At 36.9% G+C, this 72089-nt stretch overlaps 1 protein-coding gene across 1 annotated transcript; it reads left to right on the plus strand.

Annotated features, from left to right (window-relative positions):
* The first annotated feature begins 18459 nt into the window (after window positions 1-18459).
* LOC128984638 (uncharacterized) lies at window positions 18460-19698 on the plus strand. Its single transcript, XM_054403973.1, has one exon. It carries the CDS (start codon window positions 18460-18462, stop codon window positions 19696-19698), a length of 1239 nt encoding a protein of 412 aa, XP_054259948.1.
* Window positions 19699-72089: the final 52391 nt, after the last annotated feature.

Here is a 72089-nt window from a genome sequence, read left to right on the forward strand (position 1 = left end):
TAGGAAAAACTCGCCTTTGGCCCCAGGCCCCCCCCCTAGTTGTTAGTTGTCATTAGTAGATTAGAGTTTAGTTTTTACAATGCAGTCAGTGAAACAGTCAATATTACGTTATATAAAAACAATTTTACAAATATATTACAAGAGGTTGGCAAGTTAATTTAAAGCTCCAACTTAAAGAACCCCTTTAAAAAAAATCTATTTTAAAGTTGCTGTAAGAGAGTATGTTAGTAAAGTATTTTTCACCACACTATCATGTTTTTGGCTGTATTACATACGTTAATTGGTGGCTGAAAGTTACGTTTTGCTGGCCATGCCAGCTGTCATCGTAATTTGGGGACCGAGCAGGTTTTTACAGGCCGGGGCCGCAAAATCAGCTGTCCGCTTACTTACTTAAACATGAATGCATTTTAAATACACAATCAAAATCCACAGCATTGCAATAGAATTGTGTTATTGTCACCGTTGCCTAGCAACTATTTATTTTTATTTTTGCTTATTCCTCAAATTATTTCTTCACATAACCTTAAAGTTGTAGTTGTGTTGACTATCAGTGTGCATTATTATAGTGGTGAATAGTGGTAATAGGGTATAGTGTGGTGAAAAATAGTGTTCGTACCACGGGCCGAAATGGTTTTGCAGCTCTCGACCGATTTAAGTTCTCGACTTCGTCTCGAACTTAAAAACTATCTCGAGCCGGCAAAACCTCATTTTCGGCCCTTGGTACGAAATATACTATTTTCACCACACTATAATGTTTTTGGCTGTATTACATACGTTAATTGGTGGCTGAAAGTTACGTTTTGCTGGCCATGCCAGCTGGCATCGTAATTTGGGGACCGAGCAGGTTTTTACAGGCCGGGGCCGCAAAATCAGCTGTCCGCTTACTTACTTAAAACATGAATGCATTTTAAATACACAATCAAAATCCATAGCATTGCAATAGAATTGTCACCGTTGCCTAGCAACTATTTATTTTTATTTTTGCTGATTCCTCAAATTATTTCTTCACATAACCTTAAAGTTGTAGTTGTGTTGACTATCAGTGTGCATTAGTGAAGTGGAGAATAGTGGTAATAGGGTAAATTAAATAGGGGGTGTGGTAAATTAAATAGATTATAGCAGATATTCATGTATATATTTATGAAAATAGATCAAGTAATGTTTGTTTCCCTGTCGATTAGCCATAAAATTTATGGCATATCCAGTTCCGCCACGAGGAGGCCAGAAAACGTCGGAACCATATTTACAATTATTTACAAATGTACAAGTTAGTAAACTTTACTAACTACTTTATACAACAACGGGGACTTTTGATAAGGCAGGCCCCCTATCGTACTGCCAATGTTGTCAAGTCAAAATATTTAAAAAATTCTTTAATTGAGCACTGTTACAAGACGAGTTTGTATATTTGAATGAATGAAACTCTCTTTATTGTTCTCTTTACATAATATTACAGAATATTGACGCTATACTAAGTAAATTACATGTTTCAAATTAAATTGTTGATTCTGTTTATACATTTATAAAAACACACTTTCACACTTTGGAACAATAAAGTCTGCATCCCGAGGTCAAAACCTGTGAGGGATGATTACCACTGAATTGCACAAAATACACTGAAGCTAGGAGGACTGTGACTGACACACTGGTATACAATATTCGTTTGAACAGTACTTGATAATAAAGTACAGCATATGGCTTCTCTAAAAATAGCTAATGTATGTGAAAATCATCTTAGTAGGCTAGGATATATTTCTAAAACAAAATGTATTAAACTGTATATAAAATAAATACTCTCAACAAATTTTCTCAATTATAAGGTATGAAAAATCTTACGTAACTGTGGAAATTTAATATGAGTATTATTGCAGTATAAGAAAAAAGGATTCTACATTGTCAATTTCAAATAATAAAGATTTAATCAGTTTGTTATACTTACTACGATTTTTGGCTAATCTTATCTCTTCTGGTAGCATATTAAAAAATTTTGGAGCTAAAAATGTATAAAATTTCTTGTACGTTGTGACTCCCTAAATTAAGAGTTTCTTTCACCAAAGCTACAAAGGTGCTCTTAGGCAATGATATTTTCTTTTTTCCATCTGGAGTTGATCTCCACTCCGATAAGACAGATCTCCATTGAGATTTTAATGATCTAAAAAAAGTTAGGTTCAAGGGCTGCAACAAATGTGTTGCGTTTGCCGGGAACGTCAGAAATGAGATTTCATTGTTGCTACACATTTGTAAAGCCTTGATGCTAATTTGGGCTGATAAATTATCGCATATTAAAATAACTTTTCCTGTAATGTTATTTTTGTGTAACCAAGGTATGAACATGTTTTCCAGCCAATCTTCCATTATTTCTTGTTCCATCCAGAACACCCCTGTGTAGCACGTTTTGGTTTTGTTAAGCACTTTTTCTGGATGCCGTAAAGTTCTAGGAAAAAGTAGTTTCTTAGAAGCTGGATTATCGTGAAATCCTGTCTCATCCATATTAAAGATGTTCGAAGATAGAACATTCTCTACTTCTTTTTCAAAATTATCAAAAATGTTATTGATAATTTCTTCATTAACAGTGGCACGTTTTTGAGAAATACTCTTAGCAAAACATTCTTTTAATGCTGCCTTGTGTTGATTTAAAAAACGTTTACCCCACTCATATCCCGGGATATTATTCTTGAAACAAGGTACTTTTTTATTGATTGAATCAAGGTAACCCTTAATTATAAGACGTAAGTCATACATACCAATAGGTATTCCCATTTTACTAACAAAAACAGTATGAGCTACAAAGCAGGGATCTTCTTCTTCACTAAACACCACTAGTTTTCCCACTTTCTTGGAATGTTGTCCAGGAACAAGTTAAACATGTTTCTTGTCTTGGAAGTTTGTTGACCAGAGTCTGGCGGGGTATCTTATACTTCCTAGAGGCTTCTATTTGGCCTATTTTTCCCAGTTTAATTTCTTCAATAACAGTATCCAAGAGCTGAGAGGAATAGGCTGTCTTCGTGCCATAATGCCTTGTGCCTGGCGAAGGTTGGTACTTTCGAGGCATTTTCTGAAAATAAACAAAATAATTAGGACCTGATCTTGAGTAGTAAGTTTAGATGATTAATAAAACAAAATAAGTCAATTACAAAATGGGGTAACTTTGTACTGGTACAAAGTTACCCCCAAAAGCATAAAAAAGTGAGGTTACCTCTTACACATTGTAATTACTTGAAATTAAAACAAGATAGCTTAACTTTACAAATGTAGCCGTGGGATAATTTAAAATTGTATATATATACAGTATCACTTGAGAAAACAAACATTTTAAAAAAATAAGTAAGCATTAATTCTGAATTAATAAGCCACAGACCAGTAAGAAACATAGGATACATTCAAGTGGTGTCTAACACAAAACGGAAATTATAGAATTTCCTCTTGAACTTTCTAGAATAGTCTTCGACGTAAGCGTCCATGTTGCAAAAAGTTTGGTGCAAATTTTTTGCCGCGAATACGCAATATTGGGTTCAGCACAGTTCGGCCGAAGTTAGCCGATAGTGTAACTTGGTTGGTTCGGGCACATTCGTTATCTGACCCGAATGTTCAGCGATAGTGTACTGGTAGTAGACTACGCCTTCTACGCTAGACAACGCATTCCGAACTGTAAAGGCTGGCTATGGCTGTCGCTGTAGCTAGCGCGCCGGTCTAGGTCTGGTCCGACCAGTCAGTTCTCAGTAGTCACTTGCAGCGTTGCAGTTATCAGTTGGTGTGGTCAACAGATGGTCAACAGTTATCAATAGATCGGCATAACTAGATTATCAATCGGGGAAAACACGGTGACCAGGTGATAAGGTTTGCACGGACTCAAAGTGGACAATTGCTAGACATTACGTTCTTGTGCCGTGTAGACACGCCTACGGCAACAACAACCTATTCATCCCCTCCTCAACAACAACTGCGGCTAAAGTTGTGGCGCACGACCACAATTACTGCAAGCCTGCTGATGGCGAAGGTAAATGTTCAAGTCCTGCCGTGAGCAATAAAAAACATCAGTGTTAGGGTTGCCACCAGCCATGAAAACCTTGAAAAGCTTGAATTATGCATGATTTCTTGTTACCATGAAGAAAAAGGCATTGATTATGCATGAATATGTCCATTAGACCATGAATTTTTGAAAATCATGAATAAGGACTTGACCAATACCATTAAATTTTTCATATAAAAAAATAAATCACATTCTAAAACAGTACGATTGTACGAACATAACAAATGTGAACTGAACGATCAGAAACAACTAATAACTTAGATCATTTTGAGGTCAGATGCTGATGTCAGCTGAGTCTTCTCAAGGACTGTATGTGGTTTGCAAAATCAATTTTAAAAAATCTATCTAATTTTTGTATTATTTAATATCAACCGGAATAAAACAGGATTTTTCATGCAGGGGATAAAACAGCATTTCCTTAGCCAGGTGAGTGCTATTTTGTTTTATTCATGTGGAAAGATTGCCAATGTTTCATTTGGAATAGCTCGGCCTGTTGTGTTTTAATTTTTTGAAAGTATCTTTTAAAAAGTAAAGTTTAAAAAATTATTTTAAAAGTTATTTTTTAAATGTAATCTTTTGATCCACTGTTACCACGTTACATTTATGTACACACACACACACTAATTTTTTCATCGAAAATGACGAAAAAGTACAATTATTATACAGTACTGTACTACCCGCACTGAAAATAATAGACTAACTGTTTACAAGTTCGATATACTAGCTCAACTGAGTAGCGAATTAGTAGCTATTAAAGGACAAGAGTAGGGAGGGTGGAGGCGGATAATTAGTGTAATTACTACAATTTATGCTAGTTAAAAGTGATTAAATGTTGCAATTTAATTAAATGAATAATTTAAAAATCTTTTTATGAAAATGATAATAGAAATTATAGCACAAGCAGCTGGGCACATCAATCATCCCTCTGTCGATTATCAATTGACAAATGGACACCTAGCCATTACCACACATTCCAAGATTGATAACAATATCTTGGGCCTTTAGCACAATCAGCTGGGCGCATCAATCATCCCTCTGTCGATTATCAATTGACAAATGGACACCTAGCCATTACCACACATTCCAAGATTGATAACAATATCTTGGGCCTTTAGCACAAGCAGCTGGGCAAATCAATCATCCCTCTGTCGATTATCAATTGACAAATGGACTCCTAGCCATTACCACACATTCCAAGATTGATAACAATATCTTGGGCCTTTAGCACAAGCAGCAGGGCACATCAATCATCCCTCTGTCGATTATCAATTGACAAATGGACACCTAACCATTACCACACATTCCAAGATTGATAACAATATCTTGGGCCTTTAGCACAAGCAGCAGGGCACATCAATCATCCCTCTGTCGATTATCAATTGACAAATGGACACCTAGCCATTACCACACATTCCAAGATTGATAACAATATCTTGGGACTTTAGCACAAGCAGCAGGGCACATCAATCATCCCTCTGTCGATTATCAATTGACAAATGGACACCTAGCCATTACCACACATTCCAAGATTGATAACAATATCTTGGGCCTTTAGCACAAGCAGCAGGGCACATCAATCATCCCTCTGTCGATTATCAATTGACAAATGGACACCTAGCCATTACCACACATTCCAAGATTGATAACAATATCTTGGGCCTTTAGCACAAGCAGCAGGGCACATCAATCATCCCTCTGTCGATTATCAATTGACAAATGGACACCTAGCCATTACCACACATTCCAAGATTGATAACAATATCTTGGGCCTTTAGCACAAGCAGCTGGGCACATCAATCATCCCTCTGTCGATTATCAATTCGCTACGCTCACTCACCTTTATGTTGGAGCTCGTTCGCTGCGCTCACTTGCCTTCAGGTTAGCTCGTTCGCTACGCTAACTCGCCTCCAGGTTGAAGTTCGTTCGCTACGCTCACTCACCTTTTGGTTGCAAATTAGCTGTTGTCATAAATTTAAAAAAATAATAGTGCTGCACCCTGTTGGTAATCCTTGTAACTTTAATGCTATATTGAACATCATAGAACAGAACCAACTTGTTTAATTGAAACAGCTGTTAAGATTAATCAATTCCATTTAAATATGAGTACTCATAAGGTTAACATGGGAAACTCCAGAGCCACTGGGGCGGAGCCCGAGAGTCCGATCAAAATAAAAACAACTTAGTTTTCCTATTTAATGCCTAAAGAATCAGTGTACCAAATTTCAGCCTCCTAGGTAAATGGGAAGTGGGAGAATTAGTGATGAGTGAGTGAGTGAGTGAGTCAGTGAGGGCTTTGCCTTTTATATATATAGATTTAAATCTTTTTATTTTATTAAAGTTATTTTTTTAATTAATTTTCATCATGTTTTTATATTTTTAAAATGCATTTTGGTGTAATAATTAAGGAAAATGTGGATTGGTTCTTTTTTGTTTTATTATGAAAAAACGGTAAGAAAGAAACATGCTACATGGTTCTCTTTTGTTAAATTTTATTTATCGTTCCAGAAGGACTCATGGTACTTGGATCCTTTTTGTAAAAATACTGGTTTAACAGGTTCACTACCAAGTGTCACAATCCTTTGTCTTTGCATGTATTTAATACGTAGTAGTGAATGAGTTAAAAAACTGGTAAAGGATAATGATGACTCTGGTGGTATTTTAACCTTTTTTATCAGCAATTAACATTTTATACAAAATGTGTATCACACAAATAAAATGAAAAAAAAAACACATTTTGAAGTAGGTACAGCAAAAAAAAAAGCATTACATAAAAGGAACTTGTACCATATCACATATTGTTATTAGCCTACAAACACATTATCTATTGCAGTTCATTGCAATGAGCTACAATAGGCCTAGGTACATATTATTCTTTGGTTACGATCCGACAGCTAAAGGTTTCAGTCGTCTATTTCAATTTCAAAATCAAGTTCCCCTCCAAAACCATCCACATCATCTTCTATTTCTGCGCTTGAGTAAAGGGATTTATAAAACCCATGGTAGTTTTTTGGTAGCAAGTGGAGCATGGATTTTAAATCTTTAAGCTTTGCTTCAGCTACAGGCTTTCCATTGGGCCATAATAGTTGAAGGTCCGCCAATCAAAGACTGCGAGGTTCATCTTTGCTGGGGCGCCCTTTAGTCTTTTTCTGTGCCTTAGTAATGTCTAATTCTTCATGAGGCCCATCAAATTTTCTGCTCATGAAAATGGACATTGGTTTTTCCTTTTTCAGTAGAATTTCTCTTGTATTGAGCCAACTAACATCCTCTTTCTCGACAGTCTTTTTACGGTTTGTGACAGCTTCTTCCAGTGAATAACTTGACTTAAAATCTTCACTTCTCATCCGCACAACAGTTAGTGGATTTTGCTTCTTGCACTTTTCCATGATGGTAAAATAGTCATCTGGGCAATATACATGTTGCTGGTATTTTAGTGCGTTTTCAATTTTCCCAAAGTCATTATCATTGGGTAGAAAACTGTGACCTGGCACGGGGAATCTATGTGTGATTGTTTTTAGTGTAGGGTGATCATGAAGGAGAGCTTTGAGCATCAAAACTACCTTTATATTCCTGTTCTGGCCACCACACGAGTCACTCCACAAAATCAAACTTTCTGTCCCAGCTGGAAGTTTATTTTGGACATGTTTTATGATGGCAGAGCTCACTTCTTGGGCTCCTCTACCAGCTTCCCCCTCAACCCAGGTATAACAGAACCCCTTATCCTCCTTGCCAGTGTGGATGCCACAGTTGTAGACCCACAACTGTCGTTTGTAGAATACTATGTTTGTAGGGATACGCGGTAAAGGTAGTGTTTTCTGCAAATCAAAAGTTAAACATTCTAGTGACGGATTATCAGCAGCAGACTTCAGATCACTTTTGATTCTATTCATAGCAGTTTTGGCAGCAAGTTTATGTTCATCATACTCTTTCTGTATTTTTGACTCCTCTTCCTCATTTTGTGTGCTCTTAAGTTTTGCCACAAACATATCACACTTGTTGCAAGTATCTTTTTTCAAAGACTTGAATTTTAGGTTGTAGTTAGTGTAAAATACTTTTTTGAAGGAGGATAAGCTTACAACTTCATTTTGTGACCTTCCGTCGACGTACAATTCATACATTTTATTAATATTTTTATTCAGGAGGCAGGAACAAAGCGCTTGTCTCCCCTCTTCGGTAATGTGAAGTGTATTTTGGTATTGCATCAATGCATTTCCTTATTTCATTTAATTTTTCTTCAGACATTGTGTTCCATCCTGCTTGTTTACCTCGTTGGTCGAGTAATGATTCAGACTTAAATTTTGATAAGGCCGTATTTATCCTTTTTGTTGACAATAGTAGGGTTTTTGCAAACATTTCTCTGCATACCACAACTTTGTTTAGGCTATAAATACGAGAACACGATTTAGGTCTAGCCTTCCCTGTAGTTTTAATCAGTGAATTATATGATCTCTTTTTTGGAACTTCTCTTACACTATTACAAATGTATAGATTTTGTGCATTGTAATCTCCAAGACTTTTAAACTTTTCGAACTCTTTTTGGCGATCTGCAACACAGATTTTGTCCTTGCACTTATTCCTGCACTGGCAATCAACATCTATAAATACTTTTTGTGGCACCACCATATGTTTTTTTGAAAAATTAACATACTCTTCATATTTGTACTTTCTTTTAGATCTTTCAACTCTGGTTAAATTTCCGTACTTCCTCTTTCTACCTCTTTTAGGCCTGCCTGTGCGTTGTCGTTCATGATTTCCTGCATCATCTTGTTCTTCCTCGCTACCTTGATCCTCTGAAACAATGATTTCTCCCTCATTGGGCTGAATCCTTCCAAGCTGCATCTGTGAATCCTAAAAAAAAAAAAAAATACAATACTTAGTAGAGACTAGTATTTACTAAAGTGTGCACAGTATGTTTAAGAGTCTGTCTTAACACTGAGACAGTAGTCTGTTTGATCTGTAAATAAACGATGTTGTGCACGTTGTTTCAGTTTGAGTAGCCAACAGTTGCACGGCCAAATTTGAACTTGCACGGCCTCTAACTTGAGCGCTTGCGAGGGTTCGTTGGGTTACGTTTTATGAAATGTAAAACCTTAACCCTAACTTGTATAGTGAATGAGGTTTGTGATCTCCTGCAAACCCTTACATCAGGGCTTTGCGGCAGTGGTGAGGCGCACCGCACCCTTAATGAAGAACATTACATTTTGATCTAATGGCGTCGTCTTTCATTGGGGATTGTAGGAAAAAAAAAACAATTACTTGTTATACACACCCTTGTAAGCGTTTACCCTTCTATCGAGCTCTGAGGTTATTCTTTCAACGACTAAAAGAAATTCATTTATTCTAAACGTTTCTTTGGGGTCAAGGTCGTCAGTTTCATTGCTGCTGGGCATTTCATCAAAAAATCGTTTCCGTTTCCTCATTCTACCTTCTCCCCAACCATTTGATTTATTCAATACTTCTGCTGCTGATGCATGCTCATCAGACTTGTTTCTTAGTTCTTGAACATAAGATCCAAGCGAGTCAAATAGCGATCCAACTGTTCCAATGTCTATAGTTTCACTTTGCAGAGTAGCATTTACTTTATTTTCCATAACCACCTTCCAAAAGATGAGTAAGAAGGTGTTTTTGAGTCTCCTTATTTTCTTTTCCAGTCCCTTGTCTTCTTGCCGCATATTGGGCTTTTTTGTTTTCATCACTTATTATGTTTTCTAGTGCCTTCAATGTACCAGGAAAAGACTTATAAATTGCTTTGAGAGAATCGGCTGAAGCCATGTGGTAGCTGAAAGTGATTTTACTACTGGGAACCTATCTTTATGGACACTTTTTAGAATCACCTAGCGATAAGTTGAAGCACAAAAATTTTATAACCCTTGCACGAAGTAAAAGAATACTACAGCTTTTTCCGATGCCTCTGCTTAAGCTACTCCAACCAAATTTAAGGGGTGCGAGGAGCATGGAAGATACTCTTCTAGTGGACATTGTTTCTTTATTCTGGCTTGAAGACCAGAGTACACTCCTGCCATGGTGGAAGCATTGTCGAAGACCAATAGGGTGAGACCTTTAACAGACGTTCTTCACCAGCTATTCAGTTATTCATATCTGCTGTTAGCAGTACATCACTTTTTCACCTGGCGCACCATGTGTGGCAGCGTCATTTCTCGTGTCTAATACCGGTCTCTGAATATTACTGTTTGTTTCATATGACCTATTTAAGAAAAAATTTATTACAGATTTCTTACTGTTATTTTTGAAGCCTGTTTTTTTTGGCCGAGGAAGAAGTTATGGACCTGATTCCTGAGGAAATTGATGGCACATCTGACCGTTGTAGTGTGCCGAAATCTGGTAAAATACCAGTAATATTTAGAGGTGGTATTGCTTTTTTTGTCTTAGACCAAAATGCCCTCTTAAATTTCTTGGGCGTTTCCTCTTTTTCTGTAAGACAAATATCGGAGAGGGTGAATCTTTTTCATCGTCAATACCTATCTTAACCCTACACCGCATGATTTTTTATTTAACCATGAAATAATTATAACACACTGGAGATACTTCAAATAAATAGGGAAAAATAGTGAAAAAAATCTGACTCACCATTTAATCTCCACAAACATGTAAATGCAGTTTGGGTCTCACAAGGTACAATGTGCATATTGGGCCCAGTGGGTCCCAGGAGGTACACTGTGCAGTCACTTGTTTACATTTGTTTCACTGAACACTTGTCATTGTTTACTGAACACTATTTACATTGTTGGTTCCCTTTAATTGTTGTGGTATTGTAGAAAGCAGTTTTTCTGTTTGTGTAAGCATAAGTACACATTACACTTGACACATTTCGAGAATGTTTTGAGGAGCAGTTTGGTAGTTTGCAGCGCTGGCGCGCTTCAGTGAACTCTGGCCAGTGTGAAATTTGGTCCAATTTTATGTCCTTTGGTGAAGCTGGTGCAGTAGGCCCTTTTTTCTTTTTGAGCTGTATTTGGTTTTCTACTGTGCTTGCCGGGCGGCCTCTTTCAGGTGTAACGGGCTGTCCATATTTGCACAGAACAACACTTAGTTCTAGACAAAAGTCACTCAGCTTCATTTTTGGTTTGTCTCCTTTTTGTTTTATGCTTCTTTTGTAAAGCAACCAGGCATTCACTATCATAAGGTCAAGTATGTGGAAAAACAATCGGAAATACCATTTTTTACCTCTTAGAGTGTTTTTGTACCGCCCAATTAGGCTGTCAAGTAGGTCGACCCAACCGATGTGTTTGTTGTAAAACTTGACGACATTTGGACATTCCACTTCAACATGACTTCGAGTTTTTCTTTCATACCTCTTGACTACAGTCGTTGGCTCCAACAAATGTCGAAGCCAAATGAACAACTTTGTTGTCGTTCCAGTTAACAGCTAATATTGTTACACCACTAATCGTTGTAGTCACCTCCTCTGAGATGTGTAATAGTTATTGTACGCACCGCGATGTACGCAGACGCACTGAATGTAATGAAATATGTAATGTAATGAACTTGGTTTGATGGAGCTGAAATATAAGACTGCACTGTTTGGAATTCACTAAGGAGGTTGTTTAGTTTATCATATCTCACTTCAATTTCTGCTAAGTTTTGTTTATTTGCTGGTTTTTGAAAGAATGTGATGAACCGTGTTAATTTCCCCTTAATCTGACCTCTCTTGTTGGTTAATACCTTTAATTCTGCTTCCATATTCTGAATATATTGAATACTGTATGGTTGAATGCGTGAGAGGCTTAAAGGTTAGGTTAAGACAAGGATTGTTTTGGAAGTACATAAACGGTAGGAGTTTGACAGGTAATACAAGGAGGTAGACTTTGAGAGGGAGGTTATGTTTTGACACCTCGGTCACTCACCCTCGTCAGCTGTCGTGGCTCGGGTCCCGTAGGCTGCGCTCGAGACGGCAGGGGTTGGTGAATGACGAGTTCGCTCGGGTAGTGTCGGCTGCAATCGGTATCACTCGGCTCCGTCCAGGGTTGATGCAGGGCGAAGGAGTTGTCCTTGAGGGGGTTGATTGACAGGCAGTAAACTGGCAGCTTTCTCCTCGTCGATGTGTCCAATTTCAGCTCGAAAACTTGTCACTGATGAATCTTCTCTATAGATGAATTGTACACTGTAATCCACTTTTCGCGTAATCCAATGCCGAAGGGCCAAAATATGTACGCACCGCGATGTACGCAGACGCACTGAATGTAATGAAATATGTAATGTAATGAACTTGGTTTGATGGAGCTGAAATATAAGACTGCACATGGAGTAAAACACTGTTTATTGAAATATGATGATAATGCTAAAACTGTATAAATGATAATGAGTAAATGAAATTATGTAACATGAAACTTGAAATGTAAACTTGATTGTGATATGTTAAATGACTGAAAATTGTAATGCTTGAAAATGACTACCGACGCGACCGAACGTTGGTGCCTTTACTGACCTGTGCCACTCACACCCCCGAAGCCCAGGGGTGGGGACGACACTTGCCGTTTTGGCGCGAACAGTTATCAAAATAGAGTTTGTGGTGTACTCCAGGAGGGATACCTCTTGCTAATCTTACAACAAAATTCGCACTTCCTCCTAAATCTGGCTCCCCCATTTGAGCACGTATGATTGGCTCATCTTCAAGGCCAGAGTATATTTCTGCCTTATATGAAAATCCACTTACCCCTGCCAAAATAAACAACTTGTATCCCCATTTATGAGGTTTTTTTAAGATACTGTTTTAAATAATTACGTGTTTTTGAGGCACATATTTGCTCATCAACCAATGACTCTTCAAGGAGTACTAAGCTACACCTTTCATTGAATGTATCCAACACTGGTCTTAGTTTATGTAGCCTATTATGCCCATCTTCACCTGGGGGAACAATAAAGTCATTATTATTGAAATGTAGGTAACGCTTGATGGTTTCAATTGTTTGTTGAATGAGCTGGTTTCCGACAACCTCGTTCCAATATTTTCTCGAATCAGTAATGTGTACCAAGGACATCATTATACAAATGCCTATAAACTTCCTAAGCTCGGCTTTAGTAATTAAAAAAGGCTTACTTGGGTCTAACTGCACACTAAATGACACTTAAATGAAAGTCAGATTTACAACGGCAAGAGTAACACCATTTGAGACCTAACTTAACCTTGTTTGCTTGCTTCCAACATGCACTACATACTTTACAATTCCAAAAATCTTCAAAACTTGATTTTGTTTTTTTATTTTTCTTGTTCCTTTGCCACATATGTCAGGAGTTTTACTTGTTCCTTTTTATAAGGCATGGAATACCCCATAGACAACAGGGGGTCAGAGGTTTCTTCCTGGGGAAATTTTTCGATTTTTGATTGTGAAATACCACTTTTTCTGTCCTTTTAAGGAAGAAAAAAGTCAACTTTACATAACATTTAAAATGACAGGAAGTGATGTCAGAATTCTCGTCGTGTGAAACGACAAGTTTTTACTGCTCGTGAGAAACTGAACATAACATCACTTGGTATTTTTTATGAACGGATATACTATTTCGTTATTCTCAGACTCAGACCAGCCCTTATTTGTTACGGAGTTCTATTTTTCAATGAAGGTGCATTTTACTTTGCCTCGCTGATTTGATAATTGATAATTTTGCATTCATATTTCAATGATTTGGCGAATTGCCCCTGACTCTTAACTTGTTGATGTCGAGGTTGAATAAGAAGGGTTTTCTTTTCACGATTGTGGGGAACAGGAAATAGTGTCCTCTTGCTCAGGCAAAGGGGAAAATGTGATATCCAGCTTATCTGCCACAAAGGATGGGGTGTTTTCCTGTTATTCAGGTGAAAGTAAGGGGTTTTGCGACAGTGTAGTTGAAGTGGCTGATTCGGTCTTATTTAGAATATCCATTGATTTCTGTCCTGGAGCAGAGGCAGTGAAACCCCTCATTTCATCAACTTACTGCTCAACATTACTTACTGCTACTTTTGAAGCCTGTTTTTTCCTTTAATCTTTTAAACCTATAAATGTGTAAACAACCTCATTTGAAAATGTTTATAAATATGATAAAACCCATCTCAATCAATGTCTTCTTGTATTTAAGAAATATTATTCAAATAAACATTCAAATAAGTCCATCAGGTGTCACCTACAAGTATAAGGAGGTTAAAATGATAACAATAACTTACAATATCAGTACTATTTTTTTCTTTTCAGGCATGAAGGAGATGATACTGTCTGAGAAACTACACATTGTATAATTTAGAAATAAAAAGGCTTCATATAAATTTATGTTTTGAGTTTTACTTTACAGACTTAAACATTTTGTTGTATTAACATTCTAGCTTTAAAAACTGAGCATCAAGTTGTTTTACTGGTGTTAAATTAAAACATATAGCCTGAAATAAAAAAATCTTTATAATTTCTCCTACTTGCCCATACACCTATGGAATGCTGGATTGTCGTTCCCGCAGGGGATGTAGTCGTGTCTACACGACACTTGAACGTAATGTCTATTAATTCTCCACTTTCAGTGTGTGTAAACCTTAACACCTGGTCACCGTGTTTTCCCAATTGATAATCGACATAACTTACTGTTGACCGCACCAACTTATAACTGCAACGCTGCAAGTGACTACTGAGAACTGAGTAGAAATCCCCCGCAATGAGCCCCGCGTTCTGATTGGTCGAGAGCTCGATGACGTCACAAAGATGGCGGAAGGAGTAGGGCAAAAAGTGTTTGGCGGGAGCTGGGATGGAACCTGGTCCGGTGGCATGAGAAGCCGAAACGCTAACCACTGAGCCACGGCGCTCGATGTTAGACTTTGTGTCGAGGTCGTATACGAGGGCCGGCTTCGAGGGCCGGCATCGGGGGTCGGTATCGTGGATGTTTTTTTTTCTTTGGCACGAGATGATCGTGGTTCTGCTTTTCTCCACCAGAGTGTGCTGATATCGTCTGTTTTGGGAAAAAAAGGTGGTTCCGTCCTTCTCCACCAGAGTGTGTTGATACCTAGGTCGACTGGTCTCTAAACCTATTGTTTTTGTTTATGGTTGTATTGAATCGATTGTGGTTCTGCTTTTCTCCACCAGAGTGTGTTGGCACTGTTTGATGTATTTTGTGACCATCTCAGATTATACAATATGTTATTGTTATAGTTGTACCAACTTGGATGTTTCATAGTCCTACCCTCAGGCAAACTAATAATATTTCTGGTATATTATTTGCCTTGACTTATATGTTATTATCATAGTGATACCAACTTAATTATTTCATAAGCGTAGGTTAAACAATCAATGTTGATTACAAATTTGCAATAATATGTTTAACAAAATGTTCTATACCATCTTTTATATTTTACTGTAATCTAGACTGTTTACCATTATATGTTACTAACTGCACTAGTTTTGCTAATATAATTAGTTGTTGTTGTTATTATATATATATATATATATATATATATATATATATATATATATATATATGTAATTGATCAAACTTGAGAGATATCTGGGTTTTAAGGAATGAAACTACAGCATACATATACAAATAATGTTTCTTTTTATTTAAAAAATAGTAAATTTATGCTTCTACCAGACATCCCCGTACATTTCAATCGAAACCCCCCTTTATTAAAATTTTCAATCTGCTCGTCTGAGAGACGGGTCACAAAACGCTGAGGGAGAAATGTTATTGCTGGTCCTCCACCATCAGGTAAGGTTATCTCAGCAACGACTGATGGTCCAAATTTGCTGTCCGTTCTCTTCATAGATGTTATAGGGTATCCTTCTTGAGCAGTGAGCTCCTTACAGCTGTATTTTGGAGGTCCCTCATACTTTTCCAATTCAGCCAATTCACTGAGCATCTTATCCATATTCTGTAACAATTTGCAAACTAATGTATTTCTGTATTTAGCCATTTGTTTTAGAGATAAAAAGTTAGTACCGTCTGAGCAAGAGTTAATTCTTTCATGACAGTCTTGGTGTAAGCATGATAATTATCGGTAGTAGCAGTTGTAATGTATAGGTTATAAAACTAAGAATTGTTTGGTACCTAATCAATATGTTAGAAAATATATATAAAAAACGTGTACGTTTTGCTGATCCACTTGTTACCAATGTCTACTTATTGCCTGATGAAGAAAGGAAATCAGTTTGGGAGATGGTGGCTAGAGATAGAGTTCGATTTCAGAGAAGAATAAAAGAAACAGGTGAAATAATTTCAAAGGTACTTATAATACCTCGTAGTTAATAATAATATATCAATAATATAAAGGACAGGACAAAATTGAAGTTAAAGTTAAAGATCGAAATATTAATAAAATTTGTTCAAATTACTTACGTAAAATTTGCGTGGAAGTGCTTGAAGAGATTGTAGCAGTAGAACGATGTAGCTTCGAAGTAAGACGTGTACTGTGAACTGTGGTGGTACGATCGTTTATATAGTGGGGAGTTGGCGCGCTTTCCGGTTGACCAATCCCGTGGTAGAACTGGGTGTGACGTACACTATATAGCGCGCGAGTTTCAAATGTTGCGTCAATAGCTGTTCACTAGTTTCTCTTTGAGTGTACGAGTGGCTGTTTGATGGTGAGTACATATTTGTAGTTTTTACTATGGAACCTATTCATATCGTTAGAAGCCATGATACGTATGTTAGAAAATTTAGAATGTCTGGAAGAAAAACCATTTTTAAATTTAATACACCACCGGCTGGTTATAATGAACTTGATTGGATCAAAAGTGGTTTTGCTCAGTTGGTAGAGGAAATGAAACGTGAATGTACAGGGGCGAATGATTATTTAGGATTTACTTTGAAAAGTTTGAATTTAAAGAATAAGGAACCTGGATACGTTGCTTTTAGACCATCAGAGGAGGTGAATGATGATGTTTTGTGGACTATATTTGGGGGTATTATACAAAGTAATGAAGAGTCTGTTACATCTAGTGATACATTTATAGTGGAGTGTACTAAAGTTAGTCTACCTGTAGGATCTGGGGGTCATAAAAGATCAGGTTTCTATAACAATTTTTCAGAAGAGTGTCGTAGTAGAATTGGAATTGTTACAATTAAAAACATAGATAACCTGTGTTTAGCTCGAGCTTTGGTAGTTGGAAAGGCTCATGCTAAAAATGATCCTCTTTACAAAGCAATCAAACAGGATAAGGGTAAAAGACAGACGTTGCGAGCTGAAAAATTGTTGGCAAAAGCTAGGGTTTCAATACCTTTAGAAGGAGCTGGTATTAGAGAGTTAGAAAAGTTACAGTCTCATCTAAAAAAATACAAAATAACTGTTTATAACTACAACACAAGAGGTAGAGAGACCTATTTTAGTGGTGACAATGCTGATGCAAAACTAAAAATCAACCTTCTTTTTAATGAAGGTCATTTTAATGTTATAACTAGTTTAACATCAGCATTTGCCTGTAAATACTATTGTGAGGCTTGTCATATTGGGTATGAAAAGCAAAATGAACATAGATGTTCATCATTGTGTTCAGCCTGTATGGTAACTTCACCGCCCTGCAAACTGGAACATGATGGTATTACTTGTCCTGACTGTAACCGTCATTTTAAAAATCAAACCTGTTTTATTGCTCACCAAAAAAACATTTGTTCATCCGTAAAGAAGTGTGGGGAATGTAACCGGATTGTAAGACCCAAGGGTAGAAAACAGATCCATGTGTGTGGAGAACAGTTTTGTAAAGTCTGTTTAAAATATACTGATCCAAACCACAAATGTTATATGAGAGTAGATTCAAGTAGACCTAATGCAAAGAGCTTTTTATTTATATTTTTTGACTTTGAAACTCGTCAAGATGAAAACATTCAAGATGATCCAGAGAAAAAACTTCATGTTGTAAATCTTTGTGTTAGCCAACAGTATTGCTGGCAATGTATATCAAATGATGATGACATTCACTGTGAAAACTGTATGATCCGTCAAAGAGTGTTCAATGTGAATCCTGTAGAAATGTTCATGAACTATGTAATGGAGGCAAAAAAAGAAATTCAAATCTGTTTGTGTAATTGCGCACAATGGGCAGGGCTTTGATTTTCAATTTCTGTTAAAGTATGTGTACAATGAGACAAAACACAGTCCAAAATTGATTTCAAGAGGGACAAAAATCATCCTAATGGAAGTCGATAATGTAAGATTTATTGACTCTATTAACTATTTCCCTATGGCATTAGCAAACCTCCCAAAATCATTCGATCTTGGCCCTGAAAAAAAGAAGGGATACTTCCCACATCTTTTCAATACTTTGAGCCACCAAAACTATGTCGGACCTATCCCTGACAAAAAGTATTACTGTCCAGACTCTATGTTTACAAAAGGGTATGAAAAGTTTATAGAATGGCATAATGAGCAGGTTGTAAATAACTACACCTTTGATTTTCAAAAAGAAATCCTAGAATATTGCATTTCAGACGTGGACATCCTGGCTCAAGCCTGTATTAAATTTAGGACGATGTTTTTAAAAGAATGTAACGTAGATCCATTTTTGGAAGCAGTCACTATAGCAAGTGCTTGCAACTTAGCATTTAGAAGAAACTTCCTCAAGCCAGACACCATAGGTATTATTCCTATAGGTGGTTATCGTCTTGCCGATAACCAATCTGCAAAGGCTCTACAGTGGTTGGCTTTGGAAGAGGACAAAAGAAATGTGAGGATTCAACATGCTGGCAACAGTCGAGAATTTAAAATTCCAGGCATTGGAAAGGTTGACGGGTTTGATGGAGAAATAGTTTATGAATTTTATGGTTGCTATTTCCATGGATGTCCGAAATGTTTTCCATATAAAAGAAAAGAACCTCTTCAAGATGATCTATCAGACAGTTTACACTTGCGGTACGAAAGAACCATAGAAAGAACAGGAAGGATACGACAGCAGTTTGATGTAATAGATATGTGGGAGTGTGAATTTGATGATTTGAAGAAGAGAAATAAATTGCAATATCTTAACAATATCCCGATTCTAAACACAATCCCACTAAACCCGAGGGATGCTTTTTATGGGGGCCGAACCGGAAACTCAAAGACATACTATAAGTGTAAGAAGGAAGAAGGAGAACAGATATTCTACGTAGACATTTGTTCTCTCTATCCTTGGGTCTGCAAATACGGTATGTTTCCTGTAGGACATCCTACGATATTTGTTGGTAATGAAGAATGTCTAAAGAGAGGAATGGAAGCTGAAGGACTTCTTAAATGTAAAATTCTACCCCCTACAAATCTTTATCATCCTGTATTACCGGTGAAAATGAATGATAAATTAATGTTTGTCTTGTGTCGTGTGTGTGGAGAGAACTTGTCATCTTCTGGAGAGTGTCACCATGGAGTGGAAGAGAGAGCTTTGGTAGGAACATGGACTATGATGGAAATAAGAAAAGCTGTGGAGAAAGGCTACGTAATTCTAGAGCGATATGAGTTGTGGCAATATGAAATGGCTACTTTTGAAAATGGAGGTTTATTTACAGAATTCATCGACAAGTTTTTAAAAACCAAGCAAGAAGCTTCAGGTTATCCCGACTGGTGTAAAACAGAAGAGGAAAAACAACGATACATAAAAGACTACTTTGACCATGAAGGAATTTCATTAGATTCTGACAAAATCGAGAAAAATGAAGGGATGCGCTCACTTTCTAAACTTATGCTCAACTCATTTGGGGCAAGTTTGGACAGAGGCAAAACCAGACCAAAACGTTAGTGACTAGGGATCCTAAGGAATTGTTCAACCTCCTAGTTAGTCCAGTAGACCAGGTAAACAGAATTAAAGAGATCAATGAAGAAGTTGTCGTTGTAAATTGGCAGCATTTAGAAGAAGTTGGCGAATGCTTAAGAACTGTCAATGTGGTCTTAGCAGCTTTCACTACAAGTCAAGCCAAACTAAAACTATATGAACACCTTGAGAAACTAGGAAACCAAGTGTGCTATTATGATACAGACTCAGTTATCTACGTTTATAGACCAGGATTATATAAAATACCTGTTGGAGACTACCTAGGGGACATGACTGATGAGTTAGCTAAAGATTATGGACCAGGCTCATTTATTGTGGAGTTTTGTTCTGGTGGTCCCAAAACCTATGGATATGTTGTTTATTCCCCAGTAACAAATGAGTATAGAGAAGTTTGCAAAATCAAAGGTATCACCCTAAATTTGTCTGCTAGTAGAAAATTGAACTTTTCATCCCTAAAAGCTATGATTTTAAGTGAAACCAGTGAATCAGTACCAATTATAGAAAGTAGAATTAGAAGAACAGAGAGTAGAGATGTGGTAACAATTGTGGAGAAAAAGGATTTCAAAATAACAGGTCCTAAGAGAAAACACGATGGTGATCATGACACTTTACCATATGGATACAAAAAACAATGTAAGACTCCATAAGCGGGGCATGAGAACACACAAATTTATCATTCATTTTCAACGGTCATGTTTTAAGATGCAAGTGGACAATGTAATGTAAAAATAGTTATTGTAGTCAAATATAGGTAAACAAAATTATTATTTAGTATCTTTAGAGATTTTGGTGAGTGTAATTACATGTTAGGACAGTGTTAAGTGTTTTAAAATGATATTCTGTAATATTAATGATTCAATAGAAAAGATTTTTATACTAATATTATTTCTTGCAAGTATGAGTTTTATCTACATTATGAGAATCACTGAATTAGATATGATACATAAATTATGTAATACAGAATAATATGGTCATTTTCACAATGGAAGCTAGACTGGCAATTGCTGATGAACTACATAGGCCTGCTAGAAAAAATTACCTCAGACGTAAAGTTACTCTTAAGGGCCTCAACGATTTATATCAAGCAGATTTAGTGGAAATGCAACCATATTCTAAAATTAACAAAGGCTATAAGTATATAATGACTATGATCAATTGTTTTTCCAAGTTTGCTTTTGCAGTACCACTAAAAAGTAAATCTGGTATAGAGGTGGCTAAAGCTTTAGAACCAATTTTAGCTAAAAATAAAATGAAAAACTTTCAAACAGACCAAGGTACAGAGTGGTTTAATAAACATGTAAATAAACTTATGAATATGTATAAAATTAATCATTATCATACATACTCTGAATTAAAAGCTAGTATTGTTGAAAGATTAAATCGAACTTTAAAGTCAAAAATGTACAAGTTATTTACAGCAAGAGGAAGTTATGAATGGGTAAGCATATTAGATCATATTACTAGTTCCTATAATAATACAAAACATCGGACCATTGGTATGAAGCCAAAAGAAGTGAAGAAAAAACATGAAAAACAAATATTAAACAGAATAAATGAAGCAGCAAATCCAAAAAAGGTATACAAATTTAAAGTAGGGGACAGTGTTAGAATTAGTAAGGCGAAAAGAATGTTTAAAAAAGGATATTTACCAAATTGGACAAACGAGATATTTAGAATACATGCTGTCAAACCAACTAGACCAATCACTTATATTCTGCAAGATCATAAAGGAGAAATATTAAAAGGTGGGTTTTATACAGAGGAAATTAGTAAGTCCAAGACTGGAGATGTATATTTAGTGGAAAAGATTTTGAAACGAAAGGGTAATAAGCTCTTAGTTCGTTGGGCAGGGCACGATAAAAATAGTGATAGCTGGGGTCATTCTGATGACCTGCGACTGTGATCTGTTGTTATTTTAAGAAATAGCAAATCCTTATCAAGTATTTATCATACTGTCAGCACATTTGAGTAATCAGTCAGTATGCGGCTTAAGAAACAGAATGTTCATTTAACCGTGCAGAACTTTGACCAGTTTATCGGTACAGGATGTGTAAAGAGGAACAAACATGGGGATTTATTACCAAACTCTATTCGTTGCATAATTTGTGGACCTAGCTCTTCAGGGAAAACAAATATTCTATTTAATTTAATTTTTGATAAAAACGGTGTTAGGTTTAAAAACATTTATGTTTTTTCAAAATCTCTATATCAACCAAAATATGAGTTTTTAAAGAAAGCTATGCCTAAGGAAATTGGTTATTTTGCTTACGACGATAACAGTTTAGTCATTCCCCCGAATGAGGCTGAGCCGGATTCTATCATGATATTTGATGATATATCTTGTGAAAAACAATAACATTCGTAGCTACTTTACCATGGGTAGGCATAATGACATTGATACATTTTATTTAGGACAAACATACAGTGCTATACCAAAACAGCTCATTAGAGACAATTGTAATTTTCTCATACTGTTTAAACAAGATGAAATGAATTTGAGACATGTGTATGGTGATCATGTGACTACTGACATGTCTTTTGAAAAATTCAAAGAGCTGTGTGCAAAGGCATGGGAAGACAAATATGGGTTTTTAGTCATTGACAAAAGTCAGGATCAATATAATGGACGATACAGGATTGGTCTTAGTAGTTTTATAACGGCTTTCTAATGGTGCGCATTTATACTTACAATGATATAAAGGGTTTCGATGTAAAGCTTCATAATGTTAAATCAAATTTATGTACATTTTATTACAAAGATAAAGGTAAATTTTGTGGCAACTATTGTAGTAGAAGCCCTCCACATGGTTTTCAGTTTAACAAGAGATGTTGGAGACATAAAAGACCTAAAAGCTCAACAATTATACCACCTGTAATACTTCTTATGATCTCAGCAAGTGAGAGGACTTATAATAGGGATGCTTGGTTAAACTTTGTATACCGTTGTCAAAAGAAGAATGTTCCATTGGAACTAGTGATGTATCATGAAGATATGAACAACTGTACGGTAAGAAACCCGCAAAACCTCATTTCTAGGTTCAGACCTTTTCCTGATATATTTGGACCGACCCTACCCCTGCGAGATCTACACGGAAGCGTTAATTTTTCACAAGTCGTGTTTAGAATGTTAGAATATGGATGTTTGATACCGAATGCTAGTAGATGTATAGTTTTGACAGAAAGAACAATACCGATAAGGTCACCTTTAAAGATTTATCAAACCGCTATGTCTTTAAAGTGTTATATAAATATAAGTTATAATGTTGCCTATGATGTTGTCCCAGACGGCATTCCTCCTCAACCTAGGGGTAAACCATTCAGTGGTGTTAATAATCTCTGTCAAGGGTTGTATACTGTAGATTTCTTAAGAGAAGCTTTACCTACAGTTGCCTTAAATTGTGAAAAATTCGGAATCAGTTTGAATAATTGTGTGTATTCTGTAACAAATTCAAAATTACTCGAACAGTGGAAAAGGTTTACAGGGGCAAATCCATGCGAGTTTTGGCTTTATTACAGAACATTAACAAACACAGACCAATTGATACGCTCAAGAGGTTTATGACGACAGCAGTAGAAAAAGATGTGTACATAGTATCAGAAATCCCTCAGTGGAGAGATGATTGGAAAAGGACATTTATATTTAAAAGTCTTATACGACCGTATGTGATACCACGTTTTGATTTTAGAGTACAGAATTATTATAACGGACTGGACTTTAGTTATGGAATCTCCTTAATAGATGTAATACATTTCATACGAAAACACAAAAAGCGTGCAATGTTCTTTAGACAGGTGGAATTACCTTAAATTCTCAAAGTAAAACTCAAACTTTTAGTTTTCACTATGGAACCTAAGAGTAAACAACTTACTGCCAAACTTATTGAGTTGCGTAAAGCTATTAAACACAAGTATAAGATGTTCAAAGAAGGAGCTGAAGAAAGTGATATATTACTTGAAAAGCAATACAAACCGATCATACAAGAGCTAAGAAAAACACCACAAAACGTCACCGATATAAAAACGGAGCAACCAACTATTAAGGAGGAACATGTGTACGACGACGACAAAGGACAATCGTTAAATTATTATTCTACTGATGACGACGAGGAGGAGGAGGGGGAGACTGAAAGGTTCTCCCCCGACACCATGTCAACACCTAAAGGTAAAGATTTGTCAGTGCTAGTGTCCACACCTCAACAACAAGCGTCAACAACTCAGTTTATTGAGACATACTTTAAGAATCCCATTACACAGCATTATATGGATATGTATCTAAGAGATGCTGGTGGAAATAAAAAGACCATAGACTAAGTTTATGGACCTCAGTTTTTAGATGGTGAAAAGTTGATGGTAGGTGGAAAAGAATTAGATTTTGATAGTGAGGGAAATATAAAAATAGGTGGTATAAACTATGGAGCATCTGAAGGTCTTTATGAATTACTTTTCAAAAGACTACCAGATAGTAATACATACACGAATGAAGATTTAAATAAATACAAAAGTATACTATTTGATACAAATGCTCATAGAGACGGTTTCAGGCATAACGGTAAAATTAAATCAAGTAGAGGGCAAAAATATATCAGAATTATCCAAAAACTATTTCCCAGTCGTGGTAAGGGTATGGCGTGGAAGAATACAAAACACCACGATGTGTTATATTGGGACGATCCAAACGAGTTGGTGGAGCGATTTGAACACATAGCTATGTCCACAGAAACTGGAAACAAAGTGCATGCGAATGAAATTATTAGTATTGTGGAAGAGTTGAAAGAGGCCGGCTTTATAAAGGGTTTTGGTAATAGTAGATTCAAGGCATTGTTAAAATGACGATTGACAAGTTTGGACGCAGCTCAAAGTCCTCGGAAAAAAATGTCAAAGGACCTAAAGGCGATGGATTTGATATGACAGCTGATAGGCACTACGATATAAAGAGCAAGCGCCTAACTAACATTGGGGAGGCTGTAGAATCACTTGATGCGGTGTCCAAATTATATGTGGATTCAAGACTGATCCCACTGGAGAGTGGAGGTTTTAATTTGGGGTCTAAAAGGATGAGAAATGTAGATGACGCTCTTGAAGGAAAAGATGCTATTAATCTACAGACTTTAAAACGAACGTGTTTGACACAGGGTGAGGACTCTGACTTTGACGCTGGTAAAAAACAAATAAATAACTTAGCCGTTCCTAGACATCCAAGAGATGCTGCAACAAAACGTTTTGTAGAAAACATCTGTTTAAAGGAACATTCAGCATTAACTGCTAGCTTAGAAATACTTCGTGAGGATCTGAGATTATTTAAAGAAAGACTTGCAAAATGTGAGGGCTTAATAGCTAGTAATAAAGACTACCATGATAAAAACTTGAGAAAATTCGGAGTGTTACTGTATAATTATATAAATAAAAAGGAAACCGGTAGGTCTGCTACAATACCGATAGGAGGTGAAAAAGATTTCATAAATTGGGAAGTTTTGTTTGCCGATCATTCAGTAGCAAAAAAGAGTGGAGCAGAAGAAGAAGTCCATCCTCTCCCACCCAATAGCTACGATCTTTTCATCGACGAGGAACTGAATAGACCTTCTACTTAAAGAAAGTGAACAACTTAAAATGTCAGAATCCAAAACTAAGAGATTCAGATGTAAACAAACAACCGTTCAAGGAGGAGGTATAGTTTCTTCGGTTCTTAATAAAGCTATCGACTTATTACCCATCGAACTTCATATACCGGGAGGATATCAATATTGTGGACCTAGAACTAAACTAGCCAAAAGGTTGGCCAGAGGGGACCCAGGAATAAATAAATTAGATCAGGCTTGTAAGGTGCACGACATAGCCTACTCTAGATACAAGGATTCAGAGAACAGGAGACGTGCGGATCAAGAATTGGCTGAACGGGCTTGGCAGAGATTCAAGGCCCCAGATTCGTCTTTAGTGGAAAAAGCAGCTGCCTGGACAGTTACAACAGCTATGAAAGCCAAAACAAAGTTCGGCGGAGGACGCAAGAAGAAACGAGCCCCAAAACGCAAGAGTAGTAAAGGTAAAGGGCTATACTTGGGACCGTACAGAAAGGTTCAAGGATCGGGCAAGAAAAAGAAACGCACTACAAGGAAAAAAAAAACATCAAAATCCCGGTGAAACCACTAACAAACTACGAGTTGGAGAAATATGCAAAATTACTTAAAATACCAAACTTTAGAGGAGTGTACATGAGAGATATGCTACCTTCAAACCCCAAAAAATATGAATCAGTAATAGTAAACCTGGATTCTGGAAGCGGTGGTGGCACTCATTGGGTATGTTTTAGAAAATTAGACAACAGAGTGTATTATTATGACAGTTTTGGTAGTTTGAAACCACCACCAGAGCTCTTGAGGTATTTTGGGAATTGCACAATTTACTATAATTACAAAAGAGAACAAAATTACGATTCAGTTATTTGCGGACACTTGTGCTTAAGGTTTCTTTCTAGTAATGTTTTGTCTCACGGGAACATCTAGCGTTTTGTCACATGAACTAGCATATCCAATAGATGTAAGTACCGGGGATTGGGAGCTTGGTCTGGTCGATTTAACAACTTACAACTCAATTCCCAACATTGAAACAAATATCAATGACAAGTTTTACTATGGTGAAAACAAAAAGGTCGTTATTCCCGAAGGAAGCTATGAGATCGAGGACATAGAAAAATATATAAAATCTAAATTAGGTGAAAATATTACCTTCTCATTAAAAGCAAACAATAACACTCTACAAGCAGAATTGTGTTGTAGTGAAAAAGTTAACTTTTCGGAAAAAGACAGTTTGGCACAGGTGTTAGGTTTCAAGCCAGGTGTATACGAAGCCGCAACACTTCACACATCAGACCTGCCAATTAATATAATTAAAGTGAATTCCATACGTGTTGAGTGTAATATCAGTCGAGGCTCGTTTTTAAACGGTATAGAAGGCCATGTCATACACCAGTTTTATCCTGCAGAACCTCCGGGGTATAAAATAATTGAGATTCCAAAGAATGTGATTTACTTGCCTGTCATCGCTCAAACGATAAACAACTTGTCTGTATCTTTAAGAGACCAGGACGGTAATTTGGTTAATTTTCGTGGAGAGCCTATATGTGTTAGACTCCATCTCAGACGTAGAGATGGGAATACTATTTAGAGAAATAACTACTACACAAAAAGTCAGTTCATCAAGAAAGACTGACCAGTTAAGTTGTAAAAATATACGTTTTCTACGTTCTCTCGGTTTTAAAGTAGTAAAAAATGGCAATGCTAGCGATAGAAAACGCTGCTATGTACGATGACTCTGTCACTAGTATGGAGTATCATAATCATCAACCATACGTCTCGTGTAGCTATAGAAACAATGACGAAGTCAGAATACCGATCTTACAACAGGATATTCTTACCTTGCCGTTTGATAGTTACGTTGTCATTCACGGTAAAGTAGAGGCAACTAAAACAACAGGAGCGACAGCATTAGATGTTAATTTAGTAAACAACGGTATCGCATTTTTGTTTGACGAGGTTCGTTATGAGATCTGTGGTAAAGAAATCGATAGGACTAGAAATGTGGGAATCACGACGACTTTGAAAAATTTGGTTTCCATCCGGGAAGAAGAAAAAAACGTGTTACAGAACGCCTGTTGGTTCGGGCCTGGTGAGACAGTGAATGTTAAAGACTTTATATAAAGTCTTTATATAAAGACTTATAAAGAGAGGAGAGAGGGGGAAGTCCCTGTTGCTGTTGGAACTGCTAAACTTGTGCTCCTCAGTTTTTGCCATAATTCCATGTTAATCCTGTGTTTTTAACCTAGTGTTTTACATGTAAATGTTCAGTTTGTTTTTCTGTGCTCATGTAAGAATCCGGTTTTTTTGTTCAAGTACCCAGTTGCAGTTAATTTACGATTTATTAAATAAAATTTCAAGGAAAATCAGGTTCGTTAAAATATTTAAGATAAGATGGGTCAAGAGATAAGAGTCCAGTGAAGCAAGGTGCAAGTAGTTGACCTTTGAGCCAGTAGACTGATAGCTCCAGCTCAGTGTTTACAAACATTGATATTTGCAATAATATCAGTACTTATTTTATTTCATTGACAGGTCAAAATATTTTACTTAATAAATTATCATAAAAATTAATTATCAGCATTTTTTAGCTAAACCAGAACCATATATTATTTTTACTGCAAATAGTTATTGCCTTTTAGTTTGTTTGAATTTTTAATCAATCCAGTTTTCCTGGTCAATAGTGTTAATTTTTGACAAAAGAAATGGATAAAAATACAATAGATGGGTGGGTAAGGAAACAGACTACCCAAAAAAAAGGAACAACTAAAGGAAAAGTTGACATTTACTACTATTCTCCTAAGGGAAAAATATTCAGATCTAAATGTCAACTCAAAAAATACATAGATGAAAAAAAGCTCAAATTAAATATTGATGACTTTGATTTCAAATCAGTTATAAAATCACCCACTAAATGCAACACTTTGGAAACTCCAAATAACATCACTCACAATGAAAGTGCTATCTCTGCAGACATATTAGATGTTATATCCAGTACACCTGAGACTAGCTTATGTCAAAATCAAGCTAATGATAAGTCAGTGTTAACATTACACTCGGGGCTTGAAGAGGTTTTCTCTAATGAATTCTCAATTGATTTGGAGGATAAATTACATCAGTTAAGTAATTTTTTAAATAAAGCCAACGAGGACATGCTTCAATTGAAATTTGAAAAGGAAAAAGTTGAATCATCACTTCAAGTATTAGAATTTGAGGCAGAGGAAACAGTTCAAAATCTACAACTGAAACTAAACAATTTATCAGAAGAAAATTATACTTTAAAAGGGTTACTGAGTGATAAAAACAAAGAAATTATGTATTTGAAAGAAAACGCATCAGTTGCCAATGTAAATGTACTGATAGAAAAAACTCCCTCAGGAGGGACTAACAATAAAAAAGATGTAGTTGAAAGTGAAGAACTACATACACTCAATAAGAGATTAAAATTGCTTCAAACTCAAGTCGACAGCTTAAAAAGACAAAACTTACATCTAATGGAAACCATTCAACCATACCCGTTACCTGACCCTGAACTAATAAGAGAGAATGCAGCATTAAAGAAGAAAATTGCATATATGGAAAGTAAATTTACAGAAGAATCTAACTCTCATAAAGAAATAATAAGACTACTTCAAAGTGATTCTGAAAATTCAAGTCTGCAAAATGAAAAACTAAAAAATGAAATACAGCTTCTGAAAGATGAAAAACTTACAGAAATTACTGATTACAGCTTTGTAGTGCCTAAACATTTTGCTAAATTTTAGACAGATCACAAGTTGTCACTGACTCAATCAACCTATCTAACAGATATGAATTATTGTCATCTAAAGAAACACCTGTTTTAAAGGAGTTGCCAGTAGATTCAGTTACATCTGAGAGAATGCCTGTTCACACACCTCAACATTTAGTGAAATTTAATGAAATTGGACTTACTAAGACTACTAAAAACTACAAGCTTGGACTTCAAAGTTCAAAGAAAAATGATTTACTGTTGATTTCCGATAGTCATGGTAGGGATTTGTACAGAAACCTCATTGAAATATGGCCTACTACAAATGTAAATATTTCTGTCATCTACAAGCCAAACGCTCAGCTAAATGGAGTGGTAAACAGCCTTGACAAACTTACTAAAACGTTTACTAAATCCGACACAGTTATTGTCATTGGAGGTTGCAACGATATTGTAGGTGGTGACAATAAACTAACTGCTAAGTATCAGGAGATTATTGAGAAGACCGCTCACACAAATTTAATTATTGCAGGCTTGCCCTACAGGCATGATGTTCCTGGTTTAAATAACCAAGTAGCCTTAATAAACATGGAACTTGAAAAAATCATTAGCCAAAGTGATCATGCTAAATTTCTCCCCATCAACTTACTACCAAGGCAAATGTACACAAAGCATGGATTGCACTTCAACCGTTCTGGGAAAAAAGAAATTTCAAAAATGATTAAGCTCTGTATTTATGGAAACAATCTAAATCGCCTGAAAAATAGCTCAAACAATCAGGCTGATAAGGTGCCGGTATTCTGTGAGGAGTCTTTTTTTGATATCACCAAAAAGGCAAAGGGGATACAAGTGGTGGAGGCAGATATGTATAAGGTAATTGAGGGGCTAAGGAACGATAATTCTGTAGCCTTCGCCCATACCATCTCCGGCGACTTCCATCACCCAAGAAGAATGACTGCGGGTGTGGCCGTGGCTTTTAAGAAACACTTTGGGAAGCCTGATTTAAAAGATTGCATAACAAACTTTTTGACATGCCAAAGGACCAATCCTAAACAAGCAACGGTATATAGCCTTATAACCAAAGAACACTTCAACGGCAAACCCACACTGGATACTTATAACTCTGCTTTCAAAGATCTTACAGATAACATTAAGACCAAGAGCTTCAGAGTGCTAATCTGCTCCCCAATGGGGTGTGTCCGAGATCTTGTGCAGATTGAGCATTTTGCCATGAAGATAAGCGAGTTTCATGATATCACCGGTGTACCGGTCATAGTTGTCACCAACATGCAACCAGGAGCTCAGCGTGTTCTCCATCATGGACTCTCCCATCCCCAATTCACCCTCAAACTTCGACAAGAATTACAAAAAGTATCACAATCAAGAGAAGTGATTTCACAACATCAATTTCAACTTCAGCTACAATCACCACCTAGTAGCTCTCAACAGCAGTCATCACCGGATCAGCATCCCTCAACACAACAACATCCCTCAACACAACAACATCCCTCTGCAATAGAAGTTCCTGATGTTGGCTCCACAGGCTCCCGAACGGTTCCTGGTCATCTCAACTACAATGAGGTGTTGAAGAGTAAACCATCAGTGTCAAGTGCCAAAAAGCAGAGTAAATGTGTTGTGTCAAGTGGTGAGAGCAATCAGGTGATAGATGTAGATTCCTCCTTAGATAATAGCTTACATTTGTCTTTAAACTAAGATATCCTGACAAAGACCAAATGCCTGCTAAACTAGTTCTAGACAAATTTTATAATCTCAACAGTGTAAAAGCTCAGAGTAATATTAGCTCAGATTCATTAAAAAACAGCGATACTTACAGTAAATTTAATTTAGTAATGCACTACAATTGTCAAGGGTTAAATTCTACTAAAATATCAGAGCTCAATTTATTTTTATCACAGTCCAAATTAAATATTAAAGTCATGTCATTAAATGAACTTTGGTTGGATAATGATTCTATTTCTTTACTCAATACAATAGATAATTTTAAAATTGCTGACTCTTATGTAAGAAATAGTAGCCTAAGGGGTGGTTCATGTATATTAGTTGATAATAATTGTAAATACTTAACTGTACAGGAGTTTTCTTATTTAAATGAAGATTTTATTTTTGAATGTTCTGCTATCGAACTTGTAGATTTCAATTCAGTATTTTTTTTCCATTTATACAGTGCCAAATTATAATTCAAGTAAATTGTTTTTGGACAAACTTGAAAAGCTGCTTGTTAGTTTACAAAAAAAAGCCAAAAGGAAAAATGTTTTTATAACAGGGGATTTTAATATAAACATTTTAAAGGATGATGCAATCACAAGTAGGTTTAAGGAAATTGTTGAATGTAATGGTTTCTGTTTGCAGTTTAATGAGCCAACTAGAATAACTGCCAATTAATTTACTTGTATAGATAACATGATTACAAAAAAAATGTATAAAGTAGACCATAAACTGAATACTGATTTAGGTTTATCTGACCATAACGCCATATTCCTGAGCCTCCCTGGGCAATATAAGAATATTTTGACTACTGGTAATAATAATAATACAAGTTCCTATACCAAAAGAATAATTTCAAATAGAAAAATTGATGAATTTTGTACATATCTAAACCAAAATATTAATTTTACATTTGATCCAGTCCTGAACCCAAATGAAAACTTTAGCAACTTTTTAAGTGATTTTCTTTTGACTTTTAATTCTATATTTCCTCCAAAGTTTCTTAAAAATAATAGTAATAATTCTAAAACCAAGTCTTTCTCTGTAAACTGGATTACTCAAGGTATAAAAATTTCAAGTAAAACAAAACGACAATTGCACATGCAAGCCAAGCTCAGTAATGACCAACAGTTTATTACATATGTTAAGCATTATAAAAACATATTTAACAAAGTTGTAAAAAAAGCAAAATTACTAGCGAATAGCAATTTTATAAAAACATCAGAAAACAAAACTAAGGCAGCTTGGCAAATTGTAAATCAAGAGCTTGGCAATACAAACCAAAAACCAAAAGAAAGAATAGTTTTGAAAGATACAAATGGTTATGAGCTTGGTAATCCTGGAAGTATTGCTAAAGTTTTTAACAATTTTTTTTCGAATACAGTAAGTAACTTAAATGTTCAAAAGGCTACTGTCAATGGAGTCCATGCTTCAGTGAAACATATCTGTAATGATAATGGGATATCATTGTGCAGCCTCAGGCTAACTAATGTGGAGGAAATCAAAAAGATTGTTCTGTCACTAAAAAACAAATCATCCGTTGGCTGGGATGAGATCCCAATTAAATTGATAAAAGCCACTGTTAATATCATTGCTGAACCTTTATCTCAAATTATTAACCAGTGTTTAATACATGGAATTTTTCCGGATAAACTAAAACTTTCCCAAATCTCACCAATATTTAAAAAGGGCTTAAAATCGGATATTAACAATTACCGTCCAATTTCTGTATTGAGTAATTTTTCTAAAATATTTGAGAAGGTCATAAATTTGAGATTGGTTAGTTATTTTGAAAGCAATCATCTATTTTATAACAAACAATTTGGATTCAGGAAAAATTTAAGCACAGGTTCTGCACTAACACAGTTTATAAATGAGGTTACCCAGGCTTTGGACGGGTCTCAGGCTACAGCTGGTGTTTTCTGTGACCTGTCCAAAGCTTTTGACTGTGTTGATCACTCAGTCCTTCAGCTCAAGCTGAGTGATTATGGTATTAGGGGAAGTTGTCACTCTCTATTGAGTTCTTACCTTTCTAATAGAAAACAAAGAACTGTAATAACACTGGATAAGATCAAGTACTATTCGCCATGGGAAAACCTATCGGCAGGTGTGCCCCAAGGTTCAATCTTAGGTCCTCTATTCTTTCTAATTTACATTAATGACCTCCCTAAAGCTATTGATCAGGAACTAATTCTTTTTGCAGATGATACAACAGCCTTGATAAAAAATAATAGTACTTCTGAAATGCTATCTTCTCTTGAAAATGTGGTTCATGACATGGAAGGTTGGTTCTTGAACAATGGATTAAAACTTAATCTTGAAAAAACGCAAACAATAAAATTTTCTGTCAGAAACAATGGTAATAAAATTGAATCCCTTAAATTGGCAACGTCTCATAAATTTCTAGGTGTTTACATATACGAATCACTTAAATGGGATGTACATCTGAATCAATTAAAAAGTAAACTTAGATCCATGTCAATTGTATTTCTGCACTTAAGGGACTGTGTTCCTAAAGAAACTCTGAAAATGGTTTATCATGCTTATGTAGAATCAGTATTGAGGTATGGTATAATCTTATGGGGTCAGGCTACCGGAGTCAAATCAATATTCAGGCTACAAAAACGCATTATCCGTATTATGACCAGCTCTCATCAACGTAGTTCATGCAAAAACCTTTTTCGAAATTTAAAAATCCACACCCTAACAGGACTGTACATCTTGGAATCACTAAACTACATTCATTCAGCTAAAAACGACCTCCCAGAATCAATTCAAATCAACCATAGATATAATACTCGAAATGAAAACATTTTTAGATTTCCAAGGCACCATTTGACCCTTTATGAAAAAAGTCCACTATATGCTGGGCTGAGGCTGTACAATGTGCTGCCTGCAAACTATAAATTGCTAAATGAAAATAATTTTAAAGATAAAATAGGTGAACTCTTAATTGACAGAGCCTTTTATTTAATTGCAGATTTTCACAATGCCCCTTTAGTTTAGAATAGTTTTATCATTCAATTTTGTTAATTATATTATCATCTTGATTACTATTTTATTTTTTATATTCTGACAATTCAAACTCTGACAATGCACCTATTCTGTATGTAACACATGTAAAGAATGTTATGTGCAAATAAAATATGTCTATGTCTATGTCTATGTCTATACTCCATACCGCTTAGACTTCTTTTAGGATTCGCAGAGGATTATAGAAAGGTAATCGTCAATAGTAAACAAGAACTCATTTTATTGAGGTCCTCGACCGACCTGAACGCCGTTAGTACGTCTGAAGCTGGTACTTTAAAATTGGAAATCGTAAAGATATACTGGCGTGTGCCTCATGTGATGGTAAACGATTCGGCAAAACTCAGACTTTATAAGTACATCGAGAAAGACCCACACATTCACATACCGTTCAGACAGTGGGAAATGCATGAGTATGCGAATTTACCTACGACCAGTGATTCCTTTTCCTGGCCTATCCGTACGACCAACCAGTTGGAAAAACCGAGGTACATAATTGTCGGCTTTCAAACAGGTAGGAAAAACGACATCACCAAGGATATGTCACAATTCGATTCTTGTGACGTAAAAGATATAAAAGTGTACCTAAATTCGATATACTACCCTTATGACGCTCTACTCTCAAATACGGCGTTGTTTTACGACGCTTACGCAAATTTTCAAAGTTCTTATTACGGTAGAGTAGGCTCACCGATATTAAACTTTACAGATTATACAAAAAAATGTCCCATTTACATAATCGATTGTTCGAAACAAATGATTCAATGAAGACAGGCCCTGTCGAAGTGAAGTTGGACATTCAAACTAACAAAAAGTTTCCCGCCAACACTTGGGGATATTGCCTCATCATTCACGATTGCCATTACACTTACACACCACTAACCGGCGACGTGCGAAAGATCTCCGTCTGAGACGCCGCCCAAGGCCAACTGGTTATCCGGGTCCGAGGTCGAGGGCCGAGGTCCGGGTTCGAGGGCCGGCCAAGGTCTAGGCGCGCCACACAGACACGTGATCACCTTGTGCTGTCGCCTTGTAATTGAGGAAACTAAGCTGAAAATATTAATCGCTCGCAGACCTCCGATCTTGACGGGATAATTTTGCAAAATTACATCAGAGACATGGACGCCAAACGAGATATAGAAAACCATCCGGCATTTATGACGGTCGAGAACGAGAAACTTTTAAGAAAGAGACTTAAAGTGTTGAAATTTTTAAATCGTCTCGACGATCATATTGCTCGTCACCATCTAACAGAAAGAGTGGACACCGCCTGGCCTGACGAGTTTTCACATTACAAGGAATGCGTTGAAAGTGTACAAACAAACGAAACCGGTATTGATGTAGTAGATACTTGTAAATGCTGCTTAGCGGGTATGTACCGCTGTCACGCTTTGCAAATACTCGACGAAATACACTCGATGGTGAATCAAAGTGAAAAAGACGTGGTGTTTCGATTCAGTCGCCATGGAGACGCCAAAGAGTGTTGAAGACCAAAAGATCGCGCAGGAAGGAAATCCAGAGGTAAGTGAAAATATTGAAAAACATGACAAGCTCGCGTTTATAAATCTAAATCTTTTTGACGAGGACATGGTTTTGATAAAAAAACATAAAATTAACGGAAGAGAACCTGTAAACTTTATCGACTTGTCAGATGTTCATTTTTTAACAATCAAATTCATTACACGCTCTCAACTAAAACAAGAATACACTGAAAAGGAGTTGGAAAATATTGTAAATGAAATGTTTGAATATAAAGGAATCGGTTTGAGATTTTACAGTAGTTATACAGCTGAAATACCATATAACCCGAGACGTGTGATGTACACGGATACTAGTAAAAAGTCACCACTCAACGTTTACAAGTACGGGTGTTTAAAGTACCATTTGGTAAATCGGTACTCTATCTTTAGTCAAAATATCAACAGGGGATCGGAAAATGATTGGTACAAAAGTGATAGTTGTTCGGATACCGAGTCTTTGCAGTTTACCGATAGTGACGGGTCTATGTCTGCAATAGATGATGAAGATGATGACGATGATTGTGAATATGATGATGATGATGATGATCACAACGAATAGACAATAGGGGTGGGGGTACATATGTAGGAATTGTATAATTGTAAAAATAAATTCATTCGAGGATCAGTCTGTGAGCCATGGAGTTCGAGAAAGCAACTATTCTTTCAACACAACAGCCGGCGGAGCAGGAGGAGGTGAAGGAGACCACGGGTCAGATCGAGGTAATGACCGCGAAAAAACCCAGAAGGAAGAACACAAAGGTGCCCCTTCCTCGTAGCACTATAAGAGAGATATTTTTAAAAAGTATTTTCTATTTGGACAAGGACTGTTCTAAATTCATAGTAGTCGGATATTTTGAAAGTTTAATGCGTACTGTAGGAGTATTATTTAAAACCGGGAAAAGCTACATCTTTTGGCCCTATAGTGCTTTTAACGATTTAGCCGTTCATTTTGATGAAATAACATCCTCTTTGACTGATGAAACTAAAAAAGGTTACAGTGTCACGACTAATGAAGGGGGATACACATTGAAAGTAAGAAAGGTGTTTGGTAATCTCTATGTGTCCATTCACGACAAAGAACGAGTGATTCTCTTAAACCGTGATGAGTGGGATCAGTTCGTGCGCAGTCTCCACGAAATCAAAAAATACCTTGTCGAGCTATTTACCAACGAAGAACTGATTCGAATGTTCATAGACCGCGTTTTGATCTCACAGGAGGAGGACGACGCTATTCCACCCGCGGGTTTGCCTACACATTTTGTAAATAAATTAGTTGACGAAGTTTTGTTTTTCAAGAAATGGTTAATATGGGATCAGTAGAGCAGCAGCAGCAGCAGCAACAAAAGCAGGAGAAGGGCAAGGACGATAATAAAACTAAGGGACTGTCAGCAATAGTTGAATTTCACGGGTTCAAAGATAATCAAAATCGTTTTATAATCAAAGAGTTTGCTATAGTGAGTAAACATTTTCACACACATTTAGTTTTTGATGCTCCTTTTAACGAATCATTTTTAAATAATAAAATGTTGCGATCAGCCAGGTGGTTAACGAGGCATTTTCACTTCATAAAATGGGATACTCAAGGTATACCATACGATGAAGAGTTAATCCGAACTCTTTGTAAACCATTTGCTACACTTTACACCAAAGGTAGCGAAAAAGTCAAGTTTCTTAAAGAGTTTCATGTCAATGTTGAAGCTATCGAAGAATCGTATACGAATTCTTCTTCTTCAAACTTACAGATGATTTGTCTTTAACCTCAGCACAATAGTGGGGGTAAATGTGCTCTGCGCAGTGCCAAAACATTTTACAAATTAAAATTCGAAAACTAAATTCATTATTTCATCAGCCACCAAACAAGATGGACACAAACGCTTGGGATATTCTCTCCTCCGAACCAAAAGAGCCGGTAGGTGTTTTAAATGATAAAATTATAATGAGATTTGCCGGATTTCTCAACTGGGATTTACTGTCAACTCATTATAATTTTGATATTGAATTGCTTAGAATGTATTTTCACAGAATTAACTGGCACATACTTTTAAAAAGATGCCAAATCGATGAGAAAATTCTCAGAGAGTTTGCATCGTATTTCTCTGCCGAATGTTGGTCCATTATCAGTGAAAATCAAACCCTATCCGAATCATTTATTCATGATTTTGCAGATAAAGTCGATTGGACTAACATTGCTTTGTACCAGGTAGTAAGTGGGAAATTTCTTTGTGATCACGTTAGTTTCATTTCTGAATTGAAAAAGGTTCATGGAAACAACGATGAATACGTTCTCGTTATTACTAAGAAAAATAAAAAGTAAACAAAAGTTAGATTAGCTCTATTGTAAATATGATTTCTATTGATGTAAATATACTTTTCAGATGTAAAATTGCTGTGTGAGTTGTGTGTGTGTGTGTGTGTGAGTTATAAAAACCAAAGAGTCTGTCATCCTGTCAACAGTTGTAAAATCCTATACGGAGAGGTTGCCTTAAAAAGCATAAAACGTAATATGTTTTCCTCAGACCAAACCAACACTATTACTCACAGGGTTGCCGTAAAAAGCATAAAACGTGATATGTTCCCCCTGGTTTAATGTGTTACAAAAAAAAAGGTGAAGTCATCCGTTTTAGGTTAACTTTGACAGGAAACAAAGTTGGGAATAAGCCCCTGTAAAACCGTGAAATGTGTTTTCTTTGTGACAACTCTAGTATGGGTGTGTGTGAGTATGAACAAACATTTACACAGCATTTTTACAACTGAAAACTACTTAATGTAATTTAACTCTGGGGGTTGTGGTAATATTAATGTAACTAGGGTTGGTCAAAGCATATGTTAGTCCCTCTTGACTCCAGAGGGTTAGGCCTCCAGGGGAAGCCTCTGGGTAAACAAAAAAAGAACGCGCCATGACCCTACCTCATAGGTGGTGTGGAAACTTGGGTCAAAAATATAAATAGGAGATAGCGTTTTGTCTTTTGCTAGCTATCTCCATAAGTGAGGCCCCTTACATAATAACTATGCCTTGTCTCAGAATGGCGGGACACGCCTGACCTTGTAGAGCCTTGACGTTAAGAAGCCAGCGCTATTTAATACGCCCGCAATCGTTGCAAGCCTCAGTCGCTTCAACATGACCAAGCTAACTTCTACAGCTGTGCTCTTCTACATGCTCTTCATAGTGACCTGCTGTGTCGCTATCCGACCCCCGAATCAGGTATGTGATTTTACAATATTTTAAAAACTACCTGTTTAATAATTCTCCTAATACACTTATAAATTAACCTTTGCAACAAGTTATTAACAATGTTATAAATATACACTATTCACTATTAAAGATACTCCATTAACCATAACCTGTTTTTTTATTTTTTTTTTTTTTTTATTATAACATAATCACTAGTACGTTCACATATAAATGGGTTTACTCTTTACTAAAAATCTAAAAGCTATCAAAAAACATAAGTTAAATTTTATAAAGAAATTCTTTTTAAATCAGATCTATATTACAAACATTATTTTTGACTATTTTTATGTAGCCTCCTGCTCCTCAGCAGTCCTCAGACGACAGGGATCTCTTCGCACCAGAAGAGAACCTTGACATGGTCGAGGAGATCTCCAGCGAAGAAGATGATACAACTGACATAGAAAGGGAGGACAGGGATGTTACACAGCAGATGCTAATTAAGGCACGCCGAACTCTGTTGTTGACTGAGACGCTAGACTCAATAGATGTCGAGTATCATCAGGCTTGGACGAGAGTTCGTCAAAGCCTAGATAGGCTCATGCCTCACTTTCGAGGTCCAGCCTCGAGCGTATGTATTTAATAATAATAATGCAATTTATTTTACATAGAGTATTGATTTATATTATCAAACTAACTATATTTATCCAAATAATGAGTATGTATTTATTCAAAAAATATTCAACTATGGTTTATCAAGATATTGCTTCAATGGACTAGCAATAGTTATATTTTTACAAAAATGATATTTACTATGATAATAATTATTCAATATCTCTCCTTCTTTAAACATAATGTATGAATTTGGGTTGAGTCACAACTAGGATTTTTAACACTTCAAAGAGATTCATGTATAGGTATTTTCAAGAGCACTATTATAATTTTCAGGGTAACCCCCAGGCCTGCGATGCTGCGATGGAGGACTTTATTAGAGCCATCGAGAATCTCCCCGACCACCTGAGAGCTCGGTTCCGCAGGAGTTTTATGGGTCTTCGGCTACCCTCAAGAGCCAGACAGCAAACTGCAAACCCTGCCCCGACTCCATCGACCTCCCAAGCTAGCGAACCGGTTGACGAGAACCGACGAGTTCTCCCTGCCTGGATGCAGAGGATCCTGGCAGAAAATCAAGCTTCTTCTTCTTCATCAGGCTGGTTGTCGGTCAGGAGGACACCATCCAGTCAGGCCCAGTCAACCAATGCTCCTCCTACCCCTACCAGCTCTCGACGGCCTAACATCCTGCGTCGCAGTTCGGAACAACCAACCTCAAGACCTATAGAAGAGGAGGAGGACGACGAGGACGTTTTTGCCTTCCCACCACCACAACGGAACCGACCCACACCCCTACAAGACATAACCAATCACCGTGTAAGTTTCTAGAAGACTATAGGTACAGACAAGTTATCAACAAATCGTTTTAAATAGTAAATGACTATAGGTACAGACAAGTTATCAATCATTTGTTTTAAACAGTAAATACTAATCGTCTTTAATTTTTTACAGAACCAGAATGTCAATATTGCTACCACTAGCAATGCAGCAAATCAGCCCCAGAGAACAGCTTCTACAGACCCAAGAAGCTTCTGGGGGTTGTGTGGGTACTGCTGTGGTATGCTCCAACATTCTGGAGGTTACATATCACCAAACCAGCTACTAGTCTCCAAACGCATCTTGGACAGGGTGGACAACATTGTGACAGTATGCATTTTACATAAAACATGCATGTTTTATATATTTAGCACGACTAACCTGTTGTTAAACTCAAATTCCAAACAGTTCCTAACATATTGTCTGTATACCAAACATTTTTTAATTCCAAACTCTAAGACTCTCTGTTTTATCTTACAGAACACCAATGCAGAACTAAGGGAGGAGTGGCGATGTGACTGGACAGATCCAAGAGCATCCAATGTAGTGAGACAGTGGATGCAGAAGCTTCGAGATCTACTTGTGGCTCGGACGAGTGCGATCCAACAGCAATTGTTAGCTGCTACTGTCTTCAGAGAAATTTATCATTCCCTGACGACAGCCTTGGCAGCAGACAACAGGTTGATGCGATCGTATGCGGCTGAACACAGGAATGACGACTACAACGTCTATGACCACACAAGACCATCGATGGACCCAGGGCCAGCCCGAGAACAACATCTTGAGTGTCCGATATGTATGGAGTCTACTCCATCAGTGGTACTGATACCGTGTGGGCATATATTTTGTGGACCCTGTTTGCTATTTCTTGGAACATGTCCAACATGTAGGAACGCTTTTGAAGCGAAATATAATATTTATTTTTAAAAAAAGTCTTTTCACTTTGCTCAGTAAACAGTTTGCAATCGATTTTATGCTTACCGATAAACTATAGATTTAAAAATTGATACATAGCTCACAAATGGATGAAAATGTAATTTTATATCATTTTATACTGTTTATTATATTTTACCTCAAATGCATTCCTGTATGTTAATATTATTTTTAATTGTATATATGTATATCTTAGTATTCAAGTACTCTTAGTTTATTATATCATAGACTTGTTTAACTGATTTTAAGGGAAATAAATATATTCTTATTCTTGTTATATATGTAAAAATAACTTTTGTTAAGTATTAATGATTTTATATATAAATCTTAATAATCATTTATTAACACTATTTCATAAATGTTAAACATGTGTAAACATCTTTTAGTATAATAAACACATCATTTTTTATTCAACCATATTTTTACTTTCACTCTCCTTTTTGACATTTTACCATACTATAAGAATCATGTTATTTCAGTTTTTCAAAGAATGCAAAAATTAAAAGTAACAAAGAATATTCCATCCATACAAGATGGTAATTAGCACTCGTTAATCAACATAAAATAATTGATGTGGTATCATCGTGACAACAGTAACATCTCAAATAGTTCAAAGTACCAAACATATTATTATTAACATAAATGAGGATACAACTATGAAACAACCAAGCTTGTACAACTATAAGAGTGACATTTCATATAATTCAGTTAAACCTAGTGGAGAAAAACAGAACCATAGTATTAACACACTCTAGTGGACAACAGACAATATCAGCACACTCTAGTGGAGAAACGCAGAACCACAATCAATTTAATATAACCATAAACAAACAAAAATACATCAATAGGTTTAGAGACCAGTCGACCTAGGTATCAACACACTCTGGTGGAGAAGGACGGAACCACCTTTTTTTCCCAAAACAGACGATATCAGCACACTCTGGTGGAGAAAAGCAGAACCACGATCATCTCGTGCCAAAGAAAAAAAAACATCCACGATACCGACCCCCGATGCCGGCCCTCGAAGCCGGCCCTCGTATACGACCTCGACACAAAGTCTAACATCGAGCGCCGTGGCTCAGTGGTTAGCGTTTCGGCTTCTCATGCCACCGGACCAGGTTCCATCCCAGCTCCCGCCAAACACTTTTTGCCCTACTCCTTCCGCCATCTTTGTGACGTCATCGAGCTCTCGACCAATCAGAACGCGGGGCTCAATGCGGGGGATTTCTACTCTGGTCGGATATAGCAGGTTCTTGACCAGGTTGTGGCACGGTGTATGGTTTTTTCCGTTTTACGATTTGCCAAAATTTCGAAGCAGTTAACCTATTTTTTCTTTTTTCCTCCCAAAGGCTGTTGTTGTGTTGTCCAATTGTATCCTGCTCAAGTTTTTCACTTTCTCTAGCATCCAGCTCCAGCAGTTCTAGAACACTTTTCTTTCTTATCTCTAGTTCCTCTTCAGACACATCTGGCTCCATAGCACCCAGTCCGTAGTCCTTATCGTAGGAGTTCATATGGGATGATTTCCTTTTTTTTGACTTCTCAACTGAGTACCTGAAACAGATTAAATATATTTATAGCATTATTAGATGTATACGTTAGTTTTTTAATTATTATTAATTACTACAAAGTTATATTGTCATAAATAGGGTACTATACAAATAATGGTTTTTTACGCAACTTGATAACTATAGTATATATCCTCAAGCAATTGAAATTAATATCTTAACATATTGTATTATTATCTATTGCATGCGCCCAATGTTTCGTTTTAAATCTTACAAGTATTTATTCACTCCACGTAACTATGTTTCTTCACTCGATGTTTTAAAAATTATGTAAATTAATGCAAATACATACACATTTTAAACTATGGAACGATTACAAATAATAACTGTTATGTATTATGGTGTTGATTTATATTTAAATTAATTAAATTTATGCCCTGATTAATGTCAAATTATAGTATTTACATTCCTCCAGAATGTAAACATTGAAACTTTGGAAGCCCATGGGGCGTAGCCCAGAGGAAATATAATAACAGGAATTGGCCTATATGTTAACTAGTTATATAAGCTACCTTCATACAAAATTTTATTGCAATCGGTTCAGCGATTCTTGCGTTATTAAGTAACAGACAGACACATACACAAACACACACCATCTCATTTTTATATATTAGTATAGATTTATTTATTCAATACATTTTTAGTGTGTTTAAAAACGTGGAATTTTAAAAAGCTTTTTTGTTTACAATTTTCATTTTAGTACCTCGTTGCATTTATTCGAGTTTGGAAGTTTGGTTTATTGCTTTGTATAATGTAAACTAATATTTTTCATATATTTCAGGGAATCGTTATTGGTGCTGAAACAAAGAATATATTGTTTTTAGGTGTTAGAAACAAATTTTGTTATGCATGTGTAAGGGTTCATAAAATTCGTGAATATTTATAATAAAACTAAACCCTTACTAGCAGAATCGCCTCGCCAATTCGCCGAAGTTCCAAAATGTAAACAAAACAAATTAGCAGATGACACAAGTTCAGCAACAGCTGATCTTGTGGTTCACCGCCGTACCACCGGTCCGCGCATCAGTCGCCCGCGCCTGCGCAGGAACCCCAGCCACAGCGCTGGATGTGCGTGGCACTCGCAGAGGCAGTGTGTCGGAGTCGGCGAGAGTCGACGGTCAGCAGGAACAGTGGCCTGAGCAATTAGGCAGAAGAAGGACGCCCGACCCCCGACCCTACACTCTCGCTCACGCCAAGTAAGTGGACGACATTCGCCATTCGCCGTTGTTGTACCTAGGGCGCCTAGGATAACTCGACCTCACTCGCTATTGCTTTTATTACGTCTTTCGTTTATTAACTGTTAATCAATTACGTTATTTAAGTCAAACGTCCGCGGGAAGTTTAGTCTTAAATTAAATTAAATTATTAACAGAGATCGCTTTATTTAAACTTGTGATTGTTCTTAAATATCGTTTTGCTATAACATAGAGTGTTATCTGTTTTGTTAACAATAGCTTTGTAAATATATAACGATCAGCTTTGATTTGTGGAATATTTGAACTTGTTTCAATAAATATTTTAGGGACCGTGAGTTTGAAGAAGTAACGGTCAGAACGGGATTCGCCCGGTTATAATTCCTTTCTGTTTTAATTGTGTTGTTTTATTTGTATTGTTTAAATCTATTCAAGTTTAATCGGTTCCGGTCATGCAAGGTGGCTTTTCATATTCGTGTGTTTTTGTTTGTTTTGTTTATCGCGTAGGTCCGTGAGAACACGGTGTTACCTAAATATAATGTGTGGTGTTTAGTTTGTAGTCAATGTTGTTCGTAATTACTGTAGCAGCACTTCAGCTGTGAGATATTTTATCTATGGGAATCACAGTTAATCAATAGTGAATTTATTAGAGTGATTTTAATACTTTGTTGGCTTCTTTACTAACTAACACGCTTTAATTTGTTTGTACATATTTCAGAACTGTACTACCCATGTAGCACAGATGGTTGGGCCAACGTTGGTAAATTGTGGAGCCACACAGTTGGCCAACGGTAGAAATGTCACCTCTTTAAACTGTTTTCCAGCCAACCTTTGTCCAACAATGGCCCAACCAAAATTATTTCACACAAAATAATAAAGATTTAGTACGAAAAGCATAATTATTAGTAGAGTTAATTGATTAAATAGTTCATAAAAACAAATTTTGAAAAAAAGCTGGAACAAAATTTTTTGGCCCAGACGGGTCTCGAACCCGGGTCCCTCGACTCATGAGCCTCTTACCTTACCACTGAGCTATCTGTGATTGTTGATACAGAGAGTATTCAAGTGGTGAAAGAGTAGCCGACAGTTGCAATGGTCGCAATACTTCAAACATTTTTGATACTACACAGTATAATATGATTCTGTTAATCTGTTAAGGCATCATAAGTAGTTTTTTTTTTTTTTTTTTTTAGTTAGAGAGGATACTGGTATTTGAATATAGATTAATTAATTACCGTTAGATTATTAATGCTATTATAATTGACTGTTATATGATTAATTACTCTTTCCCCTTAAATTGTTGCAAATAAGTTAAAGAATATTAATTTAAAAAATATTTGCATTATTATAATTATTAAAATTCATTGTTGTATCCCCGGAACTGTAATATATAAAATATCTGGTTTTACAATACCTTTATCAGTTCCAAAAACTTTTGGAAACTTTTGGAACTGATAAGGTATTGTAAAACCAGATATTTTATTATAATTATGTTGTGAAAGCTAGACCCAGAGAATGAAAGTCGTGTAAACTCAACTATGGACAATCGTTGGTCCAACAAAAGTATCTTTTGTTGGTCCAACGGAGTGAAAAACGGTTGGACAACGGTTGGCTTGATGTATGATACCCAACAATGCATATTAATGTATTTCATTAACAATGAACCGATGTTGGTCCACAGTTGTAAATATTGGTTGGCCCAACTACGAGATATACAGTTGGACAACGGTTGGTTGGTTGTGGAAGCTCCAACCAACCATCGACCAACTGTCCCACAGTTGGCCAACGTTGGCCCAACCATCTGTGCTACATGGGTAACCATTGTAGCTATTCATTATCTTTTATACTAGAACCAGTGCACAGTAGTTATGTTCTATGTCGTTGCTTAGCCGCTATTAACTGTTAATGTTCTATGTAGTTGCTTTACTATTCTTTACTATATTTACCACTTCATTATTAATTATTCATTTAGCCTTCCACTAATTATTGATGTGTTGAACAATATGCATTTAAATATTCTAACTAATGACACGACTCCGCTACTAACACACTAACCTTCGAAATTGCTTCAAATCTTAGCATAACGCTTAACCTTTGCTTAACCTTTGACTATTAACGCTTAACTAAGGCTTTGGGGATTCGTATTGGCTTTGGGAATTTTAATTCGCCGTGACGTTAGACAGTTAAGCCCCAACTTCTGTTTCCATTCTTCACCATTTCCTTGATTCCTGTACTCTCGCTAATTGAGTGATCTGTGTGTTGTATGTGTTGAGTGTATCCAGCTAACTGCTTTGGTTAGCTGTAGTTTGCTAAGTAGCTTTTCTTCTTTCTCTATTACTTCGGGCACACCGGAAATAAGTTAGTAATAAGTTAGCTTTAACCTATTCCGGAAACCCCGGAAATAAGTTAGTTATTAGCTAGATTAAATCTATTCCAGAAAACCTGGAAATAAGTTAATTATAAGTTAGCTTTAATTACTTCGGGCACACCGGAAATAAGTTAGTATTAGTTAGACGTAAGCTATCCCTGAAAATCTGGGAATAAGCTAGTTTTTAGTTAGGCTTAATCTATTTGAAATAAGTCTTTGTGTGCTCAACCTGTCTGTGTGTGTGTGTGTCTCGTATATTACTCTTTCTGTTAACGACCCTTCTCCGCCCTACTCTGTATGTTCGTTTGCACCTTTCCATATTCCTACTCTCTCACGGGGCTTTGAACTAGTCCACTCGCCCGAAACGCATTGTATTATTTTAAATAATAAAGACGCATCTAAATTAATTCTGCTCGGTCCGTGGCGCATGGACGTAGGGTATTAAATTAAATAAATAAATAATTGACACTCCACCGAGGAGGCTGCGAACAGAGTCGTGCACGAGGCTATAACTTTGAAACAAAATCTCGCTCTCCCTCTTTTATTCGCTCGTTTCCTGGCGATGATGAGGCACGAATAAAGCCAAGAGGCAAAATATTCCCGCCTGAGCCAGGAAAACGACTTTAGGAGACAAAAGCGGGAAACTCGACCAAAATTGACCCCCGGAATAACCCAGCTCGGCTAGGCTATCAGGGACGCGTAACGCCCCGACCCGACAAATTAACGAAACACACCCGGAAGCGGGTTACACATGCACCAAAGCAAAAACTGCTAAACAAGAAATGCCGCCTCATGAATGTTTTTTTAATTATAATATAATTAAGTTAAATAAACAAAGATATGTGACACCCTACAAAATACATGAATTCTTGTAACATTGAAACACTCGTAGACCCGTAATATACAGTATCCTTTTAAACTTTAGTTAGTTCCAGTTCCACAACTCATCTCGCAGCGATAGAGAAATAAAATCATTTAATTTGAATCAGTAAAACACAAGGAGATTTATAGTGAGCAATTTAGTCCAGAAATAAGAAGTAGGCCTAGTTAGGGAAACACTAAGTTCAAGTTTCTAGGCTACAGAATTTAAAAGGTTGAAACGGTAAAACTTTAAATTGGGGAAAACTTGATGTAAAATAACAAGAATCAAGAATCAAGAATTTATTGACCATTCAACAATTACATGCTATCAGTCTCGTCACAAAAAAAAATTACAAAATGTTGCAAAAACGCACACATCAATAAAAGTCAAGTAGCATACAAGAAATAAATAAATTAATAAATTACGTCTGCATCATGCATCACATACATGCATAAATTACAAGGTACATTTACATAAAATGGCTACACAGTCAGCAATGGTCTACAATAATGAATAGTCCAGATCACAAAATTCAGTAGGAAGAACATTGTACAGCTTAAGTGCAGTTACCTCAAAACTTTTTAAGGTCCTGGAATAATAATTGTACTTAATAAATATGTGATTCTTTTGCCTAGTAGAGTAATTATGTAGATTTTCACATAACAATAAATTGTGGACATTCTTTTTCACATAAATTAAGCAGTCCAAAACATAAATAGCTGGAAGAGTGAGTAGTTTTGTTTTAACTGAACAAACAAAGGCTTGCAGTGTGCTCTAGGCCTAGTTCCAGTTCCACACATTATACGTACAGCTCTCTTTTGCAGGATTAGTAATTTAACAACGGAGGAGTGGTTACCCCAGAGAATAGTGCCATAGGATAAATGACTAAATATGTGAGCATGGTAAACAGTTACAAGTGCACCAATGGAAACAATCATACTCAAAACTCAAAGCAGAAAAATACCTCTACATATTCTGTTTACAACAGTGTCAATGTGAGTTTCCCACCAACCCAGGCTCAAGATGAATTCCCAAAAACTTAACAGGGTTTGCTTTAGCAGCATTGAGACGGCTAGAAGTAAAAAGAATTTCAAGAGTCTTTTGATCATTGAGACATAGACTATTAGCACAGCACCAGTCGTTTATGGTATTAGAGGTGTCATCTAGTGTACCTCTCAAGGATTCAGCACTTTTTTCAATAACAGAGAGGGCCAAATCATCTGCAAATAAATAAGGATGTACAAACCCATCATGAACCTGATTGGGAAGGTCGTTAATATAAATAATAAAAAATGACGGGCCCAAAACAGAGCCCTGCGGCACCCCGTACTCGACTAACTTAAAACTAGACATAATTCCATTAACAACTACAGCCTGATGTCTACCTCTAAGATAGGATTCAATGAGAGATAGGCTAGGGTTTTGGACACCATAGAAGGAAAGTTTACTAAGGAGTATGGAATGGGACACAGTGTCGAACGCTTTGGTGAGGTCAAACAATCTACAACCAACACTTTGTTTTTTTTTCTAGACCCTCAGAACTAATCTGAACAAGTGACAGCACTGCCTCAATTGTACTATGTTTGGCTCTAAATCCAAACTGACAAGAAGAAAATAACTTATTTGATTCAAAATAGGCTACGATTTGTTTGTTGAGAACAATCTCAAAGACCTTAGATACAATACCAACAATACTAATAGGCCTATAGTTCTCATAACTGTCCTTTTTCAGGTCCGTGAAGTTGGCGTACCCATATTAGCGTATCCACTTTGGGTCCGCTAATATGGGTACGCCAACTTCACGGACCTTCCTTTTTCCCTTTTTTAAATACAGTTACTACTTTCACATATTTTAATGATCTTGGGAAAACACCAGCATGCATACATAAATTAAAAACATCGGCTAAGGGTTCACATATGAACTGAGCTGCCTGTTTGATGATTATTGCATTCATACCATGTACATCTAGTGATTGGCTATTCTTAATACCCATAATAATAGAATAAAGATTCTCAACACTAATTGGTGAAAAATTGAACAGTGTACAAGGTTTGTCAACATTTGTCAGAAAATCTAAATGACTATTTACACTAGGTGAAATACTAGAGACAACATCACTCACTTTGTCAATAAAGAAATTATTAAAACCTTCAGATGTCAAATTATTACCTAAAAATGCTTTAGGCTTAGTGTTTACAGAGGTCAATGAGCTTAACAATTCAGACCAAGTGGCTTTTGGTTTGTTTGCAGACTGATTTATAATGTTAGAAAAATATTCACTCTTCGCTGTTCGCAGTTTAAACTTATGCATGCGCCTAAGGCGATTGTATTCATTTCTTAAATGTGCACAGCCACTTAATTTGAGAGAACTGTAAATTTCAATGCATGAGCTTTTGAGATTGTATAACTCAGTGGTATACCATTTGTTAACACGTGCATTGGCTTTACCCAACTTAACCTTATTTTGCACTAAAGGATCAGCCTTATCAACTATCGCTACAAATGATGAGAGGAAAAAATCAACAGAATCAGAAGGATCACTAATTGTATAGAAACTAAGCCAATTAAAAGTGCTAAGTAGATACATAAAGTAAGTAAATCCGAAACCTGTGATAGGCCTGCTTCTTTTCAGCGGAAGGGCAGGTTCATCTGTGGTGATTGGTCTAGTGTCCACAGTAGCCTTCATCCTAATCGCATCATGATCAGACACAAGGGTTGGAACAACTGCAGCGGAGAAACGATCCACATGGATATTTGTAATTAAATTGTCAATACAGGAACTGCCACGTAAATTATTACTGGGACGAGTAATATCAGTAATAGTAGGTTTGAGTGCAAACATACTTGATAATTGAGGAATTCAGTAGTATCATAATCCTCTGCACAAAGATCAGGGCCGAACTTACCTAGGGGCGGACGGGGCGAGCGCCCGGGGCCCCCGGGCCTAGGGGGGCCCCGAAGGGGCCCCTTGCACAGTAGTTTTTATTAATATCTTCGAAAATTAATCAGACACTTACCGAATGATCTTCTTTTTTAACAGCTTTATTGTCGTTATCCTATATTTAAGGTTATTGTTAGATGAATTTTAAGGTATTACTAGGACCAAAATTCTTGACTCTAAGGGACTTTTCCTCAGGGTTGCACTGGGCCCCGCGCTTAGACCTAGTTTAAACGAGCATAGCTGCTAGGCAGTTTTAGTTTCAATGAAGCCGTTCACACAAACCTACGGCCGCGGTGATCGAGTTGAAGGGGGCCCCTTCGCTTGGGGCAAAAATACAATAAATAATATGAAAACTCTTGTCCTAACGTACAACGTAACTTGTACAATTGTGTTGGGGTTAAATGGAGATTCAATTGAGATCTAATACTTTTGAAAAATAAAAACATTGTTTGAAAAATCTGTTTTATTAGATGTTATTCTTTTACCTCTAAGTATATGTATGCCGTTCACGATTTTAAGGGGCAGAAGTATTATATTAACCATTCAATTAAAAGGTTTTATAAGATAGTAATTAAGTTAAAATACGTTGAAATTCTGATCTTCAATTTAGTCGACAGAGTCAAAATCATACAGCGCCAGTAGGATAAAAAATCTATATAGACATTTTATGACAACTAGGGTCGTCTGATGTTAACAAAAATTACATTATTAAGGAGCGGGCGAGCGTTGTCAACTGAAATCTTAAGAAAGCGCTCAACAAGCAGCTGCAACAATAAATGATAATGAGCTGATAAGGGATCCTGTCTAGTCTTGTCTGTCTCACGCACGCGCATACACATACATACAATGCCTTATCGCCAATCCAAAACAATTTAAATCACTTTACTCCCAGTGTGTTTTTGGTTGACATTGTCGTACTTTTGTGTTGTATTATTAATTCTGCAAACACTACAAAGAACAAATTAATGTTGTATTGAATGTTATGTTTGTGTTGTATTAATCAATATTGAATACATTTAAACATCTTTCAGTTACTCATATAAATGGTGAGCTTGTGATTGGTTATTAGACTTGTATTGTAACATTTTACTCGTCAAGAAAAAACTCAAACTCGTTAAAGTTCTTAATGGTACTTTTCATGCTAGGACTTTTAACATATTATACAAACGAGAATTCCATGCCAAAACCACTATGAAAATAAACATAAGTCATAGTTTATGGTTTTATCGTTTTAGTGCAGCCAAGAAATGTAGGAAAAGCAGGGGGTTTTAATTGCCATGTCAACGTGACCAACGTATCAGAGTAGGAAGTGACATTTATTTATAGGGAAAATAATATAACTATGTTCTAAACTTTATAATGATTAATCTATAAAAAGTCAACTTTAAAATTGTTTTGACTTGTATCTTATAAACTTAGTACAGTAAAAGGTTTGTTAGTAAAATTATAGTAAGTTATAAAATATATTAAAGCTTTAAAAGTTTATGCATTATCTCTGACTTACATCACGTGTTTAAATATAACTTATTCCATTAATTAATGTTAGTTATTTTTTATTTGAGTTTTCATTCAAGCACCAAATAGAATGTGTGTTACAGTAAAAAAATTAAATTAAACCTTTTACTAGTATGTGATATTTTATTTTTATTTTATCTATAGTTTTCATTATTTGTTGCAAAGGATATTACATTTTTATGTATTGCAAAAAGTGTGTAAGGTATCTGCTAGGTATATTAAAATTTTATAAATACAATTACAACAAGAAAAAATCATAACATAACACCGTACATTGTAGCTATTTTCAGACTTAAAATATTACATAAAATTAGTTTATGCAAAATACAGCATTCTAACAGGTTTACATATTAATTCACCTTGAAATTACCTATTTAAAATTAGTGTGCATGTAAATGCGTTACATTGTGTACCGTATATGTTCTCGTATAATCATACTGGGGGCCCCATCGGCAAATTCGCCCGGGGCCTCTGAAGTCCTAAGTCCGGCCCTGACAAAGATCCACATTAAAGTCACCAGTTAGCACAATATTACAGGTTGGGAACTTCGTAAATACATAGCTTAGAGCATCATAGAGTCGATTTATAAAAGCATCTACTGACATTTTCCTACGATCAGGGATTCGGTAAACGTTAATGATTACCAAATTGAAGCATGCAATAAACACTCCGCAAACTTCAAATTCCTTATCAACTGCCATGCCATTTATGACTTGGAGTGGCTTACCTTCAATACTGTCCTTTAGAAGAATAACAGAACCACCATGTTTAGAAGATTTTCTGCAATAGCTTACAGCAATAGAATAACCGAGAATTTTAAGTAATATTAGTTCATCAGTAGAGAGCCAGTGCTCAACCAGGCACAAAATATGAGGATTAATCTCGCTTTTTAACACATCAAGATAGTCCAATTTAGACACAATGCCCTGCACATTCCAGTTAAACAGAATAAATTTTGTGGCAACATTTCTACAGATCAGTTCACTCGACAGGTTAGATTTAGCATCACTTGGACCTAACCTGACTTCACGGACAAAAAATTCTTGTTGGTAAGGTTGCGCTTTTTGGGTACATACTCCTTCACCAATATACCCTCATCCCAAAACAAAGGATCGAGCAGCGTTGCCTTATCTTCCTCATTGACTCCAATCTTAAAAGATTTATATGACGAGAATCTAGTCACAACATCTTCACAGGAATGACCAGATATACCATTCGCCAACAGGAAACTATCAACGTCATCTTTCTTAATGTCGATGTCAGGTTTTAGTCGTGAGATAAAAATCCAGTACAGCCTATTGACACTTCCCAATTTAATCACTCCTTCACCAGCCGTTCTCTTACCAAAGACTGCAACAGATTTGGGCTTATCACTAACTTCATTAGCAACAGATTTCTTCCTCACTGTAGGCCTATGTACATAGCTGTTTGTAGAATTAGATTTTACACTATTGTCCTGAGTTTTTTGTAACTTCCTGTTTTTGTAGGTTACTGTTTTGTAGCCTGCCTTATTACCGGTACTGTTAACATCTAGGTCGGGGGAACTACTTTTAGTCTCTGAAAACTCCGTACTTGTAGATTTTTCCTCATGAACAGAGGTAACACTAGGCCGATTAATCATTACAGAACTCTGGGAAAACTCTACTGAAAGCTTAGCCGTAGAAGGAATGTTGGGATGTTGGCCTACCTGAGTCTGGAAATTCACGTCCTTTGTCTACATTGCTTACCAGAGCATTTCTATAGCTGATTTTGCCTTGGTTCAGTACCAGATCGTCATTTTCATATTCTTTCGATAGAGCAATACCACTCAACATGTCAGTGTGCGAGTCCAACACAGTATGAAACTTAGCTTGCTGATGTACTGCAGATGATACATTTTGAGATAATATTTTATAATTTTCAGACAAGTTAGACAATTCGTCTGTCAAAATTTGTATGTATCCGAAACAGTCACAACACACAGGCTTCTCAGAAGGCGCCAAACTATCATCATAAATAACCTTGTTTGTGTTTGTAGTTGTAGCAGTAGGCGATGTCTTTATGAAGTCTAACCACAAACGACAGCCTTCACAAAACCAAAGGGAGAAGTCACTAATGTCTTTGAACTTGTTATAATCACTATCAGATATATTAATACAGGAAATATGGAAAGGTTTTCCACATTTCCCGGAACATTTCAAGGCTTTTGCCCTTGTATTAACTTTTAAATTACAAGAGCCACAATGCAATATGGTATCATCACCCGCCATGATGCAGACGACTTCCTGTTCTTGAAGGTAGGCTGATAGAAAACGTTGGATGGAGTAATAATAACATGGAGTAGATAGCACCTGGTTTGTAGAGATGATGAAGGCCAAAGTTCTCGTAGAATGTTTCCGGGGGAAGTCCTTCCGCTGCGAGTTGGTTGAGGTTAGGCCTAGTTTAGTCCGGGGGCGACTCCCTCGTCTTGCTCCGAACTTGGTCAGGAGGCATGATGTGTCCGCTGCTGTCAGTCCAGTTGATGTAACTGATTTAAAATGATTACTTTAGAGTACTGGTTACAAATACTGATTACATTGTAATCATGATTACTCTGTCTACTTGTAGACCTTTAGTGTAACATATGAAACCATTTTGTTACCGATTCCTTCTGGCTGTACTCTGTACTGTACTCGTAAAGTCACCTGCCAACTGAACTAGCGATTCAATTGGCTCTGTACACTGTAGTACTCGGTTCCTTATAAAGCGCTCCTATTGGCCCAAAACTACTGAGTTCCTGTCTCTGCTGTTGCTTGTTACTTGTGATACACTCCTTGAGATACTCATGATAAGTGATTACTTTGTACCTGATACTTTGTATTTGGAGTAACGGATACTTCTTCCGATACTGACCAGTACTGATTACAAAATACTGATTACTGTTGACCGTCACATCACTAGATTTAACTTTAGCTCTTCCTTTCCGGGTTTGTTTTCCTGGCATTACCTTTGGGTAAAACCTGATCTATTCAAGATAAACAATAGGCAGGACTATAGTTTTAGATGTAGATGGTGTAGGGCTATTAGCATTCAAAGTCGATGGCCATTTTCAGGTGGATTTGTGATGTTGGTTGCTTCATCCTGTGTGTTTGTTTGTGGCTTATCAGTAACTTTGCTGAAAGAAATTAACTTTCAGGAAATATATCCTCATTCAGTGGATGCAATGCTGCCACACTAAATCCGGAAGTGATGTTTGATGGTGTGAATGCTAGAGGGAAGACCTGTCCAACTAACTCCTGCAATATCGTAAAAATGGTGGCCGGTTTACGAAAAACTCAAACTTGAAAATGTTGACGTAAACAATACTTTATCCATTTACAATGAAATAGGGGGGAAATGAAAAAGAATCACAATTTAGGCTTTAGTACAATATATTCAATTGGTTGAGAGTTTTTAAGTGAGTACAGCACTCAGAACTATATTTTTCTGTAATAAAACAAAATTGTAATTACAACAGCAGCAGTGTGTGGAATAATCTAGGCCCCTAACATAAATTTTAATTACATAAAGAACAAGTGATAGAAGTAGGTTTACATAAAGGAAAATTCATATAACGCCCTAATAAAATAAAACAGTAAAATGAAATAAAATAAAAGCACGGAAAACTCAAAAATGTCAACCTATCAAGATCACTCTCATACAGAACGAAGCTGACAGCTAACTGAACAAGGACAGCTAACTGAACAAGGACAGCTAACTGAACTTAACAAAATGACAGCCGCCGGCGTGTAGTCCTATGTGTTGTGTGCGTGCGCTGAATGTCAGTGCATTTTCAAAAGAAATCACTTACTTTAACAAAATTGGTTCAATTATGTATTTTACCCATGGATTTATGTTGTTTTGCTATAAAAATAACTTAAAAAATCTTTAAAAAATCTCTGGTCTCAGTGATTTAGAATTTGCACAATTATGAGGTGACATTAAAGAAGACCTTGATAATTTAAACACTTTTTTATTACAAAATGTTACTGGTCATATTCATATCTTCTAGTATACATTACATTAAAAGGTAGATATGAACATGTTGATACCACACACTAATCTAAAATCTTGTTAGCTTAAGCTGAGTGGAACATCCTAAAGCGGTTCCTACCTTCCATCAAGCATAGATAAACGTTACACTTAATGCAAAATACCCGAGACTTCGTTTTGCACTTGTCCATTGCACATCTATTCTGGATATGTTTTGTGACTTCTGGCAGATGGTTCGCTCCTTGAACTCGTCGCTGAGGAAAAGGGTCTTCAACTGACCTGCGACCAGCAAATGGGTGGCGTACTTTATCATCCTCACTTTCATCGTCCACAGCTCAAGGCCACACTAAAAGAAATAGTTTTTTTAGTGTGGCCTTTTACAGCTACGTGCTCAACATCATTCTCTTTCATTAGCCTCTGTCCAAAGTCAAGTTTGTAAGTCCGGAACTGGGGTGTTATCCTAAAAGGAGTTTTCTGAGATAGCTTTGAAGCACGCATTTGCAACCATGCATTTGAGATGGCCAAATCAAAAAAGTGTAAAATACAACGCCTAGCCCGAGAGGGACAGAAGGTCATCATTCGGTCAGCAAGGTCGACTCCTCACATTTTCTTCTTGTAGGAGTTTATTACCTTAGGTTTACTTACTTTAATGTACTTTCTATCTTTTTTAGACCACCTCTGAACCTCACAAACAGGATCTTTTCCTTCATTTGTGGACAACATTGTAATAGCGTTGTTGTCTAACCACTTTGTTACAGCTATTTTCTTATCTTGTCTTACACTAACCAACCCGTCACCTCGGGAATTTCCCCAAACAAAAATAGAGCCATTGGATTGTCACTTTGGTATTCCATTATAAAATGTTCTTAAACATCCAAAACCAAGCTTTTAAAAACTCCAACTTAGCAGCTAACAGCTAATCTTATAAGCGACTGGCTACAACACTAAAGAATGAGTATTTATTTTGTTTGTTTTTGTCCAGTAGTTTTTTGTCAACCGCTCGTTGGAATTCTCTAACATTATCTCTATCCAACGTAATGCACAACACTTTGTTGGAAACAAACAAGAACCTTTGATACTTATCAAGCAGTTTCTTCTAGCTGGGCTGTCTTTGAATAAGTTGTACATGGGTCTGAGGAATAGTACGATGGCCCATCTAGTAGCAAGCATTGCAGGCTTGAATGTACAGTGGCTGCAACAAAAAATAAACTTACAAGTTCCCGAACTAATGCTAATTGATTTTATTTTGTTAATAAAATAAAATAAAACAACTAGGTGTTTAATAGCTGTAAAGCAGTGTGGCAACTGAGTGGCAGAAGAGATTGGGGCGGAGTTGTCGTTGCAGAGGTTGTGTCCCTACTGGAAACAGGCGAGAAATCATCCTCAGAGAGCTCATCCAAAATATCGAGAACTTTCCGCTTGAACATTCGTTTTTTCCTTGTTGGGAGTCTTGTGATATCCAGTAATAGACTCGTCAAAATTTTAAATCAGCAGCTGATGTGGGATGTTTGTCTGTAAATGTTTCCCTTTATTTTCAAAATAGCTTGTTACTGCCTTTTCCAGGAGGTCATTTTTTTGTGTTTTGGAGCTTCGCAAAGAAGAAAGCGAAGAAGATGGAGTGGGGCTTCTAGCAGGGGGTTGTGGTTGTATATAATTATGTTCCGGAGTAATTTTTTCAGCGTTACTTGTAGTTTCCTCTGCAGGTTGGTCAAGGCCTTCATTATCTACGTCTGTAGCTATTGTCTGAATCAGACTGGATGAAGAGCCGCTACTACGTCGTAGAAAGTTGTGCAAATGCACACAGGCCAACACAACTGTTTCAGCTTTATCAGGCTCGATAAGCAAAGGTTTCCGTAAAACTCTGAACACAACAGATACAATGCCGAAAACATTTTCTACGATCCTTCGTGCTCGGCAGTGTCGGTAGTTGTAAATTCGCTCTTTGCTCCCTTTCTCTTGTAGTCCAGGGTACGCTTTCATGACATTTTGCATTAGTGGAAATGCATCGTCAGCTACGAGAACGTAGGGAACCGGAAAAGTTCTCCCTGGCAAACAGCTTACCTTTGGAAGATTCAGATTGGCGTCTTGTAACAGGTTTTTAAGTGTGCAATTAGCAAATACTCCCACACCATCTGACAGCCGTCCTTGACACCCAACTGATACGTATGTGAAGCAATAATTCGCATCTACGACAGTTAGTAAGACTATACTGAAGAATCCTTTATAGTTAAAGAAATCACTGCCAGTATTAATGGGGGCTTGTAGCATCACATGTTTACCATCCATGGCTCCTATGCAGTGAGGAAAGTTCCATAAACGAAAGTATTCCTTTGCCTGGTGCAACCATTCTTCTGGTGTTGATGGTAACTAAAACAAAACAAAACGTTGTACATTTACGGGGTCTGGGTGAGGAGCTATTATTTGTGAGAAATGTCTGATACAGAGACTCTACCGGGTGGCCCATTATAGTCCCCCTCTTCTTAAATTTTTAAAGGCTGTAAATTTTTAAATAAGCTTCGATAAACTTAACTAGGCGACCATTTTTGTTATGTTAGTCAATTCGTAAAAGTTGCCTGTATCTTGTAAACCAATGGACATTTTTGTCTTCTGATAAAAAAAAATAAATAAAATAAAATATAAGAAGGGGGGTTATTATGGGACACCCGGTACAGTTGTACACCTATTTAAATTGTTTTACCATATCTGACAAATAGGTAATCCTCTTCTTTATTTTTAGGATGGAAATGAAGAAGACGATGAAGCTACTGTGGAAGCTATTGACCAGAACAGTGACATGGTCGAGACAATTAAGCCAAATACTTCTACGAATAAACAAACTATTTCTGAAGTCAGTCCCAGCACTTCAAAGTCGCCTGCCGATTACAAAAAGCCTACATATAATAAACGGAAAATGAACACTCAAGCCGAAGAAGCGTACTCAGTGATGAAAAAGCTTGAAACCAGCTTGAAGTAAAAAGATGACTGCGACGTATTTGGTGAAAACGTTGCTTGTCACCTGCGTGAAATAGGTGATATTCGTTCACGAATGATCGCAAAGCATAGAATCAATCAAGTTTTGTTTGAGATTGGAATGTTTCAGTTTGAGAATAATCCACCATCATCATCTGGTTCTTCAAGATCTCCTAGCGCTGGCGCTGTTCAAGAACAAATTCCGATGGCAAACTCGCCTTCAATCATTAATACTGTAATAGACAATGAAAACGACACACAAATGATAAGCTATACTGTTTTGCAGTAGTTTAAAGAGAATTTTTGTAATTTGTTTCCAAATATAGTACTTTATTAAAAACTCGATGTACTTACTTTTATGTTTTCTCCCAGCACACACTTCTGGGACGAACAGTGAAATTGTTGTCTTGGAAATCTTAAACAAGTAACTTAAGTCACCGGTCGCTAGAAACCGCAATGTCAAAGCAAGTTTTTCCTTTACAGGAATAGCTTTTCTATAGTTGGTTTCTTGCTTAACGATCTTTGGTCCCAACATTAATAACAAGTATTCAAAATCACTACTTGACATTCGTAAAAAGTTTTTGAAACTGCCATCACATCGTAGCTCACCACACAAAGAATCAATGTCATCTTCTTGTAGGTCTCTTAGCATATCACTACCACTATACTTATCTCTGGCCTTCAAAAAAGGTTTCACCCAAAACCTCCTAGGCTTTCTGTTTCGCTAAAATGACACATGCAGCAGCAGCAAGAACCACCTCCTCTACACTAGACATCCTGAGAGGCAATGAGGACTGGGCGGACCGGCGCGGCGCGGCGTTGGCGGGAATGGCAAGTTGGTAACATTTTAAAGTCTCCAAACGGAATGTTAATAACATTTTTGTTGATAACTTTTGTTATCAACTTGTGTTGCTAACAAAAATGTTAGTAACATTTGTTGGTAACTCCGGTGTAAACGCGGCTTTAGTCGGCTGATTCCCACTATCGAATTTAAAAACTCGTGAATAGTAAGTTGAAAACCTTTTAATTATATGAAAACTGATTCATTTGCTTTATATGTAAATAATAATAATAATAATAATAATAATAATAAATAAATAAATAATAGTTTGCTATGGTTCATTTATAATAATTTCAATTTTCTAATCATTTCATATTTCTGTCAGTTAATAACCTTGTAATTGTAAAATATTAAATACTCAGCTCTCTTGTCTCATTTGGATGGAAAAGCACATGTTCTTACAGCATTTTATAAATTGTAAAATCACATTTTAATTATGTAATGTATGCTATCTATTTTATAGCAACACTATTACTAACTATTGACACTTGAAACCTCTTTACTCTATGCTTCATAAGACATTAAATATTGTATAGACAAAGGCTGAAATAATGAGATGCACATACGGTTGGAAGCGTTCGATCGACCAGACCACGACTAAACATTCTCTTTCTGTGACAGAGTATTTCTGCTCCGCTTTCATTAGAGTGCGACTTGCATACGCAACCACTGTCTCGCCACCCTCTTGACTCAAGACTGCACTGAGGCCGTTAGCCGAAGCATCACAGGAGACAGTTAAAGGTCTGCCGAAATCTGGACAAGTAAGGGTTGGAGCAGACACCAGACAAGTTTTAATATCTTCGAAAGCCTGTTGGGTTTCATCCGTCCATCTAAAACGCTGATCTCGCTGATGCAATTGAGTTTGTGGATATATATTGGGGATAAAGCACCGATACCAGCTAGCGGAGCCACAAAACTGTCGGTCTTCTTTCTGTGATTTTGGAATAGGAATTTGTAGAATGGCTTCGACATTCTCTGCATCTACCCTAAGCCCTCGGTAATCCACCACATAGCCTAAATATCGAAGTTCAGACCGACAAATTTTACATTTCTCGGTGTTCAAGGTCAGCTTTGCTCCACGTAATCGGGTGATAACTTCCTTCAGCACCTCCAGGCGTTGCTCAAAAGTGGGAGTTACAATCACTACATCATCTAAGTTTTCCAAGACAGACGGTTCTAAATCAGCACCAAGCATATTGTCAATACACCGTTGCCAGGTGAGTAGTGTAGTAGACGGGTTCTAGTGCAACAGGTGAGACCCCCCCGGGAAACTACCTTTTGTTATTGTTTATAATCCTTGACCCCTGACCTTCAGTAATCATTTGATAGCACTAATCAAATGTTTAACCTTAATTGACCTCAATCAAAAAACAATTAGATAAAAGATTTCGCATTCCGGTGTTATCTGTTATCGTCAACTAATCAATCAAGTAGAAAAAATGACATCACATGCCAGTAGCAGACGATTTTGTTTACGCCTACTCTCGCCGCTCGTGAGTCGCGAGAAACTGTGACGTCATCATCTTCATCGCGAGAGGCTCCCTTCAGCCGCTCCGGACAAATGTACCTTTATGTTACAATGAAAACAATAATAAGAACTAAACCTACATTTTGAGGTTATGTGATTCGATCTACCGCAACAATTACAATATTTAGACTTATGTTTATGAGAGAGATTAGACTTATTACTATTATTTACAAAATGTTTGCTGTGTGGTCCTTGGTCCCTGTGATGACCCATCATAGGTAGACTTCGACCCATTCTTAGCAGATGATTGAAATGACCCAGGAGACATCTCTTTGAGAAAAATTAGTGCTAAGAAGCCCTTTGAAGGGGCTAATTTCAATCATAGTCTGAAATTGATTGGCCACTTACTTGTCTAACATGCTGAAACTTATAGCGTTCCGCTATTTCAGAGGGTTTTAGGATTGAGGCGATTACTTAATATTGATACCAAATCACTGTACTTCTTGTCTCTAGGATTGCCTGGTTGACATAAATCATGTAGAATCCTAAAAGCCTTCCTACTCATAACAGAGAGTAGGACACTCGCCTTCTTGCCATTAGCAGTAATCTCAAAAATATTGTTCCAGTCTTTGATCATACAAGTTATTTATGGGGGACATTTCATTACAAATTATTTAATATGGGGACACCACTATTTGCGTATTTTAACCCAAATATGAGTAAAGGATTAGTCTAGTACGAGTGGCGCGATCTTGTAGTCTTGTTAGTGACTAAGGCCGACGTATTCCTTTGACACAGCTGTCAATTAATAGCCCATACAGCTAATAATTAAGGGATCTACTGTTTATAGTGGAATCCCAACCACATTTTTGCCTTGGTATTAACTAATTTGTATAATTATCAAGATATTACTGAGGATAGTCGTAGTACTCTCTAGTGCGGATTATGTTTGCATTAATTACTCATAAAAATAGTTTAACATTAGGTTACATGTTATTATGTATTTTGTAATTGTTGCAGACGAGTTCAAGCATTAGGCCTACTTGGAACAAGTGATAGTCTATATAAATTGGGAATAAAGCCTATTTAAGCCAGTCTCTCTGTTGGAGATCACTTAGCTATCTTTTATCTAGACTACTGTCTGCTTGAGCTGAGCTGTGTAATTTCTGCTTGAGACTCCGGAGTTCCAGGGAGCGGATTCAACAAACTCTTGGACTTAGAACAATATTTTTGTGACTTCCTCTTCCATTCCTGACGGCGTATTTTATTTCGCCTACTCTCAACCAATAATAATAATAGGAGTTAGGTGTCCTATTAACTTTATGTTTCATTCTTCTTTTTTTCTTTGATATTTTTCTCTATCTTTTGCCTTAACTTATTCATGTTTAAAAGGATCAATTCGCATCTTTTCTCTGGCCTTTCTCAGGCTTAGCTTTTTCATTTATCTCCTTCTCTCAAGATGATTTTTTTTTTATCTCGCCATTTCAAATCTAGAAAATTATAAAAACAAAGGCAGTCAGAATAGGTAATAGTTTGTTACTAGTCCGGTAAAGCGCTCTCTGCCATAAGATTAACATGTAGCTAATTTTAGCGACCGGAAAAGAACATGTGTTATTATTAATGAAAACAGCAAGTTTCCTGCCGTATTTTAGTATTCTACGTTCCCGTGTAGTATGACGAAATCATATTATTTGACTGTACCTTTTTGTCATAACATCTTTCCGATTATACAAATCAAGAAGTTTAACTAAATTATTTTTGGTGTATCCTAAGGTAATTGTATATTTATGTTCATTTGTTTAAATTAAAACGTAAAAGGTCAAGCTAACTAAAATGCAAATTCCATTCACTATAGCATAAAGCCCGTATTGGATTTAACAATGAGTATAGCTTCTAGTATTTGATAAATATACTAATAGGCTCTCTGCTGTTCAGAAACAATGATCAATAATTTGATAATAACTTATTTAAATAATGAAAATGCTTCTATAGCTCATTATGGTTTCTTTCTCCTCAAAACATACCCAGGTGGCTGTTTATTAAGAATATTTAGAAATTAATTTTTAGATAATGGCAAGGCTGCCTAATTTTTTAAATTTAAATAACTATGGCCTAGTAGATTTAGTTAATTGCAGTAATGTGAATAATGAAAAACATTAAAATAACAGGATTTTATTTCAATGTAACCAGCTAAAGGTTAACCAGTTAGTTGCTATCCACAGAAGTGATGGATCAGCATGGCCAGCTCATAATTAATTGATTATACTATTGAGGTTATGAATACTGTCTGTGCATAAGTTGTAGAGGATCATAAAAACTGTGTTGTAAATAAATAATATAAATTACAAGTTTTATTACATTTTTATAAATGGTCATAGAAGTGATGGTGGTAGCTTGACGAACGGTCACACAACTGATTATTCATTTAGTAACTAAAATTCACAACCCTTTGACAACTTCTTGCTGCTTCACAAAACAAGATGGCTACTCCTTCTTCATAGAAAATATGAGAAGACTACACCAGTGCTGCCTGGTGGCAATTTATATAACTTCTTAGATATGTCCACAGAAGTGATTACTATGGAGTCACTATGGAGACAGAGTTTAATTTTATTATTTGGTAAAATTGTAGGGGTTAGTTCCTGACCACTAATTCTTTACTTCAAACAATATCATAAACAAAATGAGAATAATAACACTAATACAAATCTATGGCAAGGGCATAAATGCCGATATGTCTGATTGTATAGTGTTAAAACGATCTAGATTTTCTGCTTTTACATACTTCCTCTACATGTACTCAGCAAGATAAGGATCTAAATGGTGGCGTGATGTGCCACGTTGTCGTTTGTTTCTGCATTTTACTCACCTCCACACGTTGTGTATTGGCTCCAGTTTCTGGATCAACAAAATTGTATCTGTGATTAACTTTAAAGTGGATAGACCCACTATGTTCAAGTTTCTCGGTTTTATACAGAACTTACTTCTACATGATCTTCGATTGCTTCCATTAAGGTTTTTGCTTTCCTATCTGGCATCTTTACTAAAAAAGTCTATTATTCTAATGACAAAGCCCACAAAACACCCACTGTTCTGGTAACATTCTTACAGCGTTGTTCTTTCTTCTTGTAAATAAACTTTCGTCTGTTTCAACTGTCAAACTATCCCTACAAAATTTTCAAACATTTTTCTTTTCCACAGCATTTACGCATACTTTCCTTATGTAACTGTTCCGATCTACTATGGTGTTCTTATTCATTTCTAATTGCCTTGCACAAGAGTCTATTGATGTAAGTTCTTTTACATCAACAATACATAACTCGAATTATAGTATAAACGGTAATCTGCTTCCCTCACACCAACTTCCAAATCACCTCATCTATAGTTCCCCTAGAAGGTCCATCGAATCCATCGGGTATCGTCAGCAAACTTCTCTCGGAGTTCTTCTAACTCCGCGCGTTTTTTTCTACCTCCCCAACCTGCAAAATCTCATTTTCTGGGCTTAAACAATTTCTTCAACAACATCTTCAAGTCTGTGTTTATATATCACCGCGTGCAGAAAGTGTGACTTTGTCTCGATCGTTTTCTCTAGTGACCTCGATATTCTGGCCTTCAGTGTAGCGAAAAGGGATGCGAACTCATAGCTGTTTGGGTCCGCGAACTTAATGAACGCCAATTTCATGTTGCAATACCTGGTCATCACAATACAGAAGAAGTTCATTGTGAGGCAGATCCCACGGTGCTAACAACTCTATGTTGACCAATGACATTCCTCCCATGCGTTGCCTCACATAGCTGACGCAGTTTGTCAAAGTTTACGATTTTTCGTCAATCATAAACCATAGGTTTTTAGATTGACAACTCGTTAACAACCTAAAAATACCTCTATAGCTATGTGGTTATGTAAAGACCTTCATCCGGTTCTTTAATACGTGTCTGCTTAGTGTTGCCTACCAAATACATCTCTTCGGCCGCATTGTTATAGACAACTGCCGCCAATATGTCATATGAAAGAGATGTGAACTCGTCGACGAAAATTCCATGTATTCCTCTCGTCTCCATCGCTCTGTGTTGTGTCCTAAAGGCTAGATCGTACATCTTACTATTCGGCCCCCTCAGTCGTGCGTAGTCTGTCGTGAGTTTCGTGAACGGCGAAAGCACCAGGTCAGTTCCGTCTGCCAATTATTGAATGATATAAGCCTTACCGTACCCCAAACTTGCGCGGATGTAGTTCACTACATATGAAATATGCTAATTACATTGTTATGAAATTAAAAAAAACATATTGCTTATGTTCGCACACTTATTTTTAAACGGCTTTGTACAATGTACAATGTACTTACCAATAAAATTTCAAATTTTTTCAGTTGAATTTGCTGAAACTTACATTTTCTTCGGTAATATTAAAATAATTATCTTCTTTTCTGCTTCCAGTTTAATTTCCCTTTTACCGTTAAATTCAAATACTTTGTAAGCCAATTTTTCGTTTTGGTTTGTGAATACTAATTGGACCACTTTATGCATTGTCACAGCAGCCCTCTTTAGTCTTCGTAGCGGTTGGGAGCAGGAAGAACGAACATTAAAACAAGCGAATAGGGATCAACTAATTTTATTAATTATCGAATAATGAATAATGACTTTACATAACTACAAACACGATGATACAAGAAAATACAACTAACACTTTGTACTCGCGACTAACAGAATATTAAATGATTTTAACACTGAATTTAGAACGTACACGGACTCATAGAAAGAGTAAGAGAAAGAAAGGGTGCGAGACCGCGCGCGGCGGACCTTACCGTCATTCGCTACATTCCGGCGCGATCTAAAGCTTCAGCATCGCCCAAGCGGAAGCGTCAGCGTGGTCACATGACCATCGTCAGCCAATCAGCGCACGCTGAGCGCTCAGCCCATAATTCAACGCGTGGACAGTTGCTTGACAGGTGCTGCAGCCAAACGATTACAACTGTCATTAATGAAACTAACTGAAGCGAGGAACCGAGTCTAGAAGTGTAACATTGTTTATCGCGGCACACGTGCATGCAGATTCAGCACATTCCAAGGCATATCCTGCCAGGCCACGACGTCTGGTTAGGATTATTGTAGGGTTACAAAGTAATGAAATGAATTGGAATATGAGTTTTAAGGTTCACTTGGAGACTTATGTGAAGTTAAATAAAATTCAATATTGCTAAATACGGTTGACACATCAACCTAGCAAATATTCGGTGATAGCCAGCGGGCCAGGTTTACGGAGTAAGGCCAATCAGCTTAAGCTCAAAGTTAACAAATTACAACCAAATGAGGCAAATATGCCAGGCCGTCACACTCCCCCCACCTCAAGTTCATGCCGTCCTCGGCATGCAGTCTGCCCTTCCAACTGGGCCCTCTGCCGCAGCTTCAATCTATTGAAGTACATTATACAAATTCTGTCGACGTAGCTTTCTCTGTCTCCAAGTTATGCCAAGATTTGGAAAGGTTTTTGGAAGGTATCTGTCATGTGGCTTGGGCGGATTTAAATTTTATCTATTCCCAAAAATTTTAAACCCCCCCCTCGAATTTTGATAATACGTCTCTTACTCTTTCCTTCGAATACAATAACAAAAGTTACTAAACAATTTTCCAACACATTACGATTAATGGTCCTTCCGAATTTACAAAGATTACTTAAGTAAATTACTACAAAAAAACTTAACTACATGGCCCACTCGACCATCAATCAGAACAATAACGATAACCAAAAAAAAAAACGCTTACTACACTCAATACGAAACAAGACACCCGGATCGATTACCGTATTGAACAAAAAGAATTCACAGTTAAAATTTACAAGATACAACAACTTAAAAGGTAATATAACTTAGTAAAGCTTAACCCCTCATACTAAACTTAAACAAAAAAAAACATTTCACGCATACTCATTATGACTCGTTAAATTATGTCCCGACATTAAACAACCTAACGCCTACTAATCCCCAACGGTGATACAACATGTATCCCTAACACTTAACATACACTTTAACATGTATCCTTAACAAACATTTACCCGCAGCACACAGCATCAGTAGGTAAATCGAATTGAATTAACGCCTCAATTCACAAACAAAAACTAACAATAGGAAACTTACGGCTGCCACTTTCTGTGCAAAACTTCCATATCAATTTAGTTCCCACCGAAATTAACATTCCCAACAATTTACATAATACAACAATACAATAAATTGAAAATCATTGTTAACACATCAGTCACACCGTCATACATACAACCAAAGGGAACTTAACCACTATATATGCCAACGGTCCGGCTGAGGTACTGCTATTCCTGACTAACATATTACAACAATTGGTCCCCTAAATTAATTTATCATGGAGAAGCAAAACTTTTGGTAGCAATTAATCTTGCGCTTCCGCCATATACCTAGCTAGACACATTCTCCAGTACCTCAGTCGACGTTTGAGTGGGAGGTCTGGTACGGTATCCTTGCGGAGGGGGTTCCGGACAGTTCCCCTCAGCAAGTAGTTTCACTTATCTTAAGCTTAGTAATCACAATAAAAGAAGATTTTCTATGCAAGTCGCACTAGGTGGCCACAAGAGAGGAGCACGGCCGTTGCACCTCCCTCCGTACACCCGGCTCGACTTGGTGTTGGTTCTTGCCCAACATCCCAACATCTAGGTCTTTGTCTATTTGTTTATTTATTTATCTTATTTTTTCCAACAAAACAAAACACCTTTACCAGCCTCCACCTTGGGCAAAACAACTTACAGCTGAAAACTCTAAACAATGAAACAAAAGAAATACAATACAACACAAAATAAAATTACGACAGAATAAAACTAACACAAGAGAATAAAACATTAAAATAAAGTTAGCAACCCATGGGTACCCATTAAATAAGGAAGACAAGTCCACACTGCCTCTCCGAAGACAATAGTGTTCAGTAGTGCACGTAATGTTCGAGTTTTGTCGATGAACCGGTTACCGCATTTACACAACGTTCCGCTCTCGGAAGAGGTATTGTTCTTTAGTTATTCCAGAGCTTCCAACCGCGTTGTCAAAATATGACGTTTCAACGCACAACACCGTTCTACATGTCCAGCACTGCGTGTCTTGGTTACTACTAGTGTTCCGAGTACTCACTTCTATTATGTGGCCACCACGTCTTTCGAGATATCACGGGGTTACCGGTTAGAGTGCCGTAACCCGCCGTCTCCAGGGCTGCAGTCCCTCTGTCACAATCCTTAATCTGTCCTTGTCAATCTGTCACAGGCCTTGGAGTTGTCACTAACTCCACATCAGGGTCGTTTGCATCTCCCCTCTCCGAGAACGTCTCAGGCACCCTGGCGAGTCTCGCAGTCCTACGGAGCAGAGAGCCTCGGCACCAGGTGGCAAGTACGTCTCGACACCTATAACAGGTGCACAACAGCATCAGGGCTACTAACACACAAGTCCCTATCCTTGCTAACAAGTACATCACAACCACGACAAGGGAAGCTCTTCGTTCCACCCCCCTTTACAGCTCAAGCGCAGCTGGTAGCGGCTAACAGGTTATGTCAGGCAGGCGTACGCAGGCGCGAGCAACAGTCAAAATGAAATTCTCACCAGGGGAAGCTCTCTTACCACTCTCCCCTACAGCTCAAGTACTACTGGTAGCTGCTAGCAAGTTAGGCTAGGCAGACGTACGCAGGTACGAGCAAAAACACTCTCACACTCACAGCGCTAAACACATTAGCCTCAGGGGACGCTCTCTTATCACTCCCCTCCACGCTCAAGTACAACTGGTAGCTGCTAGCAAGTTAGGCTAGGCAAGCGTACGCAGGTACGAGCAAAAACACTCTTACACCCGGGTTACAGGGGGGCCACCGGCAGAAAGATTTCTCGCAAAAAAAAAAAAAAACACCATCCTAACCAGGACTCTCAGGGTCCCACACGAGTTAATTGCTGCCAAATGAACAGGCCTAACTCGACAGTACAAATTTGCAGAGTCTTTAATTAATGGAGCTCATGCTTACTTTGTGACTTCGACTTAATAAACGGTCCCCTACCCCAAAAAAAACACAACACTTTCACGACACCTGGACCTAGTCCACAGGGAATTTAGCATGTTGCCGTGCCTAATGTAATACAGCGCGGCAAGCAAGGCAATCCCAAGCATGGTCAAACACCTAAGGCTCAGACCAAACCTCCACCTCGCTGACCACTCACCATTGAATGATGCCCATATCCGAATGGGGCATGCCTCCAATGCACAAAATTTCCAGGCCAAGAGTCAATCCACTGACCCACGGTCAGCCAAAACTACACCAGAAATATACTGGGTATACTTCCTTTCAAAACAAAATTTTCCTAACCGCTTCATCATTTTTCACATTTTCGAAATAATTTTCCCCCGCAAGTTACATTTTTCATATACTTTTACAACAAGGCTAAAGCGAGCATAATTTGACAACCCCAACTCAGTTCAGGGCCAATTACAGGTACTAATTTGGGTTATTTTACTGACTTATACACTAATCAAACCAGATCCATCACAGTGGGACAGTGTTAGCTGCTACTCCAACAGCATGTCCGCAGCAAGGAGTCTCCATGTGTCCCAGTCAACAGGGACAGCAAGGCCTGGCTTACACTCCTATATAAAACTGTTCTGTATAACAAACAAAAAGAATTATCCAGTGCACATTTATATAAATAAATTTCCATATAATTATCATAACTACTAACCAATTTATCTAAATAACAAGAATTTATTCTTTTTACTAACATCAGCTTGACCGTTTATTTTTAACCACTCAAGGGTTTCCCCAATTTTTCACGACAGCTTCCTCTGGCGAGGGATTAGCCACGGCCCAGTGTGACGTCTCCCTTAGCCCATTGGAAGACTTACATACCGGAATCTACGTTTACAAAAAAAAAAAAAAAACTAGATAAGTAACATAAAAAAAACTCCAAAATCACAAGTTATCAATTAACCAATTTAAAACAAGAAAACCCGATACGGCAGCACAGTGTCAAACAACTCTCCCAACCCAGCAACCACCCCGGTTCCATCATGTGGGACCCAACGACTCGGTCCCCCGGGGACTCTAAGAAAAGAAAGAAAGGAGAACCTGCACACCCAGTGCAGGTTTATTACTCAGTTACCGCTCGGACCGCAGAATGCTGCTTAGCTGGTGTAGGACTTATTAATTCTTGTTTTTTCGAGCTGGCGTTTAATGATTCAATTGAAAATACCTTCACGACGACCCGCTATTCGCTAGAAACTGACATTTGCTATCGATATGATGCATGTACGAATTTTCATCACGAACGCGAACAATCAATCCGGCATCTCAACTGTCTCGACTTAATACTAATAAAACACACCCCCAAATGCAATTCGGCGAAATTTTGACAATTGCGATCGTTTGATGCACGTACAATTTCCGCCCGAACGCTAATTTCCGAGCTACGAATTAAGATATTAATAAATTCGTCCTACACCAGCCATAAAACGCGACTTCACATGTTGACTACGCGATTACTGAGCCACGAGTGACGACGAGACGTTTGCACGCGACACGGTTCGAGTGTAGTATTCCTCCGCGTTACGTCATGTTGGACTGACTTGTCCATTGCCTGGCGCGGATTTTAAATCTTTGAATTTAAAATCGGCACAGAAATCTCCCCTGCCAAAAGAAATTGGCCCGAGCGACCTTCAGGTCCGCACGAAGGCCTTTTCCATCCCGGGACAATTTCGACCCGGCGCGACGACGCTTGACGTGGCAACAGACGCTTCATTCATACGACACATTTTTTTGTTGATTTTTTTTCCATTGATTTACATTTAATACATTTAACACGAAACAATTTTACACATAAACATTTGAAATTTGAATAACAAAAATAGAAAATCTGAAACTTTAACAATAATAAACATTTTGCTTTGAGGTCGGTGCTGAGAAATTAAAAATTGTTGTCAACTAACACCTTGTGTCATAAACCAAAACTGCATCAATCCATCAACAATTTGAATGGTGTAAACGCGCACGCTTAACACACTGTAGAATTATCTAGCATTCAGCGTTGAGTAGATGTCAACAATCAGTTCATTGACCCGTAGCGCAGTCGACCGTCAGCTGTTGCCGATGGAGTGGGCGGGGGCGGGGGACATTGTTGTGGTGAACGGCCCGATGTCTACCTGTCTGTGCGGGTAGGTTCTACTCTCGCCCCACCACAGCTGGAACGTGACCTCTGTTGGCCAGCCTTCATGTCGCTCACAGTGGTTACATAACATGACTCAGATGATTCATTGTTTCTCAAAATATGTAATTATGAAAATGTTTAAAACAATTGACCTCAGTTTGACTCTATTTACTCAAAATTGAAAACTATTGCACATGTAAATATAAATGTAAATATAAATATAAATAATCTCTGTACGAATATGACACAAATAAATAAACAAGTAAACAAACACAGAAATATCAATGTGGATAATTGCCTTAGAGATAACAACTGATACCCTTATCAATGCCAACCTGCCTTGGTAGTAATGCCAATCTGCTTCCTTGTTACCAGACCTCTCAAATTAGTGCTATCACTTTTTTGTAAAGAAAAAAAGAAATTCTTCACTTATATTCAAAATATACTCTTTACTTAATTGATCATTCCATCAAGCAAAATCACCTCACACCTTTATGTAATACAATTTAGGTATTTCATACAGGTGTGAGTATAACAAAAAGTTGCCCCCTGGTGGGGTTTTAATGAATTTAATTTAATTTTAATTGAACTACTGAGGACATTACAATCACAGAGCTGCGCAGTGGAGTTAAAGATGTTAAGTGTGGGCCCTGTAATTAAACATCCCAGAAGTCCGATTTATGGACCGTGAGAGGTCTGATATGTTGTCCTCCTTCACACCTTCTTCAGCTTAATTCTAACACTTCTTAAAACTAATGGATGTGTTTATTTGAACACTCTATGAATTGAAATGTCAGTTCAGATGAAAGATTGTGATGTGAATTGTTTTCTTTGTAAAACTGTAATACTGCAAATAATAACATATTAAAATATTGATTGAAAATATTTATGAAACTGTTTGTTCAGAAACTATTTATCAAAGTATGACTTCAAGATGTTTGTATACACTGTATTTCGGTTAAGCCGATTATTCATGAATTCACCAACTTGATATTAAAAAATGTGATCATCAACACTCATTGTGTATACTTTGTATACTTCTTCAGTTAAACCAATACTCTTAAATTTACCAGTATAATAAAGGGTGCGGCAGAAAGAACTCCCCTATTAGGAAAGCTAATAAAAACAAAACCAAGTAAGATATGACATTTTTATTGCTATTAACCAAAAACACACATTATGCCATTTAAAAAAATATAAAATTATAGTGCTTTAAATAAAATGTCGTTTTAATAATCGATAATTTAAAATTATCGTGTTTTAAATAAAATGTCATTTAAATGGCGGCCTCCAGTGTTAACACATTGGTTCAAACGTTCCCGGTAGTTGTCCATTACCTTTCGGGTCATGTCGGGTGAGATGGC

This window comes from Macrosteles quadrilineatus, unplaced genomic scaffold, assembly GCF_028750875.1.
Source record: "Macrosteles quadrilineatus isolate MER2022 unplaced genomic scaffold, UCM_ALF_1.0 Scaffold_2__2_contigs__length_208266976, whole genome shotgun sequence".
Taxonomy (NCBI): Eukaryota; Metazoa; Arthropoda; class Insecta; order Hemiptera; family Cicadellidae; genus Macrosteles; species Macrosteles quadrilineatus.

Coding starts and splice junctions, on each gene's coding strand:
- LOC128984638 (XM_054403973.1), top strand. CDS start 18,460: ATGTTTTTAAAAGAATGTAACGTAGATCCATTTTTGGAAGCAGTCACT.